General features: G+C 43.1%; 4 protein-coding genes across 11 annotated transcripts; 2 read left to right on the top strand and 2 right to left on the bottom strand.

Annotated features, from left to right (window-relative positions):
• Positions 1 to 5088: 5088 nt before the first annotated feature.
• LOC133898569 (uncharacterized) lies at positions 5089 to 10560 on the top strand. Its single transcript, XM_062339275.1, has 8 exons — positions 5089 to 5145; positions 5215 to 5343; positions 6067 to 6117; positions 6255 to 6335; positions 7331 to 7639; positions 7730 to 7912; positions 10210 to 10257; positions 10333 to 10560. The coding sequence occupies exons 1-8, from the start codon at positions 5089 to 5091 to the stop codon at positions 10495 to 10497; spliced, it is 1023 nt and encodes a 340-aa protein (XP_062195259.1). The 3' UTR covers positions 10498 to 10560.
• Positions 10561 to 17141: 6581 nt separating this feature from the next.
• On the top strand, positions 17142 to 21986 carry LOC133899537 (uncharacterized). The gene is made up of 2 exons (XM_062340528.1): positions 17142 to 17460; positions 21488 to 21986. Exons 1-2 carry the CDS (start codon positions 17289 to 17291, stop codon positions 21769 to 21771), a joined length of 456 nt encoding a protein of 151 aa, XP_062196512.1. The 5' UTR covers positions 17142 to 17288; the 3' UTR covers positions 21772 to 21986.
• A 21336-nt stretch (positions 21987 to 43322) lies between these two features.
• LOC133899207 (uncharacterized) lies at positions 43323 to 44958 on the bottom strand. Its single transcript, XM_062340176.1, has 2 exons — positions 43588 to 44958; positions 43323 to 43518 (listed from the first exon to the last, which is right to left on the bottom strand). Exons 1-2 carry the CDS (start codon positions 43884 to 43886, stop codon positions 43452 to 43454), a joined length of 366 nt encoding a protein of 121 aa, XP_062196160.1. The 5' UTR covers positions 43887 to 44958; the 3' UTR covers positions 43323 to 43451.
• Positions 44959 to 48584: 3626 nt separating this feature from the next.
• LOC133899206 (uncharacterized) lies at positions 48585 to 60145 on the bottom strand. Of its 8 annotated transcripts, none has more exons than XR_009906328.1 (12): positions 59817 to 60145; positions 57833 to 58926; positions 57667 to 57757; positions 54771 to 54970; positions 54192 to 54639; positions 54015 to 54112; positions 53895 to 53932; positions 52580 to 52760; positions 52309 to 52453; positions 52111 to 52226; positions 51815 to 52037; positions 48585 to 49111 (listed from the first exon to the last, which is right to left on the bottom strand). XR_009906328.1 is itself a non-coding variant. In XM_062340175.1 (11 exons), the coding sequence occupies exons 2-11, from the start codon at positions 58841 to 58843 to the stop codon at positions 51888 to 51890; spliced, it is 2478 nt and encodes an 825-aa protein (XP_062196159.1). In that variant the 5' UTR covers positions 58844 to 58926; positions 59817 to 60145; the 3' UTR covers positions 51704 to 51887. The 8 variants fall into 8 exon arrangements, 1 of the variants encoding a protein (XP_062196159.1); XR_009906327.1 differs by having other exon boundaries at positions 48585 to 49082; XR_009906326.1 differs by lacking the exon at positions 48585 to 49111 and adding an exon at positions 49339 to 49582 and having other exon boundaries at positions 59813 to 60145.
• Between the last annotated feature and the right edge of the window lie 11685 nt (positions 60146 to 71830).

Raw genomic sequence — 71830 nt, 5'->3', positions numbered from 1 at the left:
TCCCTTTGTCATCGGTGCCAGAAGAGGAAGTTTCATCAAGGTCAAGGACCTCAGTCGTAAGCATGTGCTCTTGATGAAAGACTGGGACCTGAAATCAAAAAGTCAAATCAGGTTGAATAAGTAGCAATCAACACTGCTTTCTTACTTGAGAAATCCCCACCTCTGGTCGAGGATTCATGAGGGAGTAGGGCTGCACAGAGCATTCTTGTGCTTCTTCAGAGAAGAGTTTGCTCAATCGACAGACCTATAAAAAGAAAGAAAAAGTCACTCGAAAGAGTTTGACTATGATAACAGAAGTAGCAAATCTCTATATAAATCTTACCTCTGACCGCGTCGTTAGAGCTATCCTTGTCTCCAGAATACTCCCAGGCAAAGCAATTCCGCGCTTTCAAAGGACTCAACCTCCGACTAATGAAATCTTTGGCCACGTGTCACGCAGTTATGCCACTTTGCCTAAGTTCACCAATCTTCATGATGTAGTAGGCGGTGTGGTTGGATTCGTGGTGCTTCTTCATCCATGATGGATTTTATAGGGAAAAGAGGCCTCTATAGACTAAGGGGGAGTGGACTGGGTCAGGGTTGGAGATATAAAACCAGTATTTTTTCAATTTTTTGCTAGGAGGATATTAAAGAGAGTGCGATATAGGAGTTTTTCATTCTGGGTCGTAGCTAGAAGCCACAACCTCTGACACAATTATTCTCATTGTTCCCCTTCAGAGGATAAAAGTACTGAAAAATATTCAAACTTGGCTCGATGCCGAGGAAGGCTTTGTAAAGATGAACAAAGACACTAAGCATAGTAATGGAGTTTGAATTTAAGTGGTGGAGCTTTGATTTGGTACCAATCAAGTACGTTGAGAAGAAACTTAGAAGGGAGAATGTTGAATCCACATCGAAAGAAGGATTCAGAAACCACGATCTCATATTCAAATCGGCAAGATGGGAATTCCTCACCAGATATAGACCTCCAGTTGACCAGATCATGATGAGGCACTATTCTTTCGGCTTCAAGCTCTTTTAGTCTTGATTCTTGCATCGACGAAATCACCCAAACTTTAGTCAGGTGCCTCATCTCATCTATCTGCTCGGGCGAGGCATCGGCGGTCTTCGCATCAGGCTACTTCTTCGGTGATGAAGGAACAAAGTTCTTTGCGGGGGAACTGGAATTCATGGATGTAAATTTTTTGGCAGCGGCGCATGTTTGGGCGGAGAAAGATGGAGGCTTGTGCAAGAAGGTTGGTGGCGAGAGCAAGAAAGAATTGCTACACTCCAGGTTTGTACAGATAAATAGCCCAAAATTTATCGCCTTTTTGGTAACCACTCCTATCTCTATGGCACTTCGATCAGCGTGAAAGGCGGGATGATGGCGTTGTGCGAATCTCTGCACACCCATCTGAATGAGTTAAATGCGGTGATACCCAACGATTCAAGTTTTGAAGGTTTTTTTAACTCTATTTAGAGTTATGTTTCGATTAGTTGAATTTTAGTCATTTTTCGAGTTTTAAGTGCGGTTAATAGCAGTGCGCTCGACCCAATTTAGTTTCCACTCGATACTCGAATAGGATCTGTTTCTACTCGATTCTTTCGACTATAAGCCTGATCCACCTTACTCGACCAGGCTTAGACTTGGCAGTACTCGAGTGGGCACTTGTGAAAACCTTTCCTCCTGAGCAGAGTTAGGGGGCTATTATTGAATATCTAACTATAGAGTATATACGCATAAGAAATACATCGTACACAAACAGGGTACACTGTGTGCATACTTGACAACTCCGGATATTGTGAAACTGAATCTACGGTATCTAATGCACCCGAAAATCTAGTAGGTGTATACTAGGAAGGTCTCGATTGGTTACCTAACTCGAGTATGACTAGTATCTCGGCTAGATCTATCTTCTTTGTCTTGGTGGACAAGATGAAAGACTCCCTATGGATTACTACTGGATAGAAGACGGTACATTAACCCTTATAAGACGAGGACTCAAACCCCTGGAGAACAACGACAACTGAAGGCATACACAACTCAACGCAAACATCAAGACCATAGAAGATACTTAGCAACATCGTCCTCAGTTTAGCTTAGATCTGATCTGCTCCCTGTAATAGGTCTAGACATATTACTTATACTCGAGAGAATACATATACATCACCATACATATAGGATGTATGGTTGTACTCTAACCAGTGGTTCGAACCTATCTACATATCGTGTCTCACTTCGTGTTCAATTCCTGATCTCGAAGGTACCCCAGTCAATTATGGATATGTTTTCAGAAACTAATTTTTGACAAGAGCAATATCGCAAAGCGTATTGCCTCAAAATTAATTTATCCTCATGAACTATAGAAAAATGGGAACATAGATATTTTACAAACAAAATCTGTGATAATCTTGCGGATGTATTCACAAAGTCATTACCAACATCTTTATTAAAAAAATATGTTCTTGAATAGGTATGAGATGATTTTAAGAATTAGAGACAGTAAACTCCTAAATTATAACATGTTTAGCTGGACGTAACTGTAACATACTTACCTGTAATGTCCGTGACCTTAAGGAACACACGATGAGGGATGTAGTGTTTAACACTGTCCGTTCTTCGAATTGTACTATCGTCTTCTTGCAATAGACCAAGTTGTCACACTTTGACCAAAATGTCATCGCGCAGACCCTTGGGACATGTTTCTGTGATAATTTTATTTTCCTTCCAGCGGATCACACAAGGTGGGGGGGATCATGCTTGCCTGCTTAGATGACTATTTCACGTTATCTCCCATTCTGATCACCGCCAACACCATCACAACAAAGATAACAATGAAAGGGGATGGGGTATCCTAGACGATCACAGGGGTCTACGGGCCTCAAGGCGAGGCCAACAAATTAGCTTTCATTAAAGAGCTAAGGGATTTGTCACCGCTAATCCAAGCTGAATGGATGTTGCCCGGTAATTTTATTCGCTTTTACCGAGTGCAAGACAAAAGAAACTCAAAACTAAATAGAAGGCTTATGGATGCATTCAGGGAGGGTATAGAGGATCTGAACCTAAAAGAAATCCATCTGAATGGGTGTAAATTCACGTGATGCAATGAACAAGCAAACCCGGCCCACACCCACATCGATAGATTTTTCTGTATGACGGAATGGGAGCTCCTCTTCCCGACATGTTCCTTACACCCACTCTCTTTGACTATCTCTGACCACTGCCCCCTTCTCATGCTTGGTGAGCTCGCCACAATCAAATATAGATGCTTCCGTTTTGAAAATTTCTGGGTAACCTCTGATGGTTTCCATGATGTGGGGTCCGATTCTTGGAGCAAAGCTGTGAGCATCTCGGATCCCCTCAAAGTGCTCCACATAAAACTCAATCAGCTTGGATAAGATCTGAAAAAAATGGCCTCGGCACAACTTTGGGCACACAAAGTTGCAGCTTGAAACTGCGAAAGAGATCATCCTCCGCCTAGATATTGCCCAGGAAGAACGCCCACTTTCTGATGATGAGGAGCTACGGAAAAGGCTCAAAGAGAGGTGTATTGGCCTTGCCGTTATTGTAAAGTCAATGATCAAGCAAAGATCTAGGCTCAACTGGATTCATAAAGGAGACACAAATACCAAATTCGTCCAACTACGCGCAACTGCGCGGCAACGAAAAAATTATATTCAGGTGCTACAGACAGATGAGGGCCTAAAACACAACAGCCATGACAAGGCTGATGCGCTCCTGTCCCACTTCCGCAGTCGTTTCGGGGCCTCGGCTCATAGGCTTCAATCGCTTGACTGGAATGCTCTAGGAATTCAACTCTTTGAACTCCAGCATCTTGACTATCTGTTCTCTGAAGAGGAGATAAAGGATACAATTTTCTCAATACCGAGTGATAAAGCTCCTGGGCCAAATGGGTTCACCACTCTTTTCTTCGAAGTCTCTTGGCACATCATTAAGCATGATCTTGTTGAGGCCTTTCGGTGCCTTCATGACCTTCGAGCTACTAACTTCAAACATATGAACTCTGCTCACATTGTCTTGTTGCCGAAGACGAAAGATGTGTAGATAATAAGTGACTACCACCCTATTAGTCTGATCCACAGCGTCGCAAAATTTTTCTCTAAGCTTCTGGCAAATAGGATCACGCCACACCTAGATGACATGGTATCTCCTTATCAAAGTGCCTTCATAAAAAATCGATGCATCCAGGATAACTTCCTTTATGTGCAAAATGTGATGCATCGCCTGCATAAATCCAACACCCCAGTTCTCTTCCTCAAGTTGGACATAGTGAAGGCCTTTGATTTGCTAAACTGGGCATATCTCCTTGAACTCCTCCAAAGGCTCGATTTTGGTCACAAGTGGCGGGAATGGATTTCTATTCTCTTTGAAACAGCTACCTCACACATCCTCCTCAATGGTGTCCCAGGGCAGTGTTCTCCACATGGTTAGGGAGTCCGTCAAGGCGATCCCTTATCTCTGATGTTGTTTATTTTAGCCATCAACCCACCGCACTTCATCTTCGAGCATGCCATGATACAAGTGTCCTTGCCCCCATTGCATCACACACAGTGACACCATGGATCTCCTTGTACGCTGACGACGTAGCCATCTTCATTAATCCAGACCATGATGAACTGGTGGCTGTCATGCTCATCCTAGACACTTTTGGCCACATTTCAGGGCAACAAACTTCCATAGGAGCTTCATTCACCCAATCCATTGCGGGGAAGAGGACCTTGAGCAGATCAGCTACTCTTTCCATGGGGAGATCAAACATTTCCCATGCCGATACTTATGACTCCCACTTCACATTCGTAAACCATCAAAGGCACAGTTGCAACCACTAATTGAAAAAGGTAGGCTCTCATCTTCCGAGTTGGCAAGATCACCTTATGTCCAAAGCTGGAAGACTCGCACTGATTAACTCGGTCCTCTCCTCCATCCCCATTTATTTCTTAACAGTGATCCCATTACCAAAATGGGCAATTAAGAAGATTGACAAAATCAGAAGGTCCTTATGGAAAGGCATGAATAATGCGAGCGGGGGCCACTGTCTAGTTAATTGGAAAAGGATGTGCAGACGGTGCAAGCTGGGCTTGGGAATCATGGATCTTGAGAAGTTCAGCTGCACACTATGGCTGAGATGGATGTGGCATGATTGGGCAAGCATATCCAAACCATGGATTGGAACCAACATCCCTTGTGATGCGTCAGACGTTAACCTTTTTCAGGCTTCCACCACCGTTTCCCTCGATGATGGCAACAAGGCCAAATTTTGGGATGATCAATGGCTTAATGGCGTGGCCCCTAAATTGATCGCTCCTTCCGTGTTTAATTTGGTCAGGAGGAAAAATAACACAGTTTGTATGGAACTTTCAACTGGAAGGTGGATTATTATACTTTGGCGTAGGCTTACATCTTTGACACATATCACCGAGTTCGTTGACCTTTGGTTACAGTTAAAGCATATTAAGCTCTCCCCAGGTACCCCTGATTCAATCACATGGAGATGGTCCTCGGATGGCACTTACACTATGAAATCGACATACCTAGGACAATTTTGGGGCTCAATAATTCCTTTCAATTCGAGCATAATCTAGAAAGCACAAATTAAATAAGTGTCGCTTCTTCGCATGGACTCTTGTCCAAAATAACTTAGCCATTAGAGGATGGCCACATCACTTACAATGCTTGTTTTGTCACTCATCAATGGAGACGTGCCTCACATGTGTCTTCATTGCCCTTTCTCCTCATAGGTAAGATCGCAGGTGCTTTCAGCCTTGCATATGAACCTCCCTCACAGGACCACATGCCAATGTGGCGGAATGGTGGCACGAGGTTTCAACGACCACGCTGAAGGAGTAGTGACATGCAACAAATGCCATCCTCATCTATATTTGGTGGAATGTATGAAAGGAAAGAACCCGTCACACCTTTCAGAATTTAACAAGGACACCGAATCAAGCTGCAAACCAAACGGTAGAAGACATCCTCCAAAGGAGACAGGTAGTTTTGTCTTTTTAACCCTGCTCGATTGCTTTTTTTTGTGTGTTTAATTTCTGTTCCCCGGAATAACTTTGCAGATATTTCAGCCCGAAAATTCAGGAGAAAATGGTCCTTTTGATGCAAAGATTGTAATTTTCCTACATAGAAATCTTTTTATTTGTTTCTGTTGCCCATGTGCAATTCCAATTTGTGACCATTTTTTCCCCTTCTCTCATCTATCAATAACGAATTACTAATTGCACTACTGCAATTGCAAAATTTGCAGATATTTGTGGCTCTCAAGATCCAGGAGACCGCGAGGGATTACACGCACGCAGCTCTCCACAAAATCGAGTTGTTATGGGAGGTAGCCAACGGTGACCCGACAAATTTTAAGAGCTTGTTTGGTAGAGTTTCTATAATAACACCCTAATTGGAATTAGAGGAGTTTTGTCAAACAATTTTTTTAGTTTTTAGCTGTCGAGTGGAATCTATGGGAGTAATTATCTAAAATTAACTAAATATTGGGAGTTAAATAAAATAGCTTCTACTGATCCATTTTCCATATAGAATCACTCTTTTCATAGGATTTACCTTAGAGAATCACTTTTAGCCATATAATCACTTTTCTTACAGAATTATTCTCTTCAAAGAATTTAGATCAAAGAAAACTCTACCAAACAAATCCCGAGTGCATGGTTCGGTTGCTGGACCATTTCAAGCAAACATGGCCAAATGGGCCATTCGGGTCGGCCCGGCACGGGCCCGGCTCGACACGGCCCGAACGGCCCATCTACTGTACGGGCCATGCCGTGCCGGCCCGCGTGCCTCCCCCTAGGCCCACGGCATGGCCCGTCGGTGACCGTGCCGTGCTGGGCCGGCCCGGGCACGATTTCGGCCTGATGGCCCGATCGGCCCGACGGGCCGAAATAGATAAAAAAATATATAGAAAATGAAAATATATAGAAAAAATATATAGAAAATAGATAAAAATTTAAAAAAAATAAAAAAAAATAAAAAAATAGCTACAAAATTAAATATATATATATAATAGAAAATAACTGAGCATTTGGGTGCCGGGCCGGATCGTGCCGGCTTGGGCTGGGCCGTGCCCGTGCCGGCCCGACTCGGCTGGGCCGTGTCGTGCCGACCCATCGCGCCGCGCGCTCGGCCCAGGCACGGCCCGTGGCCTCGTGCCGTGCCGGTCCGGCTCGTCGGTGATCGGGCCGTGTCGTGCTTGAGCCGTGCCTACAGTACCGTGCCTCAGACTGACCCAGTAGACATGACCCATTTGGACGTCTTTAATTTCAAGCACGCTGGCCCCAACGGGCATCACGTTTGCTTGCTCACCGAATTCCTCAGGCACAACTTGCTCCGCACAACCGGAACAAGGGCATTGGGCTGAAGCAGGGTGAAGGAAATCTGCCGATCTTGCTGGTCGCCCTTGACTACCTGCGCAGAGAGCTTGGCATCATCCACACGGATTTGAAACCAGAGAATGTTCTTCTTGTGTCGACGCTCAACCAGGCAAAAGATCCGGCACGCTTCGAGTTCACACCGATCCTTGATAGGCCTGTGGGCAACCAGTATGGTGGGCCAGTGATTAGCTTCAGTGAGAAGATGCTCAAGATGAGAGCAAGGCGAGCTGTGGCAAAGATTTCCCAGAGGCGGGTTTCGCTTGGCGGGGTTGCGGCTGAAGTGGAGAGGAATCTAGATGGGATCAGCCTGAAATGAAAGATAGTCGATTTTGGGAACGCCTAGTGGACCGATCAGCAGCTTGCTGGTGAAATACAGACAAGGCAGTACAGAGCTCCTGAGGTTATCGTCGGTTCCGGGTACTCGTATTCTGCTGACATGTGGTCATTTGGTTGCATGGCCTTTGAGCTTGCCACCGGTGACTTGTTGTTTGCTCCCAAGAATTGCCAGGGATGCAGTGAAGATGAGGTAAAAGAATCACATTTTGTTTGTTTGTTTGTAGCATAATTTTGCTTACCAAATTCTTAGGATCAACACACTACCACATAACAGGTCATCAGTACTGATTCAAAACGATCATTAGTATCTGTTCTTAAATCAGCACTGATTACTCGACACTAATAGTCATCGACTATCAGTACCGATTCTGGAACTAGCACTGAAAGTGCCATCAGTGTTGTTTCTTTGCTAGAACCTCATTCATAGTTGGTTCCAGAATCGACATTTTGGGGCCGAAAAATGGTTTTTTTTTTTTTGCAACCAACTAGCCTCTAGGTCTGAGCTACCCCACACGCACACGCTATTATAAGTCTCAATTTGCTCATTTTTCGTGCATGTGCGTCCCGTTGGATTCGAACCCGCGACCTCCTCCTCGCGCGTAGCTTCTTTAACATCTCACCTATCTTCCATCGCTGATGGCAATACAAAATATTTTACTTTTGACCCTTCTTATCGAAAACTGTCATGATTATTTCGGCATCTAAATTACTTCGAATGGAAAAATTATGGGCTACAAAGTTATAGATCTCATCGGGAGCTATAATTTTTATATAAATATTTTTCTCATCCGAATATTACATGAATATTTTATGAAATTTTGAAATTTTGACTATATATATGTAAACCGATATATTTTTCCCCGACTCCAACATGAACAAACTTTAGCATGCATGTACTTATTACTATTGAAGATTAGCATGTATCTAACTTATATTTTTCCATCATTCCATATGTCATATAATTTGAAAATTGGTGCCCGCGTGAAAGTCAAAACAGAACTCCAATTAATACATTTTATATAAAGTATATGTTAATCATGTTTAGTGGTTAACATTGCATATATTATCATTTCAATATTGTGTTACTAGTTTCATCGATTTTTATGTAGTCCATGAGTGCTAGGTATATTCCTATGAGTGAATCACAACAAAAGAACTCGAGCTTGATAAGTTACGTGTGCTAAATTGTTTGTAACTCAAATTTTTTATTACCTATATGATGTCAAATAAAAATATTAGCAATTACAAAGTTGTAGACCACACCGAGTGCTATAATTTTCATATAAAGTTTATCTCCATCCGACACCGTATGAAAAAATTATGAATTTTGAAAAATCAGTTGTCATCAACTATTAGTAGCGGTTCGTGACGAACCGACACTGATAGTCCTTTTATTATCAGTACTAGTTCGTAGCTAGAACCGATATTGATACTCACTTTCAGTGCCAGTTTCTGTTACGAACCGGTACTGATACATCAGTACCGGCACTAAAAGTGGGTATCAGTGTGGGTTCTTAGCGCCTCAACCATAGTTTGGACATGTGAGGGTAAGAATCACTGATACTTGTTTAGTACCGGTTTTTAAGTAACCGCCACTAATAAACTGGCACCTATAGCTTATTCTGTGGTAGTGATAGTTTCCCACATGTTTAAAATACCACTGTGGTATTATCTTTGTTACCAAATTTCATGGGAACAGGCTACCCTACTTTTCATCATGCCTATATTGCAGGCAGCACCATATTTTGTGTGTTCCACCTTTTGTTAGGTTCATGAGCCAGATTTTGAAATACTCCCTTGCAACTTTTGGACATTTGAAAAATTGCACTGATACAAGTAGTGCATCAGATTGTGGGCCACCTTAAAATTCAAACAATATGCAATCGCGCAAAGATGCACCCAACCTGACAGGTGCCAACCTAGCTACTGAAATTTTTATAGAAATGAAATAAGAATGCATGGGTCCACTCTGGCAGTATTTAAATGAACTTACCAACTTTGATGTGCAACATTTGAAGCAAACTTTGTGAGTTTTCCCCCCTAGTAATATGCTACTTTTTTCCTTCTTATTACGATCTTGCAAAGTAACCTCATGCAGTTTTGATTCGAAGACTTTTAGAAACATTTCATACTAAAGGTTACAAAATAGACAGGTCTGAACTTGTGAGTTGTTCTGTTATTACTGATTTTTTCTTTAAAAAACAAAATAGAACTATATGATGCTGGCTGCCGGATGTAATGCCTGGCGAAAATTGAAGCACCGATGTTCTGACAAATAATTATTCGCATGCACAACTTTTTTGTTCTGTTACCTTCTCAATTACTCTATTAATGCAAATTTGATATCATACCTATGTAAGATTCTATGTCAATTGTGCTCCTAAATCTATCAACTCAAGATGTTGATTCCTGCCTATCAAGTCTACTGTGATGCTAGTGTTATCATCAATCAATCAATTCATTGGTCTATTTATTACCTATTTGTAGGACCACCTGGCTCTGATGATGGAAACTCTTGGAAAGATGCCTCGGAAGGTTACAACAGTCTCTCTCATTCTTTCCCTTTATCCAAAGTCTGAATTTCACTGATCTTATTTTGCTGTCTTTCAGATTGCTAGCTCAGGGACTCGTTCAAAGGATTACTTTGATCGGCATGGAGATTTAAAGATGATCAGAAGACTGAAGTTCTGGCCCTGGACCGTGTACTTGTGGAAAGGTACAATTTCACTGAATCTGACGCCCAAGGCTTTGCTGACTTTCTTCGGCCAATACTAGATTTCACTCCAGAGAACAAACCCTATGCTGCGCTGTGCTTGAAGCACCCCCAGCTTAGTTGAATCGACAAGATTTGGAAGTCTAACCAGTAGAAGTTCATACATTCTAAGTGTATTCGCGATCAAAGGCTCTTTGTCACCGGTACTGCAGATATCCACGGACTTTGACGTAACATAGGTTTGGAGTCAGGAGCTACGTTTTTTGGTGCAGCTTGATGAGTTACTCTGATGAGGAGGCATAAGCTTCAGCTTCTTCTTTCTTCATAGTATCATGTGTTTTGATGTATCAAGTGTTCCACTGGTGTGTTTGGCGTGCAGAGCTAATGCCATGTTAACCTGCATGTGTGTTGGTAGGGCTAATATTGATGTAATGTGATCTGGCCACAAACCTTTTTTCTTTAGCTGTGAAAGTGCAATGCAGCGCGGTAGTGCTTCAGCTGTCTGCTCAGTGGAGTCTGTACTGTAAATCTGCTTACCGGTTCAGAACAAGTGGTCATCTGTGGCATTTGTTCTGATTTTGACGATTGCAGTAGCACAAAGTTTTTTTTTTTTTTTTGAAATTTGTGAGTTTAGGAGTTGATATGGAGTGTGATCACTTGTTTTCCTTATCTTGAGTTAGGTGCCAAATACTTAATGCATTTACCAGATGGGCTATACTTGATATATGAATAAGCAAAGTATTGAAAACAACAATTGAGTTCTTCTATTCTATTATTCAACTTGATTTTGCTCATGTGCAGGGGAAACCAGACTATTGAATGGGCTATGGGTCTGAGGGTTGCATGCTACATTTCTGAAGCATTGGAATATTGTAGCATCAAGGGACGTCCTTTATATCATGACCTAAATGCATACAGGATCCTCTTTAATGAGGTAAACGGACAACCTATGCAGTTTGTTTGAATATATAGTAATACAAGTAGTACATAAAACCTGATTTCTGGGGGGTGTGATCAGGAAGGGTGTGTTTGGTAGAACGGTGAGGTTAGATATGACAGGGTTATTCATGTTTTTCTGATTAGATGATCTAATTTTTTATTTAGTGGGATAGATAAGATGAGCTAGTTTTCTATTTGGTTGGTGAGATTAGAGTGGATGGGATAAGTTAATTTTCTGTTTGGTTGATAGGATTAGAGTGGATAGATGATAAAAAAATAGACTTTTTGGAGAATTTTAATTAAATATTAGCTCATGTTTTTTATCAAACCAATTAAAACGGGTTGCTAGTGAGTTTTAATTTACTTATAAAAATGTTTAGAATTTTGGACCATTTTTATACTCTAAATAAAATCAAGATTTAAATAAAAAAAGCATGAACAAGAACCAACAAGATAACGTAGGAGCGTGAGCGAACTTGGATCGCTCCATCCAGTTGATTTCGCCCGAACCGTGTGATCCAGCATATAAGGGAATATGCTCGATGCTTGGGTGCCTCCATCCACCTGATCCACTGAACCAAACAGCTCAAAAACTAATAACCATCTAGGAGATGGACTCATCCAGCTAACCAAACACACTGGCTGTTCTGTGCGCGGTGCTGTGGCATGCCAGCATGACCTGCGCCGAGTTTGAGCGGTTCGACGAGGGGAAGCACGGCCGAGAGGAACTGCTGTAGCTGGAGGCCACCCCGGAGGGAAAGTGAAAGCGCTGCCCGCGCTGCAAGTTCTACATCGAGCTGTCCAGTGGCTGTCTACCCACGATTACAACCCATCACCAATAACTAGTCATCAGTGATGTATTTGGGGTGACGGATGAACCCATCACCCATGTCCGTTATGACCCATCACCCTTAGCTTTTTTTCACGTAGTGATTTGATCCAAATCTGACCAATTGCATATCAACCAAGTATTTTCCATTTGTAAAAATTCAGTTACACTCTCTACGTACCGATATCACCACTACAATATATATCTATAGGTACCCACAGGAAATTGGGGATCTAAGTGAGATATAAATCTCTGTCAATGATATAATACCTCGAACTCCTTACATGAGATTAGATATAGCCTGATGTGCTTTTATTATATTTTGATAAGGATAATTATTTTGGTATTAAGAGGAGGTATGTATCACAAAGAATACCATCAATTCTTAGATCCACATACTATAAAATCTGAACAAAAAGTTCAGAGAATTATAAATTTGCAACACTTTGCAAATACTTTGCTAATTGCATTTACTTATCACAAGAGTGTTACTAATCCTTGCAGTTAATGCACTAGAAAGAGTGGAGGTACCTTATTAAACCATTCATCTCACAAATGAAAATAAGAGGGGGAGAAATCCGAGCACAAATAATGTTTCTCAAGTCGTCATAGAAGCAAATAAAGATATCTTCTAAATCAGTAAATAAAATTCAACCTCTTATTGAAAGACACCTAATTGATATTCTACATCTAGATCCCAGCACAAATGTGTGCACAAATTTATATGCTAGATATCGGAATACCCTAACTCTATTGTTGTGGGAAATCATGAGGAGTTATAAGGGTTAATAAAATATCCACAAGTTATATTGATTCTCCTGAATCATATAATAGAAAGACTACAGTTGTCGATATATATATATTTCTCCTCAAAAATTACCAAAGACCTTCAACTGGATCCAGGCCAAAATCCACTGCCATGACAGAGTGCCTCTAGTGCTTGATCTGTACCAAATAGAAAGAAACAATTGAGGTAGAATTGCACTCGATTAATAAAAGAGATGCATTTACCTCTGTAATACATACTCTTCATTAAGACTTCACACTGGAAGTAAAATGGGTCTATTCATTCCAAAAAAAATGAGGTGGAGAGATACAAAGTGAGGCTTGTAGCACAAGGGTTCATGCAGAGATCTGACATCGTTTTTTTGATGATAACATAATCTCAAGTTATGTTTGGAATTAAGTTCCAATATCTAATATTTTGGCAGTATAAATAGATTTATCCATACAACTGATGTAGTGATCGCGTACTCATATGTGTCACTAGATTCGGATATCTATATGAAAGTCTCTGAAGGGTTTAAAATTTGGAATCCAAAAGCAAATAGTAACATGTATTGTGTAAAACTAAAAAGTCACTATGTGACTTAAATCAATCAGATAAGATATGGTACAACTGACCGAGTGAGTTCCTTCTAGTGAAGGGTTACTTAAATAATGATTGCTTATATGTGTTCATTAAGAAATCCCTCACTTGATTTTGTATCATCTCAGTATATATTAATAATCTCAACATTATTTGAACCACACAAGATATAAAAGAAGCTAGCAATCATCAAAAGATGAGTTTGAGATAAAGGACTTGGGTAAAACTAAGTTCTTGCTTAAGTCTACAATTTGAGCACATTCCATCAGGAATCCCATCTAAAACACCTATGGTCGTTCGATCCCTTGGTATGGATAAATATTCATTCATACCTAGAGGTGATGATGAGGTGATATCGGAACCTGAAGTTTCATATCTTACTATGATTGGAGCACTCAGATATTTTGCAAATTGCACCAGACCTAACTTTGCATTTGTAGCCGAGTTATTAGCTAGACACAGCATAGCTCCACAAAATGACATATAATTGGCTTATGAAATATTCTCATATATCTCCAAGATCTTGGTTTATTCTATCAGAATATTAAAACATGACCATGGTAGAATATACCGATATTGGCTTATTATCTAATCTCATAGTGCCAGATCATAAACCGGTTCTATTCTCCTACATTGTAGTACAACTTTATCATGGAAGTTATCAAAAACAAACTCTAGGTGCTACCTTCATTGATCATTCTGAAATAATTACATTATATAAAGCATTACGTGAGAGTATATTGTTTTGTAGAATGACTAATCATATTCCAGGATCATATGGTATAGATTCATCAGAATATCCCATAATTATCTATCAAGATAATACTGCTTGTATTGCTTAAATTGCATACATGTTATATAAAGTACAATATCACAAAGTATATTACCACAAGATATCTTGCAAACGAAGTCATGTGAAAATCTAGCAGATTTATTTGCTAAGTCGTTGCCCACTTCAATATTTCAAAAATGTATTCGTGAAATTGACATATAAAGATTTCGAGAATTGTAGAGTTCAAGAGGAGTCAATCCCCAAGAATATAACATGTTTATGATCATTAGATCATATATATTACACTATTTTTTTCTTTTATGAGTTTTACTCTCAAGTTCTCATATGAAGTTTTTAATAAAGTAATATCAATACAAGCATATATACCATATCATTTTTTCCTAAGATTTTTCTCCATTGGTTTTTCAAAAAGTTTGTCAATGGTATATTACAATCAATCTTTTTCTTATATTTTTCCTTATAGGTTTTTTGAAGTTCTTTATTGATCAATATACAGATGATAAATTGATCTCTTCTCTTCAACTGCTCAGAGCGGTTGCTATGTCCATTTCCGAATGGATGTCTTCCCAACAGGAAGACACCTATTCATCTTGTACATATGTAAACAAGATCAATAAAAATGAACACACGAATTCTATCTATTCAATTGTCTCGATTACTTTGGTGTCTCAACCCAAATGAACCGTCGCTGGCTCGTTGCCCTCTTATGTCACCTCGACATGTCGCTCAAGCTGACCTCTCCACTCCATGATCTTCATCGCCTCCAGCCGTCGGTCGGACTCCCAGTCTGCCCCTCACCGCCAGTCTCCAACCGTCTGCTGCCCCGCTGGATCCTCACGGACCAACATCCCCTGCTCTTCTGACCACTTCCCCTGTTCCCATTCACAATTATCCATTTCTATTCATACTTTGTGCACCACGCAGACAGGCACCATTGATTGAGTTTCTGAAATTTCAGATTCAATGTAATAAGAGCATATATGTGGTTCTAGAATAACAAGAGCAAATTCCTTAACTGCTCCCCTGAATATATGTCTGGCTTTTAGTCTGCTACTTTCTTCCTGCTATTGTTTAGAACCTTATCAAATGAACTTAAAAGTGGCTGGCAGTATTAATAGAAATTTCAGCTTACACCGTTCCATATTCAACTTGCAGAACTGATTGTATATATCCTCTCTTTTCTCATGATCATTGTTTATCCTGCAGCCTTGTTTCATTGTTTATCCTGCAGCCTTGCTTCATTTTCCAAACAAATCAAGGATGGTATTTCTATTACACTGCTACATGTAGTTTCAAAGTCCATTTCTAAAATAATCTTAGAATTTCCCACTGCAAGGCGCGGGTTATCTAGTTACGTATATAAACAAGTGCATATTGATATTTGGATGGAGTTACCCCATGATCGTCAGTGGCGTATCTGGAAAATTACCACTAGCTGCACACATCTATATAGCACAAACTAAAGAGTCCGGTATCTAGTACAATATGCATGTACTATGGATTCAAATCATAGATCCACCCTGTTAGACAGATTATTTAGCTAGGACTCTTTTCTTGCTTTAGCGTATATCATGCCTTATACGGTTCTAATCTCACCGATCATATTTTTATAAACCGTGTTGGTTGATATGGTAACCTCTTAGGCTATATATATAATGTGTGTTCCACTGTTCAATATGTATACTAAGTTTTTAAAATTAGGCATAAGTGGAATACAAATGACCTAGAATCATGCGTATTGTCTTACATGAACTGAATATTGCAGAGACTTGTAGAAATGAATTTGTCTTAACTTTTAGTAACGATGAAGAGATCATTTCAATTTTCAATCATAATCCCTCGCATCATATATCTCAGTAATCCCAAATTGGTGAATTCTGATTCAAAATGTAGTCCAACTCCCAAACGCTGAACCAGAAATCATGATATTAAAAAGTTGGGTACTCCCGTTGAACCAGAAATCGTGATATTAAAAAGTTGGGTACTCCCGCTGTCCACAAATGTAAGGCATATTTATTTAATAGTCTTGTCCACAAATGTAAGGCTCATTTTATACTCTAATACAAATAAAGGTGTTCTTCTCTATATATATATGCTTTGTTTTTTCAGACAAATATAGATGCTTTGTTTGTAAGAGCGAGGAATCTCTAGCAACATGGTCAGTCAACAAATAGAGGTGTGTTTGGTTTTTCGGATAAGATTTTGTAAAGCTATATCGTATAATTTGACTGAACAAAAGCAAGCTGAGTGGAGTCATATTTGTTAAAAAAAAAATATTTAATTGGTTGTATATATCTGGACAAACTGAGCTGTTGAACGAATCTGAGACCGTATGAGCAGAAGTAAGAGTTAAAGTTATGATTGGTTGCTCGTATGAACATGATTTTATGGTACTAACAAGTGATATTACCTGCATGAGTGGATGCAGGAGCATGAATCGTCAAGCCAGGTTATGAAGTGAAGCTCGAATCTTAAGTCAGGCTGAAGACGTATATTTATATCTATCGGGCTAGACTAAAACAGTAAATACGAATAACTAAACATATTTCTTCTTAAATTTATACGGACCCACCAAACCAAGCTAAAACAAATTTGGACAACCAAACACACCGTAAATTATCAGCCCGCTAGCGGTCCAATCCAGTTTGCCATTTAGTCGGCCCAGCCTACACCAACTGGCCCGAATTCGTAAACGACTCGTGCGAAGCGGCCCTTTTTGCTTTTTCGAGATTTGGGCTCAACAGTAAATGCAAGCATTGGGGGGGGGGGGGGGGGGGGGCAGAATGGTAAATCACCTCGTCAGAGGGCTCCTTCTCGCTTCCTACTCTAGGTCGACGCCACCTACCGGCAGCAGAGTTCCACGGCACGGCACGGCTCCATCCCATCCCACTCCCGCCTACCAATCCGGCGCCCTCTCCCACCCATGGCCGCTGCGGTGTGCTGTCACCATCGCCGGTGGCCGCTCCTCCTTCAGCTGGGCCTCGTCCTAGCCTTCCTGGTGGCGGCCGAGGCGTGGACGGGGGAGATCCGCGGCCGCGTCGTCTGCGATGTCTGCGGGGACGCTGCCATCGGCCCCGAGGATCACGCCCTCGAAGGTCAGTCCCGTACACCTACGCCACGGCTTATGCGGATTTATTGCCCTGCTTGGCGAAAATTGCTTGTATGCTACTAATTTAGATGCATTTCGAAGATTTGTCATCCTGGCTCTCCTGTCATTGACACATGTGGTCTCATGTGTCAGTGAGAGAGGGATGCCATTTTGTCGAAACACTAATGTAAATAGTGGCAACTGGGCAAATCCCCAAATTCGTACATGAATAGGGTGTTTAGTATTGCAGTTGAGGAATTTTTTTCGAGGGAAGGAATTACAGTCCATTGCATTTAGGATTTACATTCTATTTCAAGGAATTAGTTGTATAGGAAGCGGAAAACTAATAGGACGATCTTAATAGGTTGGGTCGACCTTTTTGTTCCTGAAATGAAATTGTTGGCGAATTGGACTCAAGATTCGATGTGCTGAATTTGTGTGTCAATTTGTGGTCGACATGCCAGTGACATTGTTTAGCTAGCGATTAGCATAGATGACACATATCACAACTTTTTCAAACTTGGTTGTGTTGAAGCAAACCCATTGACCACCATCGATAATGCAACTCCAGTAATGATGTTTGGGAAATATTGAGAATGTTCATGCTGATGATACATCCACTTGGACCTTTAGCTGTTGATGATGTGTTTTGTTTTTCCTCCACATTACCCCCTTAGATGGGTTGGTCTGTCCTGTTCCTACTCTGCCTATCCAATAATGTTTTGAGAATGGATGAATTCATCAAAGTTGAATTGCTTCTAAGTTCCATTGTAATTAGGATAAATCAAATCCCCATCTAACTAATCGCTCGGTATTTATACCCTGATAACTTGCTTGCTGGGACCTGGTTGAAATAAATTTTAATGCTGAAGATTTGGAATCTCTAAGATGATCAAGCTAGTTAGTGAGTTAGAGTAGAATTTGCTTGACATCTTTTCTTGCACTCTGTTTTAATATTTGTTTATTGACTTTTGACCTTCATTAATAACCATGCCATTAGAGTTTATGGATCCTGAGATAAGCAATCTATTGGTGACAGGTGGATGGCTGAATATATCATGCGTGTAGCAGACCTTATGTTGGCCCTTTTATAGCTTTTTTTTTTTAAGATGAAGGGAAATTGACTAGAACAGCTAGGAATTTCTAGATACTTTTAGGACCTATTTTACAGTGTGAATTCCTGGCTTACAGCAACATGTTCACTATCAGTTGGATTGCGTTAAAACTTTTCAACTGTTGTAGGCTTGTAGCACACAATTGTAGTGAAGCCAATCAAGTAATCTATACTTGACCTTGATGTTGGGCTTGGTTCTAAACCCACAATGATAATTTCATTTTCTCATAATGATGATTAAGTAGTTTATTTTCCAGATTTTTGTAGACAATATCTTTGAGGTGGTTGTCTTGCTCTTTGTCAGACATTTTTCTTTGTGTCTCTGCCCAATGCTCACTTCCCTTGCTTACTATCACCGATGGCAACTCTTATGACATAACTCTATGCAACGTGGGCATATATATCTTCCATGGTCATGTTGGAGATGTATGAAGATATGTTTTGCTATGGAATTGCATCAAAATTATTTTATCTAAACAAATTGTAATGGTGTCTACCTGTCTTCAGTGTACGGAATTATGTAAGGAGAACCAGGACACTGAGTGATGCATCATTGTTGCTATTGCCGTTGCCGTCCTGAGTGGCTAGAACATATTTAATTCTTGGCTTCTTGCAGAACCAGTACTGTCACATAAGGTGTTGATCCCATGTGCCCTATGCTAGATATGAGTCCACTGTCCAGTTCAATGTACATGATGATTCAATTGGTGTTTTCCCCCCTTTATATTCTTAAAAAAAAAAGATTCATCTGTTCAGTATCACAACATATCAAGACAACCTTGTTTTTTTTTACTCATCAAACTGAGAATTCATTATCAGTAAGAAATCTGAATAGACCAGATGTGTCACATTATCTTGAGTGATGAACCAATGAAGTAATCAATCCACCAACACTAAGAAAATGATATGTATATGAACAAAAAAAAATAAATCAACATGCACAGTTTCAGATGTGTTTTTTCATTCTTTAGTGGAGTGTTCTCATCTCAACTTTGTAGCTTCTACTGTGGTGTGTGCATAGCTCAATACTCCTTAACAGTGCTCATTACCTCTATTTACCGGATCCCTTACCAAACTATATTCCCAGAAATCATCATTTTTCTATTTATATTCTGGAGACTACTAGTGATTTGTCATCTACTCAATTGTTTTCCTAGTTGGTAAAAAAGAGAGAGCAATCCTAACAGAAAGTGAACAAGTTGCAACTGATAATACTTCCTTGAGCTTGTGATGCCTGTTCAGCGGATACACGTAAGCAATGTATATGGTTTCATTCAAACCTATGAAGTGTCTGTCTGATAAAACAGGATCACCCAATTATCATCCTGAAGTGTAGTAAAAGTACATTGGATTATTGCACATTGCAGGCATTGGCGGTATTTTGATGGTCGGATGAACATCGGCTAGTAGGCAGTTAGTAGTATTTACTGGTGCTGGAGAAGATAGGGTTACTTCAATATCAGTAGTACATTTGGTTCAACCTTTATTTTTGGCATCATTACAGTTGGTGTGTGCGCAAGAACTGTATTTGGGCTGGAGTATAATATTGTTCAATCTAGTGAGAAATTTGCAAAACTATAGTGCGAATGAAAATTTGTTAGGATCGCATTTTAGCTAGCTAAATATTGTTTCTAAGTACCCCTCTGACTTAGTGGGTAGCTACATCCATAAACCACGAAAGACATACTTGGATAAAATGCATTGATCTTTGGAATCGCACATTATATAACTTTTTGGAAAGAGGGTTAGCTACTGAGAATCAGCACTCAACAGTGTATGCATCACCTGTGCAGTAATTTTGAAAATAATGGATACATATTTGTACGGTTGAAGATTACTCCCTTTGATTCCAAATATAAGTCGTTTTAGGATCTGTGTTAGTCAAACAATTATGTGGATTAAGAACATAAAATCGATACTACTAGATTCATCATTAAAAATACTTTCAAAATATATAATTCCTTTTTATTTGAAAATAATATTTTCATAGAAATCGCTAGTCAAAGTGTCACATTGGAGACAATGTTAATGTCATTTGGATATTTTCATAGATGACTTATGTTTGGAATAAGGAGTATATTTTACGACTGATCATTTGGATAACTTATTCTTTCAGATGCATAAATCAGAATATCAGATATGCTGTTATTCTGATTATATTATAACTGACTATATAGTACCGAAAGTTTCCACCTTCCGTCCTTGTCAATAAACACAAGAATGTTATCGTGGTTTGCCATGTCTGATAGCGGATGTCTAGAATACGCGGCAGCATGATTACATATTTTGAATATCCAGAAGAACTGAGAGTGCTTATGGCTTTCTATTTTCCATGAAAGTTGGGTTCACGTTTCTCCATTGCTCTGAAACAGTATTTCCAGTTTTCACTAAAAGCAGGGGGTTAAGCGTTTCAGTGTTTCTTTTCACTAAAAAAAAGAATATATGTTTATGGTGACATGTTGATTTACGCAGTAGCACTGCATAAGCACTACTGTGCTATAGGTCAATACTTATAGAGTAAATTTCACAAACCTACAACTATTTGCATCATTGTAACACAAAGTTACAACTTGAGTCTAATTTTAGAAAACCGCAACTAGTTGTATCCCTCTTAACGCAAAACTACAACATTTGCATCTGGTCCTATCCGTCAGTCACACATTTTCAGCATAATGGGAAAACAGGTGCTCGTGTGGCTGACGGGTGGGACCAGACGCAAATGTTGTAGTTTTGCATTAAGAGGGGCACGACTAGTTGTGGTTTTCTGAAATTAGACTCAGAAGTTGTCGCTTTGTGTTACAATGGTGCAAATAGTTGTAGGTTTGTGAAATTTACTCATACTTATAACATTTTGTTTTCTTAATTCTGGGTTCAATATGTCATTACTTATTCTCATCTTCCTCGTGTCTGTCTCAAATAGGTGCCGAGGTAGCTGTTCTCTGCATCATGAAATCTGGCGAGGTTATCAACTACCAGGCCTTCACAAACTCCATGGGCATGTACACCGTTGCAGAGACGATGCCAGAGAGCGACCAGTGGGAGTCGTGCTTGGCTAGGCCCATCAGTAGCTTCCACCAGCACTGCACTAGGAGGGGTGACGCTCACTCGGGGGTGAAGTTCACGTACAACAAACCGCCAGGGAATGCGCACACCGTCAAGACTTTCCTCTACAAGCCTGTTAACGCCCCTCTGTACTGTAGTTAAACAGTCTATTGATTATTTGGAAGGAAAAGATAGTAAACATATAACATGGATATGTATTGGTGCCTCAGCCCAATATAAGTAAACATGGTTTGAGTTGTAAATTGGGGGGGGGGGGGGTCAGTTGTGTGTATGTCTTACCTGTATGTTGGTAATGCTGTCTGATCATCAGTGCAAGGAAAAGGATGCTGCATGAATCAATTATGTTTTGGACTGTAGTACACCGTTTGCGAATGTTATGGTAATCTTGGTCAAGACCAACATAATTTTTTGAGAATTGCTAGTTTTCAGTCACCTGAGATTTTACAGTCATTTTTTGACTGTAAAAAACTTTCTCCGCAACCGTCAAATCTTATTGTTTTTATGGTTACACGTGACCGTAAAAAAGTCACCCTGCAACCGTAAAAACTGATGGGCCATAACGCCAGTCAGTGGGAAGGTTAATGATCGTAAAAAGTATAAGATTTTACATTTGCTAGGACGAGTTTTTACGGTCAAAATTGTGACCGAGACATGTGCAAGATCTCAATCACCTGAAAAGGAGACAAACCCTAATTTTTTTGTTCTTTCTTTTTTTAGTGCCACTATCATTTACCATCAGCTTGACTTTGCCATTTGTTATGGTTTGTGTCCGCATTTCACTGATAGGCCCCAGTGGTAAAATGACATACATGGCATGAGTTAGTGGCAAAATGGAATTCTAATATGATTTTACATGTATTTGTGTGCGGCTTAGTAACAGTTTTTTGTGCTGTTTTACCCAAAGTTTTATTTTGCTCGGCAGCAAACTTTTTGGCTCGATTTTTCCTTCTTACCCACATGTTTATACTCTACGGGGTTATTGCTTTCTAGTTCAAAACAAAAATATTTTGCCAACATTTTTTCTTTCGAAGAGACTTATTTTTAAGACTATTTGCCAGCGTTTTCGAAGAGTCTTTTGCCACAAGTTGACATATCAGTACAGAACCTAAGACACAAACCGAGCCCATCCTCCAAGGCTCTGGACAGTGGACACTCCTCCATTAGGATGCAAGTTTTGTATTGTGTAGGTCATTGGGTCTACCCAAAACTCACTCAATTGAGCTAAAATTCACTTCTACATAATTAGTTTTAAAAAATAAACTAAGTAGTGACCTAAAACTACTCATTGGATACCTACTTACATCCCTATCCTCGATAGACTGTGGCAATCGCGCTGCCGATGTCGAGGCCAACCTTCGATGTGAAGCAGGCAGTGGCCAAGCTATGGGAAGTGCACGTCTTATATCTATAGTCAAAAGCATCCATATCTCCAAGTTGAGAGCTGCTGTACATAAGTAAGATAAGACATTAACTGAGAATACGAGAAACACACGGAGTTTGAAACTTAAGTAATTAAAGTTTAAACCTTTTCATTTCAACATATGATCGAAGTTGTTTTAGATATTTTAGCCTTCAACTGAAAATTCAGCCAACCAATCAGCCACATAAAAGTTGTTTTCGGAATCAATCAGATGTAGTCAGCCGCAGTGGCGGAGCTACGTTGATGACTGTGGGTGCACATGCACCCCCCTCCATTCAAAAGTATTAGTAAAATCAGCCCTAATGAACAGTAAATTACTGCAGCTCCGATGAACAGTAAAGAGACCTGCACCCCCCTCCCTTCGATGCTGGCTTCGCCCCTGGTCAGCCGACGAACCGTGTGCTTTAGCTTGGGCAGTGCGATGGTGAATGACACGCCCAGGCAAAAGGCTCGCGGATAAGATGTTTGCTACTACTAAACTTGCCAAAAAAAAAAAAAAAACTCACATTAACATGCTCTTGCCTCTTGGAACAACTTGAGATGTATCACACTTTGCTTCATGTGATCTATCTCATCATTAGGTGTCATGTTGGGATGCCAGTACAGGGGTTGTCATGACAGGGCATGGCTGGCCGCCCAGGCGCCAGTCGTATCCAACTCGACATCGTCAGGTAGTTAGTTTTATCTATAAGTCAAGAGTCAGAGTAGAATTGGATAGCTTGTTAGCCAAGTCAGAGTCGAAGCAGTGCATCTGTAGGCAAACATCTTATCCGCGAGCCTTTTGCCTGGGCGTGTCATTCACCATCGCACTGCCCAAGCTAAAGCACACGGTTCGTCGGCTGACTACATCTCATCGCTATTTTTTTGGCACTCTTCTCTCGTCGTCTGCCGGCCGTGACATTAGGTGTGTCCAGTAAGGTCTTAACCTCTAAAACAACAAAGGCCGAAGATACAAGAGAGAAAAACTCGTTACGTTAAACTGATGCTTCGTTATTTTAGCCATCAACCTTTCATTCTCTTCCAAAGAATTCTGTGGGTAAGCTTCTTGACAGTTTTTTCTGTCGACGCATCTTTCAACATTCTCTTGCCGCCCATGAAGATACTTGGCTTTTTTTTCTTTTCGGACCTTCTGCTGATGTGGCTCTTCTACACTAGCACTTGGTTTTCTCCTGACCTTCCACTTAGCACCAGCAGTGTAATCGTCACCACTATCATTATCTTGTTCAGCTACTGAAGGTTCAACATAGTCTTTGTTAAACAGTCATCAGCAGTATGCTTAGGTATTCCAACTTTCTGCAACCTTTTCAATTTGCTTCGTAGTTTGATAGATGACCCTATCTCTCCAACATATGATTTTGGTTTTGTTCAACAGCATGATCTGATGGTTTGCCCTCATGGTACTGGCACGCACTCGTTATCAGTATATTCCTGATCATTTGACTACTGTTGCTCAGTAATTAAATGCTGAAAGGAAACAATAATACATTAGGAGAAGAAAACTTGACAAATCATTACAGCTTCTAACCAGTAACCAAATAAACTAACCTACTCAGCAGTCTGCTGAGGCGAGTTATTCAAATATTTTATCAGTCAATTTGTCAATATAGGAATGGCTGAAGTTAGTTACCCATCTTAGAATTGGTATCTTTAGGAGCAACCCCCTCAGAAGCATCCGGTAAAGCAAAAGATACAGATTTTCCTTTGCCCTTTTCTCTTCCAACATTAAAGTTGAGGCTTAAAAGTGGGTTCAACTGTAAAACAAATATGTTTGCTCTTTATGAGATGATAAGTACCAGAGAAATTACTCAAAGATAGGCAAATTGTTACACAGTCAACAATTCACTATGTACGGGCCAATATGAATGCATGTTATGCAGATAACACAGTTAATTTCACCCAATTCTTAAAAACTTCAGTTGATAGTAAAGAAACATGTGATATTTTTGTCTTAGTTTTGCTTTGGTGGATTAAGCACATAGCAAACTTTACAGAAAGAATAAAATAAACTGGTAATTCATTTTGACGTAATCAAGCACTATAGTGATATGGCCATGTTAAGCATGATGTCATACATGACAGGATAGGGTGAGATTATTAAATATTGGAATAAGTTTTTCACTCTTAAGACCTTTTTAAAAAAGTTCACTTGCATAATAAAACCAGATATTTAGACAACAACCCCCCACCCCTTCTCAAAAAAGAAAGAAAAAAAAACTTGTAAAATAAAGTAAACTTACACCCCAAGGTTATCTAGGGAGTGATTTTGTCGACTTGGATGCAACTTGGAATGTTTCTTCCACAATGTCTGCCATGTCACCACGTTTAACCAGTGTTACCCAAGGCAGCCGCGGAGGCCCATCTAATCGCCGATTAGGCGCTAGGCGCTGATCTGCCACCCAACTAGCGCCAAGCGTCTACGGGAGCATTAGATTAAACTGGCATGGCTAAGATTATTCAAATGAATAAATAAAACATTTCTTTTAATCCAGTCTGCGCCCACCTATTTCACCTATTTACCGCCCCTCAGGTTCTCATCGCATCGCACCTGCCTGCCCAACCTCTACCACCACTCCATGGCCAAATCATTACCTCCTGCTCCATGTCCCTCTTTCAAAGGTTGGCTCCTGGAGCCATCTTCCCTGTGTATGCCTCATTTGTACTTCTGGTATTGCTGTTCAATTCTGTTTTCTTTTTTGTTGGACTTGCCGATGTTGCATCAGAAGCGTTACTAACTGCAGTAAGGAGGCCAAGATACTTCACTCCAAAGTGCTTGCTTGGGGATCTGCAACGAGGAGTGCACACCCTGTTTCTTTGGCTCTTCCCAGCTTCCTTCGGGATCAGCGGTAGGTTGAAGCCGCGATAGTATGTGTTAGGGAACGGGTAAGTTACGTTAATCTACAATGAAATTTTTTTTTACCGTATTTACTTAGGAAATCATACTAGTATGAGATCAAAGATCGTTACCGCTTGACGCGCAATGCATCAGAAGAAGAGTTGGAGTAGACCGATCCAACGTTATACGTGTCAAACTCCTCGAGCAGCTTCTCGATCAGTTCCTCAACTAGCTCCAAGCAGGTGATCGTGCTCCTCGACCAGCTCCGAGCAGGTGGTCGTGCTCCTCGACCAACTTCGAGCAGGTCAGCGCCGCAATAGCAGCAACATCTCAACGGTATCCATATGTACTGGGTAGAAACGCTAAACGCCGACGTGCTAGTACCGCACGCACGAGATACGTGTCACCCTTGTGATAGCTCAACTATTCACTCGATCAAGTAGTGGATTCATCATGACTAACTCTTTAATCATATTGGCATAACCATGCACTTTCTCGATCCAACTACCTCAAGGGGCCTAAAGATATCTCTCCCGTTATCAAGGGGGGCAAAATCCATCTTGATCGCTTACACCCCACGACATGTTTCATGACAAACCCGAAAACTACCTTTATGACTACCCAGTTACAAAATAGTGTTTGACAGTTTCAAAGTATTCAACTACACATTCTGAGAACCAATGACGATCTCAGATTTAAGGATCCTACAAGTACACCATTTGAGATAACAACTGATGGCACATCATAAATAACAATCCCAGCAGTATCTCAAGGTGGATCTATCCAACATCATGTTCTCTAACATAAATGTCTACATTATTGACTTGATATCTCTATACCTATGATCCATAAAACGTGATCATCAATCAATACATGTGCTGCTCTTATGTATCATCATAATAATACGTGACTAGGGATCGGTTAAGAATAACATCATGATATAAACAAAGAGTTTCATGAATAAGTCACATACTTTCCAATCAAAGTAAATGATAGCCATTCTTTGAATAACATATTATTCAAAAGTACATTAACATAGACATGTGATACAATCATCTTTATGATTGCCTTTAGGGCATATCACCTCAATCTCCCACTTGCACTAGAGTCAATCATGTAGGTATCTAATACCCATAGCTCTCATGTGCGCCTCATGCTTTGGCCGTGAGAGTGGCTTTGTCAACGAATCAGAAATATTTAAATCCCTGTGCACCTTGCATATCTTTACGTCACCTCGATCTAAAATCTCTCGAATAAGATGATAGCGCCACAGTATGTGCTTGGGCTTCTGATGCGACCTAGGTTCTTTGGCTTGCGCAATGGCTCCAGTACTATCACAATAGAGATCCATTGGACTAGAAGCACTAGGCACCACACCTAACTCAGAAACAAACTTTCTGATCCAAATAGCCTCCTTTGCAGCTTTAGAAGCTGTGATATACTCGACCTCCGTCGTGGAATCGGCCACCGTTTTTTGCTTGGAACTCTTCCAAATCACTACTCCTCCATTAAGGCAAAACACAAAACCAGATTGCGATATTGAATCGTCCCTATTGATTTGGAAGCTAGCATTGGTATAACCATTTACAATGAGATCCTCCTCACCTCCATAGACCAAGAACATATCCATAGTTCTTCTCAAGTATTTAAGGATATTCTTTATTGTTACCCAGTGAGCTTCACCCGGGTTTGATTGGTATCTACTCGTAACACTTAAAGCATAGGAGACACCTGGGCGTGTACAAAGCATAGCATACATGATGGACCCGATAGCAGAAGTATATGGGATCGCACCCATCCTCTCAAGCTCATCAGTGGTTGAAGGACACTGACTCTTGCTGAGAGTGATGCCATGTGACATTGGCAAGAAACCTTTCTTGGAATCCTGCATATTGAACATTTTCAATACCTTGTTGATGTATGTACTTTGGCTTAATCCAATCAGCTTTCTCGACCTATCTCTATAGATCTTTATGCCCAATATGTGTGTTGTCTCTCCTAGATCTTTCATCGAAGAACTCTTTTGCAACGAAGATTTGATAGCATCAAGCATCGAAATATCATTCCCGATCAATAATATATCATCTACATATAAGACTAGAAACATTAGTGCGCTCCCACTAGCCCTTGTGTAAACACAAGGCTCTTCTTCATTCTTGATGAAACCAAACCCTTTGACCACTTCATCAAAAGGAAGATTTCAACTTCGAGAAGCTTGCTTCAGCCCATAGATGGACTTTTACAGCTTGCATATCTTTCTAGCATTTTTTGAATCGACAAAACCTTCAGGCTATGTCATGTACACATCCTCCCTTAGGTTTCCATTAAGGAAAGCCGTTTTGACATCCATCTGCCATATCTCATAGTCATAATATGTGGCAATTGCTAGGATGATTTGGATAGACTTTAGCATTGCGATAGACGAAAATGTTTCATCATAATCAACACCTTAAATTTGTCTAAAACCTTTTGCCACCAATCATACTTTATAGATGTGAACATTTACATCAACGTCTATCTTTTTCTTAGAAACCCATTTGCACTCAACTGCTTTGACACCATCAGGTGGATCAACCAAGTTCCAAACTTGATTATCGTGCATGGATTCTATCTCAGATCTCATGGCTCCAAGCCATCTCTCGGAGTCAGGTCCCACCACCGCTTCTGAGTAAGTCTTAGATTCATCATTATATAACAATAATATATCACGCTGCTCCGTGGTTAAGAACATAAACCTCTCAGGTGCGCGACTGATCCTTTCCGACCGTCGTGGGGCTGGTGTCTCCACAACATGTTCTGTAACATCCAATTGTGGTTCAGTAGGAGTTAAAACACTTTCTAATGGTTCTCGAATCTCTTCGAGTTTCACCATGCTACCACTGATATTCCTTAAGAGAAACTCTTTCTCCAGAAAAATACCGTTTTGAGCGACAAACACTTTGCCTTCTTCCCGGTTATAAAAGTAATATTCTTTGGTTTCCCTAGGATACCCCACAAAGAAGCATTTATCTGATTTGGGAGTAAGCTTATCTGATGTCAAATATTTTACATAGGCCTCACAACCCCAGATCTTAAGGAAAGACAACCCGGGACGCTTCTCGGTCCATATCTCATAGGATGTCTTCTCTATAACTTTAGATGGAACCCTATTTAAAGTGAATACATCAGTTTCTAGAGCGTATCCTCAGAAGGATAATGGAAGATCAAATTGGCTTATCATGGATCGGACCATGTCCAACAAAGTCTTGTTCCTCCGTTCGGACACTCCATTCCATTGAGGCGTCCTCGGTGGAGTCAATTGCGAAACAATTCCACATTGCTTTAGATGATCACCAAACTTATGGCTCAAATATTCACCTCCACAATCAGATTGCAGAAATTTAATTTTCTTGCCAAGTTGATTTTGTGTTTCATTATGAAACTTCTTGAACTTTTCAAATGACTTAGACTTGTGCCTCATTAGGTAGATGTAACCATATCTACTAAAGTCATCGGTAAAAGTAATGAAGTACTGAAAACCACCTCTAGCGATAGAGCTCATTGGTCCACATACATCAGTATGTACAAGGGCCAACAACTCACTCGATCTCTCTCCTTGACGGGTGAAAGGCGCCTTAGTCATCTTGCCAAGGAAACAAAATTCGCATGTATCAAATGATTCAAAATCAAATGAATCAAGAAGACCATCTTTATGGAGCCTCTGCATGCGTTTCTTATTTATATGACCTAAGCGACAATGCCAAATAAAAGTGGGATTCAAATCATTAAGCCGAGACTTCTTCGTATTAATGTTATAAACAGGAACATCCTCAAGATCTAGAATATATAATCCATTCACCAATGGACAATTGCCATAGAGCATACCATTCAAATAAATCGAACAACACTTGTTCTTTATTATGAAATCATATCCATCATCTTCCAAACATGAAGAAGAGATAATATTTTTCCCAAGGCAGGAATGTAATAACAATCATTTAATTCCAAAACTAATCCTGAGGGTAGCGATAAGGAATAAACACCGACGGCCAACGCAACAACTTTTGCACCATTACCGACACGAGCATCCATCTCCCCTCTTGCACATTTCCTAGTCCTTTTCAGTCCCTGCAACGATTTGCAAGTATGAATCATCGATCCGGTATCAAATACCCATAAATCTTTAGGACAAGTAGCAAGATTAATTTCAATAACATTTATATCTGAAGTGGAAGTCTTACTTCACTTCTTCTTCTTGAGTTCTTTTAAGTATAGCTTGCAGTTCATCCGTCAATGGTCAGGCTTATGGCAGTGGTGGCAAGCATCAGAAGTAGCAATGTCAGCCTTGGACTTTCCAACAGGTTTAGGCTTTGAGCTCGAGATCTCATCCGACACTTTAGCCTTGACCTTGCGCTTTCTCTTCTTTCTATCTTTCTGAATCATCAGCACATGACTAGAGCTTTTCTTAATACTTTCCTCAGCAGTCTTAAGCATTCCATGCAATTCAGCCATGCTCTTCTCCATGCTATTCATATGAAAATTCAAAATGAACGGCTCGAAGATCGCAGGGAGCGACTTGAGAATTACATAGCCAACTCAAGACTAAGGAGAAAACAAAGTTTTTCCAGGTTCTCAATGTAACCAATCATCTTGATCACATGAGAACTAACTGAACTGTCTTCTGTCAACCTGCACACAAACAAGGACTTTGAGGTGTTGAACCTCTTGGCCCTAGCTTGGTTCTCAAACATGCCTCGGAGTCCCACAATCATATCATGAGCATCCGGGTTCTCATATTGCTTCTGAAGCTCAGAAGACATAGTGGCAAGTATGAGACAGCTAACATCGAGTGAATCATTGGTATGCTTCTCGTAAACCCTCCGATCTGCGACAGATACATTATCAGCTGGTTCATCAGGATAGAGAACCTCTAGAACATACTCCTTTTTCTCTTGTTTGAGAACAATTCTCATATTTCTATACCAATCAATAAAGTTTTTTCCAGATAGCTTTTGTTTTTCAAGAATCAAACGCAAATTAAAACTGGAATTAGCGTTAGCAGTAGGTGCCATGATTTACAACAAAAATAAATATGCAAGGTTTAGCACTATGTTTATGTAAACCTTTCATTAAACAATTTAACAAAAGATACTCCCACTATATGTTTTGAAACCGTTTCCCCCTAACGACATATAGTGGAACAAGATCCATATTCGACTAGGTTCTATTGAGCTTTGGCATCACTGCTAGAAATTTAGGTGACTTAGGTAAGCAACATCTTGCTAATCACATCCCTATGTGACTCTTATTTGTTAGGTGGCATCGAATGCCTCGGTCCCAATACTATGCCACAAAGCCCAAAACCGTTTTGATAGCTTTGTTACTAAACCAATACTATGTGTGTGGATGTCTGACACCCACTCTAACTAGTCAAGATAAAAGATGGCACCCTGCTTTGACTGACCTATCAAACAATGATCAAAACCTAAGTAGGTGTAGCTATCGGAAGGGCATCAATTATTCTTAATTTTTCTGAGGGAAGCTATTCTATCATGCAAACATATCCATCTCATAGAAAATATGAATAAAACAGCATAACAGGAACATAAATAGGCATCACAAGCAATCATATTAACTGTGACATAGTATGACCCCTTCACATGGTGATGTCTATCGCCATGATTCCTGTCCTCCGATTCATCATGCTTCGAGTCTTCATGGTTATGAATTAGTCTATTACACCTAATAGCACTAGACAAATTACATGAGAATATAAAGCATCACATGTCGGCACACAGACCGTTATACAATAACATGACAGTTTTGAGCTGCAATTAACAATGACACGTAGGTCATGAAAATTACAAACATGCATCACACACATAATAAGGTCATACTAGTCACAACATTCTCTGCAAAAATGAGTTAAGTGTGTAATCGAATTCTAATGTCTCAACGTCAACATGTTATCTTTATAAGCCCTAGGCTTGGACAGCACGACGGTCCCCTTCGACCCCCCCCCCCTCAGCGGATTCAGGGCAGCGCCTTGAAAACCTCTCAGAAATTCATAGATCGTATTTATGAAATCGCTATGAAAATCTCATTGGATAAATCATATCAAGCCGATTCCGAGTCATTCACAATGCCTTAATTTTCATTGGATCAATCATATTGATCATCGCATGAGGTTTTTGGAAACGACGACAACACGTACAACCTCGATCTGTTGTTCTCCCGACCATTAAGCGGCGCGCGTTGTTAGCCCCGATGGTGATTCCAGCTGGTAGGGCAAGTCGCACGTGCGGTCAGGTGGAAGATCGAGCTAATCTTTTTGGTCGTATGGTTCCATCGACTCGCACCTCATCCGATCCCAATTACACCAAATCGTGCAGGGACCAATCCAGATCAAAAACTATGCAAGATGGCTCTGATACCACTGTTGGGGAACAGGCAGGCTACTCTAGCCTACAACGAAATTTTTTCTACCGCATTCACTCAGGAAATCATGCTAGTAGGAGATCAAAGATCGTTACCGCTTGACGCGCAGTGCATCGGAAGAAGAGTTGGAGTAGACTGATCCAACGTTGTGCGTGTCAAACTCCTCGAGCAGCTTCTTGATCAGTTCCTCGACTAGCTCTGAGCATGTGGTCATGCTACTCGACCAACTCCGAGCAGGTGGTCGTGCTCCTCGACCAACTCCAAGCAGGTCAGCGTCGTATCCTTCCCATCTTCCGGAGGAGGAACCGCGTGAAGCTAAGGCTAGCTCCCCGGCTGGCTCAGTCGGACCAATCGCGCACACCCCCCAACCCAATCACCCACCCCTCCCCTCTCCCTCCAGCTACCACGACGGCGCCGCCTTCCTTCCCCCACTCTGGTGGCATGTCTCAGTCCCCAAGCAAAAGTGTCTGGTTGAAGGGATCGTTGCATCCTTCCCATCTTCCGGAGGAGGAGCCGCCAACCAGGCTATCGCTAGTTCGGTGCCCCGACTGCGGCCAAGAAGACACCATCGAGCTTGTGGCCAGGACCACCGAGAACTATGGCAAGAGGTTCTTCAAATGCCCTAGGAACAAGTATGGAGTAAGTGCCTTTGTCTATTTCTGTGTGGTTGGATTCGTCTGTTTTGGGGATTTAGGTTTCGTCTGATTTGCGCACCGTGTTGGATGCAGAAAGCGAACTCATGCTCCTTTTACAAGTGGCGTGATGACTACGAGAAGCACTTGGAGTGCCAGGGTTTGCTCGGTGCTAAAGAAGGTAAAATGGCTCCTATTGATCACATTCCGCAGATAATGATGGTTCAGGGAAAAATGGAGCAGGAGCTTGAAGCACTCAAGGCTCAATTTGCTGAATTGAAGACCGAGAAGGTGGTAGCAGGAAAGGTGGAGTTGTTGCTTGGTTGGGTGAAGGCAATGGTAGTGCTGCTGGGTGTAAACATGTTTTTTTGTGTTGATGGCCATTGTTGTGTATCTGGCCAAGCTTGTGCGGTGATGAGATAATTGGATGTCGATGTCTGGTAGTTTGTGTCACTTAGGCAATCCTTTTGTTTCTACTAATGCCAATGTAATCAGAACTGGGATGGTAATGTAAGTGTTGACAGAAAGTTCAAAAAATTGTTTGTAAATTATCCTCAGAATTTAACATTACATTATAGTACATTCATCATCACAAGAATGCTTATGATTCATCCAGATTTCCAAGTTTTAATATGTTCTAACAAGGATTGAAAGAGTTTCAATTTTAGCAGTTTGGTAGGAAGAAGATGTACAATACACTTCTTCCTGGAGATTAATCAAAGCTCACAATAACATTTACATCTAGAAATATCAAATCTTTGACATCACACCTTGCATATTTAATAGGTTCCATCACATTCAACAGGTTCCATCACAGCTTGCATCACAGGTTCCATCACAGCTAGAACATAAAAGTTACTCACCTGGGTTGAAGGACTGGGTTGAGGAGCTTGTGAACTGGTCTGTGAGTAGGCTTATTCAGCAGCCATAAGTGCAAGTTGTCTGCAGGAACATACTGTTGGGGATCATCCCCTGCCGTCCCCATACCCAAGGGCAACTACGAAGTTAGTTGGAGTTGGAGTCGCTACGAGGCAACCGCTGTGACGGCGGAATCATCCACAACCGGTCCGATGGATGCGAAGATTGGTCTGCCCCGACTGTCGGGCGAAGCTACAGTTCGCGCTCCAGGCCTTCGACAGGAGGTGGCGATGCATATCTCAGAAAGAAGGCCAACAACTGTTAAGAGAAATTCACAGCGGGCTGTGCGGTTCACATATCGGAACAAGGGCTTTGGTAGGAAAAGCATACAGGCAGGGCTTCTATTGGCCAACAGCTGTAAGTGATGCAGACCAACTGGTACGAAGTTGCCAACAGTGCCAATTTTGGGCGAAGGGATCAAACAGATCGACAACGAAGATACAACTCATTCCGCCGATCTGGCCATTACGGCGATGGGGAATCGATATTGTCGGACAACTGCCGCCATCCCTAGGAAATTTGCGCTACGCCATGGTGGCGGTAGAGTACTTCTCAAAGTGGGTAGAAGCAATGCCACTCGTAAGCATAACATCAAAAAATATACAAAAATTCCTATGGCAGAACATCGTGTGCTGCTTCGGGGTTCCGAGCGAAGTAACTGTGGACAACGGTACTCAGTTCGATAGCGCTGGATTTAGAGAATTCTGTAATAGCCTGGGCATAAAGTTAATGTTTGCATCAGTCTACCACCCGCAATCCAACGGCGCAGTTGAGAGAGCAAATGGTATCATCTTCGCAGGAGTCGCGAAGCGTCTTCAAGGATTGCCGAAAGGAAAGTGGGTCGAAGAACTACCCAAGGTGTTATGGTCATTAAGAACAACGGTCGCAAGACCAACAGGCTACACACCGTTCCGCCTACTATTTGGCGAAGAGGCCATGACCCCCGAAGAATTGAAAGCTAAATCATTCAGGGTCGGGAATGATACAGAGCAATGTGATGAACTTTCGCCAAAAGATGCCCTCGAAGAAGTAAGATTGCAAGCCGCCAAAAACCTGGCTACTTACCAAGAAGAGACAAGAAAATGGAGAGACAAGAACGTATCTGAAAATGCCTTCACACCAGGAGATTTGGTATTGCGAAGATTTGGTACAGCAACATCGTTTGGCAAGCTTCATAGCAAATGGGATGGCCCCTTCATAGTCAAAAGATCCTTGAGACCCGGTTCGTACCATCTGGCGAATATGGAAGGTGAAGAGCTTCCACACACCTGGAATGCAGACAACCTTCGCAAGTTCTATGCTTGAGAATCGACAACATAAGTCCGAGACTCCAATGTAATTTTTATTTTTTATTTTTTGTTTTTCTAATTTCCGTAAAAGTCCTTGTAATTATCATGTAAGGGTACTGCACTCTTTTCCTCACAGGGGGACCCCTTCGCTAGGGGCTGAGGTTTTTAACGAGGCAGAAACCCATACGAACAAAGATAGTAGCCCCCAAAAATATTGCTTGTCTCGAGTTGCACTACCTTTCGTCGAAGTGCGTCACCTTAGAAGATTGGCGCACCAATCGACGACATAACAAGGTGCAAAGTGTAGGCAGGAAAGCATACACTTACGACCTTCGCGGGATTATAAAAATCGCTACCAAGCTTCGATAAAAGTCGGGGGCTAAGAGTGCCTGCCCCCGCAACGAAGGAAAAAACAAACCTTCGCTTAAACGAAGTATCGCCAAGCCAAATGAAAGACAGCGAGCTTCGATAAAAGTCGGGGGCTCAGAGTGCCTGCCCCCGCAACGAAGGAAAAAACAAACCTTCGCTCAAACGAAGTATCGCCAAGCCAAATGAAAGGCAGCGAGCTTCGCCAAAAGTCGGGGGCTAAGAGTGCCTGCCCCCGCAACGAAGGAAAAAACAAACCTTCGCTTAAACGAAGTATCGCCAAGCCAAATGAAAGACAGCGAGCTTCGATAAAAGTCGGGGGCTCAGAGTGCCTGCCCCCGCAACGAAGGAAAAAACAAACCTTCGCTCAAACGAAGTATCGCAAAGCCAAATGAAAGGCAGCGAGCTTCGCCAAAAGTCGGGGGCTAAGAGTGCCTGCCCCCGCAACGAAGGAAAAAACAAACCTTCGCTTAAACGAAGTATCGCCAAGCCAAATCAAAGACAGCGAGCTTCGATAAAAGTCGGGGGCTCAGAGTGCCTGCCCCCGCAACGAAGGAAAAAACAAACCTTCGCTCAAACGAAGTATCGCCAAGCCAAATGAAAGGCAGCGAGCTTCGCCAAAAGTCGGGGGCTAAGAGTGCCTGCCCCCGCAACAAAGGAAAAAACAAACCTTCGCTTAAACGAAGTATCGCCAAGCCAAATGAAAGACAGCGAGCTTCGATAAAAGTCGGGGGCTCAGAGTGCCTGCCCCCGCAACGAAGGAAAAAACAAACCTTCGCTCAAACGAAGTATCGCCAAGCCAAATGAAAGGCAGCGAGCTTCGCCAAAAGTCGGGGGCTAAGAGTGCCTGCCCCCGCAACGAAGGAAAAAACAAACCTTCGCTGAAACGAAGTATCGCCAAGCCAAATGAAAGACAGCGAGCTTCGATAAAAGTCGGGGGCTAAGAGTGCTTGCCCCCGCAATGAAGGAAAAAACAAACCTTCGCTCAAACGAAGTATCGCCAAGCCAAATGAAAGGCAGCGAGCTTCGATAAAAGTCGGGGGCTAAGAGTGCCTGCCCCCGCAACGAAAGAAAAAACAAACCTTCGCTTAAACGAAGTATCGCCAAGCCAAATGAAAGGCAGCGAGCTTCGATAAAAGTCGGGGGCTAAGAGTGCCTGCCCCCGCAACGAAGGAAAAAACAAACCTTCGATTAAACGAAGTATCGCCAAGCCAAATGAAAGGCAGCGAGCTTCGATAAAAGTCGGGGGCTAAGAGTGCCTGCCCCCGCAACGAAGGAAAAAACAAACTTTCGCTCAAACGAAGTATCTCCAAGCCAAATGAAAGGCAGCGAGCTTCGATAAAAGTCGGGGGCTAAGAGTCCCTACCCCCGCAACGAAGGAAAAAACAAACCTTTGCTCAAACGAAGTATTGCCAAGCCAAATGAAAGGCAGCGAGCTTCGATAAAAGTCGGGGGCTAAGAGTGCCTGTCCCCGCAACGAAGGAAAAAACAAACTTTCGCTCAAACGAAGTATCGCCAAGCCAAATGAAAGGCAGCGAGCTTCGCCAAAAGTCGGGGGCTAAGAGTGCCTGCCCCCGCAACGAAGGAAAAAACAAACCTTCGCTTAAACGAAGTATCGCCAAGCCAAATGAAAGGCAGCGAGCTTCGATAAAAGTCGGGGGCTAAGAGTGCCTGCCCCCGCAACGAAGGAAAAAACAAACCTTCGCTCAAACGAAGTATCGCCAAGCCAAATGAAAGGTAGCAAGCTTCGATAAAAGTCGGGGGCTAAGAGTGCCTGCCCCCGCAACGAAAGAAAAAACAAACCTTCGCTTAAACGAAGTATCGCCAAGCCAAATGAAAGGCAGCGAGCTTCGATAAAAGTCGGGGGCTAAGAGTGCCTGCCCCCGCAACGAAGGAAAAAACAAACCTTCGCTCAAACGAAGTATCGCCAAGCCAAATGAAAGGCAGCGAGCTTCGATAAAAGTCGGGGGCTAAGAGTGCCTGCCCCCGCAACGAAGGAAAAAACAAACCTTCGCTCAAACGAAGTATCGCCAAGCCAAATGAAAGGCAGCGAGCTTCGATAAAAGTCGGGGGCTAAGAGTGCCTGCCCCCGCAACGAAGGAAAAAACAAACTTTCGCTCAAACGAAGTATCTCCAAGCCAAATGAAAGGCAGCAAGCTTCGATAAAAGTCGGGGGCTAAGAGTCCCTACCCCCGCAACGAAGGAAAAAACAAACCTTTGCTCAAACGAAGTATTGCCAAGCCAAATGAAAGGCAGCGAGCTTCGCCAAAAGTCGGGGGCTAAGAGTGCCTGCCCCCGCAACAAAGGAAAAAACAAACCTTCGCTTAAACGAAGTATCGCCAAGCCAAATGAAAGACAGCGAGCTTCGATAAAAGTCGGGGGCTAAGAGTGCCTGCCCCCGCAACGAAGGAAAAAACAAACCTTCGCTCAAACGAAGTATCGCCAAGCCAAATGAAAGGTAGCAAGCTTCGATAAAAGTCGGGGGCTAAGAGTGCCTGCCCCCGCAACGAAAGAAAAAACAAACCTTCGCTTAAACAAAGTATCGCCAAGCCAAATGAAAGGCAGCGAGCTTCGATAAAAGTCGGGGGCTAAGAGTGCCTGCCCCCGCAACGAAGGAAAAAACAAACCTTCGCTCAAACGAAGTATCGCCAAGCCAAATGAAAGGCAGCGAGCTTCGATAAAAGTCGGGGGCTAAGAGTGCCTGCCCCCGCAACGAAGGAAAAAACAAACCTTCGCTCAAACGAAGTATCGCCAAGCCAAATGAAAGGCAGCGAGCTTCACCAAAAGTCGGGGGCTAAGAGAGCCTGCCCCCGCACCGAAGAAAAAAACAAACCTTCGCTCAAACGAAGTATTGTCAAGGCGATCGATGGAAAGCGAACTTCGACAGAACTCGGGGGCTGAGAGTGCTTGCCCCCGCACCGAAGGAATAAACAAACCTTTGACGAAATTTTCCCTAATCCAACCAAAAGACATAGCACTTTGTCAAGTATAGGGGGCTAGAACTGCATACATAAATATCAATGGTGAAAACAAGTAGAAGCCAGAAAACTTCGAAAACTAAGAATCAGACACCGATCCACCCAAAATAGGCCGAAGTTACCTGCGAGTAAAAGTCGGGGGGGGGGGGGGGGACGGCGCTTCGCACGAGTAACACTAATTAAGATAAGATTACCAACCCAATAGAATCGCAGGAAATTGCGGTGAAAATCGGGGGATGGTTTTCGTCTAGAAAGTCAACCCGGAGAATTCAACTTATGACCCGGGATAATTGAATAGGAAAAAACATACTCCGCGCGATGTGCGAAGAGAGTGTAAAAAAACAGCAAGTCACAACACAAACCAGGTTTATTCCGCATCTAAATCAACCTCTGGATCAACAAAATCCTTATACAAGCGACTAAAATAAAATTGATACTCGATGCCTTCGCTGGCATGGAAACGCGATGATGGGGCCGAAGTGGCCCCAACTTGATTACAACACGTCGGCATGGAAGATCTGTCGTTACTACCACTTCGCCTAGCTACTTGCGAAGAGGGACCACGCCGATAACACAATTGGGGTCTCCGGGAAAACGGCTCTTCGTCTTGCGGTTCAATTTTTGGTTCAACGAGCACTGATGCATCGTCAATGTCCCCTCTCGCCGCGCGGTGAAGATTTCGTTCAGCTCACCGATTAACTATCGTCGAAGGACAAACAGATTTCCAAAACGCCTTCGTCCTAGCATTCATATCGTCGTACGATCTACACTTCGCGTGCCAATAACGTTCCAAGTCGATATCAGCATGGCGACGGTGAAATGATTCCCAGCAGGACCAGGAGACATAAAAATTATCCCTCATCATAGTCAAAGGAACAACTTCTTTGGCTACCTGCGCAGTGTCTGAAGCAAGGACCTGCGCAGGGAGCGCAAAAAGGTCAATATCACTTCGACATTAATACATAATGTATTACACAGCCACTGTATCGCATCTTTAATGACAAAACCAAAATATAACAACGACCCTTCGCGCCAATTCATCCCACCTTCCCAGTATCTTTGGCCGCCATATTAGTCGGTTTCGACGAAGTGTCCTCCCTCGCCTTGGCCTATAAATTTCAACAATAAACACATTATTGCCACATAATAACCACTTTCATCACCTTCGACAAGAAAAAAATGCAAGTTTGGTATCTGTACCCTTTGACGATTCACTTCGGCCTCTCGAAGAGCTAGCTCGCGTCCATGCTTACACCAATAATTAGTGGTGAATGAACGGGCAGTGCTCTTCGACGACTTGGTAACAGCCGAAGTTGACAGATCCGAAGGATACTGGAAGGAGGGTCGTTGAAGGGCAGTATGATGGTCGCAACCCGTCATCTCCACAGACTGCACGAGACTCCGGGCGGCGACCATGGCGCAGAAATCGCCGTATAGCTGAGCAGCTAGAAGCAGGCTGCTGCTGGTCTCGTGGATCCAACCAATAAGTCCACCCAGTCCGACGAGTTCAACTGATGGAGGAGTTGTCGAGGCGCCTATACCTTCAAATGTATGGCTGATTGCTTCGCAGGCGGCTACCGCCTTCGACTCAAGCTCCCCAATGACATTAAGGGCATCTTCGTTATAAGCCTTCGCTTCGCTCAGTTCAATCTGCAGCCGCTCCGCTCTTTCTCTCTCCGATGCGCACTCTGATTGCAACTCGCAAACTTGCGCTTCGGAGGATTGCAAATTCTGGCGAAGACAATTCACTTCGCCGTCAGCAATGTCCTTCGCCGCACGCAGGGCTTCAAGCTCCGCTTCAAGCCTCTCCGATCGCAATTCTGCATCCTTCGCCCACCGTGACAACTCGCGCTTCTGGCTCTCGGCTTTCTCTGCCTGTTTTTGTAGTAGTTCAATCTGGCCCTCAGCGCTTCGGGCGCGGGCTTCGGACTTTTCTGCTTGTTTGCGCTGAGCTCGGGAGAGAAGTAAAACCTGAAATTTCAACTGACAACTTAGTAAATACAAAATTTCCTTTCTTCTCATTCTAAGAAAATATACAATATACCTTCGCGATTGCCACATCAGAAGCATCAATCAATTCGCTCGAAGACTTCTGACCAAGCGGGATCTCGACCTCAGGGAGAACGAAGGAACCAAAAATCCTCTTCGCATCGCTTACCTCCCCGGCACTCGGCTCAAAAGAGGCGGGCCGCAAAGCCTCGGGAGCAAGGGACTTCGCGTCAAGTAGCCCGCCAAGACCCATAAGGCCCTTCCCTCTCCGTCGCGGCACACTTGGCGTCGAATCTTCGCTTTCGGAAGATGAGGTCGACGACGAGGAAGGCGACGAATGCCCTGCCACCTCTACGTCGTCACCACCCTCATCAGCAGGCTCCTCTGGGGCACCGGGCTCCGATGCCGCGCCCGCCCCCGTCAACTCCTCGTCGTCGCTCAAGATTAATGTCGGAAGATCGACGCGTGTGCAAAACATAGATTTCGGCGCTTGGGCCTCTTGCACTCCTTCGGAACTCTCCCGATGGGTTAGGCCACGCGAGGCAGCGGAGCCCTCCGGTGACATTTCCGCGTGAGGCTCCGACGCAGCTTCGCGTGGTTTTTTGCGCAGTGCGACAGCTTTCTTGGTACGCCTAGTTTTTGGCGATCGTTCCGAAGCCTTTCTTTTCACCGGAGGGCAAGCGATAGGCTCTTCGCTTACTTCCACTGGTGGGGAACCTCCCACGTTGCTTTGCAGAACAGCCAAAATCTTCGGCCGCTCATCGTAAGATAATCCACGGTACTCAAAGATCCTGTTTAACCTATGGTTGAGACCCTGGTCCGCGCAGAGCTGCGCTTCGCCAGGGGTAACCTTCCCAACCAACATCACAGCCTTCGCCTCAACTTCGGCCACTGACAAATCTACAAACAAAGTTATCATTAAAACAACTGTTAAGCAACAAGATTTAAATCAAGACATAGTGCACGTCCAAGAGGGTACCTGCGAAGCCCTCTACAACAGGATGAGGACGGCAGAGCCCCTCAGGCCCTTTCTCTCCGAAGGCCGGTATACTCCAGCCATGGCTGAGGGGCCAAATCCCGGCCGCTAGAAACTCTTCGACCAGGTCACGAGTTGACAGATGTTTCGCGCACCGTGCGAAGGCTTCAAGCGTTGTTTCTTGCGATGCTTTCAACCGGACATCCGGGGTGCGATTTCCCTTTACTCCTTCGCACTTCGATACAAGATACTCTTCGCTTTCAACCTTGTGGTAAAACCACCATTGGGTCCAGTCGCTCGGCCACTTGTTCTTGTATACGACTGCGAGAGTGGACAGGCCGGCGCGATATGCGAAATTAAGGCAACCATAGTGCGCTTCGCTCTGCACTCCGCGAACAAAAACGGGTTTTGGTTGATGGTGCAAGCGGTGCGCAGCGGAGAATGCCCTCGCGGAAGCCTTAACTCCCTCAGATCGGGCAGCCCAAGCGAACAGACTCATTCTTACTATGGCATTGGGCGTTAACTGATGCAAGTACACTTCGAAGATCTTCAACACCTTAATTACCATTTCGTCACAGGGAAGTAGAAGGCCAGCCCTAAAGTAATGCACAAAAACAATGGCTTCATCATCAGCGGGTTCTGGGATCTCCTGCTTCCCGGGAAGCCGGACTTTAGATACGTCATCAATCAGCCCCTCCCTGACAAGGCTGGCTAAAACTTCGCTATCCACCTTGGACTGTCCAATCCAATATGTCTTCGGACGCGACGATCTGTATTTCGGCGCCATCGAGTTCAAGGGACCTCCAAGCGGCGCGAAGGGAACATGGGGCTAAGTCTAGGCTGTCCGAAGGACTCAAACTTACTTCGTACGAGAGCAACGACTCTAAACAAAGGCAAGGTGAATTTTTTTTTGACTGCTTCTATATTTATAGGAGAAATCGAACGCGGTTAACACCACCAGCATCGAAAACTGAACCAACACCGGAAAACGCGCTCAGATAACTACCATGAACATTAAATGCAAACAGTTACCCCTAACGTTTCAACACCCAAAAAAAATTATTATTATAACAACAATAATATCAATAATAAAACCAAGCTTTGGATCCAACTAACTTCGATAGGCCGAAGGGGGGACGGCGCTTAGATATCTCAAAATTCTACAGGCTCGGCCTATTGAAGATAAACCTTACCAGTAGGGGGCTACTGTTGGGGATCATCCCCTGTCGTCCCCATACCCGAGGGCAACTGCGAAGTTAGTTGGAGTTGGAGTCGCTACGAGGCAACCGCTGTGTCGGTGGAATCATCCACAACCGGCCCGATGGATGCGAAGATTGGTCTGCCCCGACTGCCGGGCGAAGCTACAGTTCGCGCTCCAGGCCTTCGACAGGAGGTGGCGAAGATAGGGCTAGGCCTTCGCCTGATGGAGGCGAAGACAGGACCAAGCCTTTGCCTGGAGGTGGTGACGACAGGGCCAGGCCTTCGCCTGGTGGTGGCGAAGACAGGATCAGGGCTTCGCTTGGAGATGGTGAAGGCAGCTCGTCGGAAGGCTGGACGGAGAGGGCTTCGACACCCTTCAGTTGAGAAATAGCTAGATAGTGGGCCCAACTGTCATGGGTACTGTTGTGATTATGGGACCATGCTTAATTGTACCATATTGCCCCCGGATATTCCGGGAATGTAGCAGGTTAGGGGGTAATAAGTGTAAACCGGGTCCATGATTGCGGGGGTATGGGCTATAAATAGAGCCACAGTGTAAACATGAACAGGACTCCAAGACTGTTCATTTTCCAGTACACGTCACATAAAGAGCCTTCGCCAGTTCTACCCCCGAAGGCCCATCTTGTCTGGGACTTCGATCCCAACACATACCATCAGTGCAATGTCCAGGAAATTTCAAGTTTCATGTCATCAGTTCAAGGAACAAACCTCCTGGTCACAGGACCAGGACTATCTGCAAGAAGAGTGTTGAGGATAGTCCTTGTTCTAGGTGGAGTGATAATCTAGTCAACCACATCCTTCTTGCTTTTCTTCCTACCAAGCTTGGTCTTGTTCTTTGGGTTCCGCTTCCTGCACAAATAAACAAAAGGGATATATGAGGACCAATTAGGATAACAAGAGTCAACTAGTTGTGATTACCTCTTTTTAAGACCAATAAGGGGACACTTTGAACTCCCTGACCTATGGCCAGTCCCACCACACAGGTTACAGTTGACCTGCCTTTTCAGCTTGCTCTTGTTCTTACCCTTCTCTAGAGCAGATGGAATTCTATTCTTCCTCTGCCTCTCTACTTCCCTTGGCTTGCATGTTGGTGGTTGAAGCTTGAATCCCTTGTTCACCTCTGGCCACTGTGACTTATCTGTAATGCAGGGAATCACACCTGCATAGGTAGCCCTGAAGCAATCAATAAAGAAAATTGGATCCACAAAATCATCCATGACTGGGTTCCGTTGTGTGGATATAGCAGCTAGTCCATGAGGACATGGCTTCCCTATAATTTTCCATTTCCTACAAGTGCACTTGTGCTCTCCCAGGTTCACAACATGTCTCAGCACATCTAACCCATGTAGAAGTTCAGTCTTCAGTTATGTCATCTGCACCCATCATGACCCTCATGTTACCTAAACCATGAATGCCAGCATTTAGTTGATGAACAATAGCTGGCAGTATCTTTCCTTTCAGTCTATTGGCTATCTTCCTTCTCTTAGCCCACATCATGGCTATCTTCTCCCTGATTGCATCTGCTAGGATATCAACTGGGAGGTCCTTGAAGTCCTTTATCCATTCATTCCATGATTCAGCCAAATTATTGGTGAGAACTTGCTCCTTGCCCAAAGAAGATTGTGATGCTTGTTCAGCCACTGCCCAACTTCAGGATCACATGCAAGGACTTTGTTCAAGTGATGCTCAAATATCTCTGGCCTGTAGGCTCTAGCTGCAAGTCACAAATTGCCATATATATGCCATGTCTTCCTTTTATCAAGGTTGTCCATCAAATTCCTAAAGCATTCCCTTTGCTCACAGTTAGGGAATATCTTCTTCACTGCAACTTCAAGACCTTTACAAGCATTTGTATAGATAGCAATGCTTGGACCTGTTCCTATGGCTTTAGCCAACTGCTCCATGAACCAAGTCTAATTCTCCTTAGTCTCTGAATCAAAGAATCCAATGCCAAAGGATACGTCCAATTATGGCCATCCAGTGCATTTGCAGCTACCATGTGATCATTCCATTTGCCATTAAGGGCAGTTGAATCAATGCTAACAAATTTCCTACATACAGTTAGAAATCTACTAATGCAGGGATCAAAGAAACAAAAAAATTGCCCAAAGTACACTTGTCCACCCTCTTCCCTAGTTCCAATCTCCACTACAATACTAGGGCACCTAAGCTCTATCTCAGCCTTAAACCTATACAGCCAGTCAAAATTATCATTTCATGATCCAAATACATGTTGTACTGCCCTTTCTCTACCCTTCCACACAATGGCATAAGGAATTTGTACCTTATATGTGTCTTGTAGCCATGTCTGCAGCTCCTTTGCCCCACAATTAGGTTTCTGCCTAAGTGTTGTAGCCACCTTGTCTGCCACCCAAACTTGAGAAGCCATTCTGCCCACAACTCTGCTAGTAGAAGCACATGTGTGATCATCAATGTTTATTTGGACCTGCAATGCATACACAAAACAAAGTAAGCAACAATTTATACATACAAGATGAACTAGGAGCACACAAAATGAACTAGAAGCGTACAATAGTCAGGGATTATACCCTGACAGTCTTATCATGCAGTGTCCTGGCTACAATTCTCCAAAGACACCCTTTTGTATCACAGTAGCCTCTAAATCTATCAGGGTCAGGCTTTTCTGTGCCAAGCTCAAGCTCTCTTCTGATTGCATGCATTATGATCGCCATTCTGAATTCTGTCATGTTTGGGTACACTGTACCAACACTCATTTCAGGGTTATCCCTATACCAATTCCTAACTGGTTCACCAGGCACATGATCATTCACCTCGACTGCTACTTCTTACATTTCTCTCTCAACTTCTCGAGGAATAGATGGAATAGAGTGTTGAGTGCATGTTTGTGCTTCTCTTGCTACTTCTGCTCTGGCATCATCAGCTCTTAGTCCAAGAACCTCATATATGTTATCCTCATCAAAGTTGACATGAGAATTTCCACCCTCAACTGGTAAAGGCTGCAGCTTCAGTTTAGTCCAGTCAACCACAAACTCACTTGGTTCAGTTGTTGGATTAACCTCTGTTGCACCAGCATCAGTAGGATTTCCATCTGTGGGAACTTCAACTACTAAATCAACATCACTTGGATTCTCATTAGTTGCCTTTCCATCAAGCGCCTTCCCATCAGTTCCAAGATTACCTTACCTTGGACTAGCTTCAATGACTACATTGTATCCTTCCTTCAACACTACCTTCACATTGAGCATGAGCTTCTTTGTATCAAATCTATCACAGAAATGCAGCATAAGAGCCATGTTGTCTCTAATCTCCACTATGTCATTTGATTTTCTGTCATGTCCATAAAACACAAGCCTCTGGCAGCTTCCATAGATGATTCTGGACTTCAAATCCTCAATCAAACTCTGCATACAAGCTACGCCATTGAACCACCACTCATGTTGCCCATCTACTATTTCCACTTTGAATCCATCATCAAGAATCGCAACATAGTATCTCACTCTAACGTTTATACTAAACGTTGTATCAAGATCCATCCTGATACCACGTACAAGCAAAAAAAATGGGAAATTTGGAATTAGAGTTTGAAATTAACTCCAAATGCACCCACTAAACTATGGAGCAAGGTGAAAAGCAACAAAATCTGGCCACAGGATTGCAACTTACCACGGTGGACGAAGCCATGACCTAGCTCATCTGCGGCGGAGAGAGGACGAACGCCGACGGAGAGGAAGAGAGGGGAGGGGGTGGGTGACTTGGTCAGGGGGTGTGCGCGACTGCTTCGACCGAGCCAGCCTTAGTTTCACGCGGAGGGCAAATGGTCATTTCACATGCAATGCCACGTCGACAGTGGGACCCATGGGACACGTGTTCGCTCCCGGTCGCGCGAGTGGCAAATTATGAAGTGTACAGTGGGTCCCAGTGGCAATTTGTCCAAGTTCCTCGGAATGATAGCTTTTGAGAACACGCCACTGATAACGATGGCAAAAAGTTAATTGCCCCGAAGAACAGCAGTAGGTTGCAGCTGCTGCGGTTTTGGAGAACTGAGCAACATACATTGGTATAAAAGGGCAGGGCCGTACTTCATAATTTGGAGGCCTTTGCTAAATCGCTACATGTCAGAAAAATAAATACTAGCAAAACATAGTTAGAGAATAGAAGATTTCTAGATACATAAAGAAAAGAACAGCAACAAGTGTAGCAGAATTAAATCGAAGGATAAGAGCTAGGCATAGACCCAACTCAACAAAAGGGGTAGATACATTGCTACACGTCAGTTGACTCATGCATTGCCACACAGGATTTTAGGTGGTGTGGCGAAGAGAGATGAGTGAGAGAGAAAGAGATTGTAGTTTCGAGAAACAACGGTCTCATAAGCTAAAATTTAGGATGATGACACTATTCTGACATCATTATACGAGTTGTTATTGCCATGCAACTCACGATATTAATTTATTTCATGCACAAAATAAGGGATGGTGGACTTAATACAAGACAACTAAAAAGACAAGTCACTGTAAGGATTGACTATTAAATCGTTTTAAGATTACGTGTCAATACATGGGACAGCCTATAATATATGCACAACAATCAACTAAATGAAACGGTAATGTGTGATTGAGAAGAAAATGGTATACCCGAGACCATATGCTCATAAGTAACATGCAACAAGCCATAAGAGCAGATTGGACTAATTTAAAGAGACTAATATCATAATGACAAAAAAGAAAAAGGGAACACTAATTTTGTTCCTTGTGCAATAGTAAAACGAAATGAAGAGAAAGAAAGAGATACGAGGGCACATGCGCGAGAGGAAGTGACGTGGAAGGATTATAATCTTTGCTTTGTTTAATTCTCACTTGTATGACAAATTTAACAAATAGATAAAGAAGAATTAAGCTGAAAATGGGGCCCTTAATTAGTGGGGGCCTATGCGGTCGATCATCACGAACACCCTCATGTACGGGCCTGACAAAGGGTTGCCGAGAAAGCTTTCTAATATTTTTGGCTTGGCTAGACAAGCGCGGCATTCGAGTGTTTGGTTGCTAACCTGTGCCTGTGATAAGTTGAAACAGGATTACACTTTAGTAATCATTTTGTTAGAACCCCAACGATAACTAGACTAATAATAGCTCAATTTGTACGCTTTAGAAACAAATCAATTGGAACTTTTGGGCTGCAGCGGAGCAATCGGCCCAAGATTGCAGACGGGTTAAGAAAATACGAACCGGTTGCTGCGTTCCAGAGCTAGGTGACGCTTTTGGGACCCTGAGCCCGGAGTTGCCTGTGCCAAGCAGGAATGCGATCAAACACAGGCAGGTTCCAGGGATGCTACATGCCACGCAAGTAGAGGGGAATGAAGGGATAACATTTAGACCCAAAGGTAAAAAGTTTTGCTCTTTTTAAAAAAAAAATGAAAGTTGATAGATTGATAATTGTGACGATACTCGTATATGCATATCTGAAAACAAAATACGGCGGTAGTCAAGTCCAGATTTTCCACACAATTATACATAAATTTACCATGTTACCAGGAAACAACGAAAATATTCATAGGAATAATTGATGGGAACAACATTCAGTTTCAATGGCACTGGATATTTTGAGCTTAGTAAAACATCTAGTAGATACGAATACCTTCTGAAAACTAAAGGAAATCCACTATTGCAGTTTGGCATCCACTAGTAGACATACCTTTGCATTAATGAATAAACTAGCATTGCAGTAAGGGGTCAGAAACTCAGAATAATTCGATTCCACAATAATTCATTTTCCCTGGTTGCATCCAGTACACAGAACAGTCATTTGCTTGCAAATAGGAATCTGTTCTAGTGGAAGTATAGAGACCGAGAATTGCAGTAAAATGTGAGTCACCGCATCGAACACACAGAACATCAGGAATATAGAAATGATAAAATCAAATTTCCTCTGAGAAATATGACAGATTTAAAATCAATAGAAGTCTATATTTGTAATTTGTCTGTTTAACATACCAGGGAAGTGAATGAAAGCGGCACGAAACAACAGAAGTGCCAATCTCAGATGATATACATTCATTTCAGTTCCCATCGACTTGCAGAATCTTGTTCCAGGAAACATCTGTCACTGGCACTGATGGTATAGGTCACCTAGGGCACACTGGCCAAATCGGCCAACAGAAATAGGAATTGCTTGACAAACTAGGAATTACAGGACATAGCCATAAGGCAGTGAGCATTTTTTTCTTTAAGAGATTGATCATCGCAGTGCACCAACATTCTCCAAATGCTTTACTGTTCAGTGCCTAGTTCTACATATGTCCACATTTGAGGTAACATACACACTAACGACCAGAATCTCTGGCCAAGTCTCGCAGGGATCTTGTCAAAACAATATGGGCAGCAAACAATGTTCCCAGCAATTTGCAATCAAATATCAGCAATTGTCGCAAGGATCTGGTGACATTAGTCATTTATTGAAAACACTGGAACCGATCATAATGGCGAAACAAAAGGTAACATGTACTCAGTACTCATAAATGTATGGAAAATCACATTTTTCTTATGCACAAATTACAAAAGGTGGGCAATATTTTTTGCGAGGTAAAATGAGCAACATTGTAATGCCCTAGTCTGCGACTAAAGCAAATTTTAGCCGGAAACTCAAAATTTTGGTAACACCTCTGTATTTTATAATTGGCACAACCACACAGGCAAGATATAACATGATACATAAACATGATATAAGTAGTAACAAGGTTCCTTCCGATTCGAACAAGCCATGCAACTCTTTACAGCGCAAACAAGATTAAACTCCTTTACACCAAAAGCTTATCTCAAGCACAAGCGTCGCACTTTTAGCTAAGTTCATAGAGTGAATTGGATTATAGACAGTGTGGAACGTGCAAGCTGCTAACCCCAAGTCCATTATGCTCGCCAGAACAATCTAAACATACCTGTAAAAGAATTAACAGGTAAGATAAACTCAGCTAGCAACGGCTATGAATATATACATATCTCACCTACAGTTGAAAAGAAACACCGACTTGGAAGCAAAAGCTTGCTCTCAAAGATAGGCCAAGACATGGGAAATTAAAAGGTAGTCTTCCACAGGATACAACATCTTCTAACACAATCTCCCATAATGTCTTAAACAAAGACAATTCACAGTGGTAAGCAAAGACATAACCAAACATGGGTTCACATCCTCCTGACATGGCGATTGCCAACCAAACACTCAAAATGCCCATATATCATAATACCATCTCCTCAGGATTTCATATTCTTCAGACAGTATGAAAATGTATGAGTGTCGTGATGTAACTCCATTTGAGAGTTTAATATTGAACGATGCCAACCTCTCATGCAATTCCATGTACCGGTACTAGTCACGGCACAATGACGGTGACCAGCATTTATCTCCATATTAAGTGCATGGATGCACATAAATCGACATGATTGCTCCACACTCCGTAATAGCATCAGAAAGATGCCAACTTAATCTCCCATCCATGAATAAGCCATGGCAAAGTCGAAATCAGTGAAACAACATAGGTTCAATTCACCAAAGGTGCTATAACGTACACCATGCATGAGCAATCATCATCCATAATCTGAATAATTCTGGGAAGCAAGCATGCTAACATGATTCTTTCACATAGCCTAACAACCAACACCCATACCATGATTGAACAAGGAAACAAATCATATTGTTGTGTACTACACTTTAGTTGCAAAAGATGCAAGACACGAATATAGACATAGCATGAGCCATACCCCTACGTCACTTGCATGTTACTGATGGCAGTGGAGGAAAATTGTCTAAACATGATCGCAGGTATCACCACTTGCACAAGCACATTTTAAATGCTAAGGATATGACAAAAGCACACAAAAGCAAGTGCACGCTCCCTACGCCGAAACCCCCAAGTTATTCCCCATCATGACACTGGCAATTTCAATAGCATTCCATAGAATTAAATCCAGAACTCCAGGGTAGCCATTGATCGTCGTGTAAGCAACGATATCCTTGCCAAGATTTAGCATCGTAGTCTTATTGATGTTTGCATTGACCGTGAGCTAGCATAACACTAACCACAGCATGGGATGGCTCCACAGAGCCAAAACAACATGACTCACACCATAAGGTTCTAATTACTAACCCCAACCAGCCTAGGATCATGGGTCGACGGTGGATGTTGGTGAATCCCGCAAAATCCCCCCTTTTCCCTTTCTTCTTTTCCTCCTCCTTTCTCCTTCCTCTCTTCTTTTTCCCTTTTCCTTTCTTTTTTCCCCTTTTCTGCTTCCCTTCCTCTCCTTTCTTTCTCTTTTTATTCTTTCTTCTTCCCTTTTTCTTCTTTCCTTCTTCTTTCCCTTCTGCTCCTTGCCATTGGCCCCTCCTGTTCTCGACGGCTGACAGCGATGCTCTAGCAAGCAACGGCCGAGCGAAGGCGGCCGGTGGTTGGGGAGCGGCAACGACGGCAGGGAAGCGACGGCTGGAGGCAGTGGTCGATGGCTGGCGACGCGGCTAGAGGCGGCGCAAACGAGCGGAGGGCGGTGGTCTGATGTTCGATGGTGGTGGCCAACGGCGAGGCAACGACTGACAGTGGCGATTGGCGCCTAGGGATAGGGCTAGAAGTGGGGGTGGCGGGCGATGGTTCTGGATGGATCGTGGTGGTAGCCGATCAATCTGACCTTTTATCTTTTTTTATATCCAACAGCCTAGGTTTATTGGGCTCGCTACGAACTCTTAGGGTGTTCAAAGACGTTCGAACTCATAAGGTGTTCAAACAGGACGTGTAAATAGCAAAATGGAATTGTCTCGACGAGATCCACACATCCGTGACATTCTATCGTCCATACGAACAACGGATCTAAAAGTCAATTTTCTGCACTCCCAGGAATCTCGTGGTCAACGTCTTATTTTATTTCGGAAACACTCGAGGTATTACAAATACATCCACTACTAGCAACCTACGGAACCAGAATCACAAACATAGAATTGAGGAAGCAACAGATAACGTCCCACCATTGGTACAAACTAAACTAATGTTCTGGGTCCACCCATCCTAAAAAGCTAAAACGAAATATATTTGTATTATTCAATCTGGCAATTGTATCATTTGCATCAGTATATTTGTATTCCTCTAGGCAAAAGACAAAAAAAAATCAACAAAAAAGGGCCATACCTCACAAGGTTGGCAAAATCATAACCATGGAGATCCCAGATCATATGTCCTAATATTGATCATGATTATCTGGCTAGTACCAATCGAAGACATTCCCAAGATCATCATCAGCATTTCCAGGAACATGCTCTTCTTGGACGTAAGACCTGTGCGTGCCAAGCTCTTTATCCGACCAATTTGAACCATTTTCTCCTTCCTCATCGATGAAATCATCCAATGCATTCTTAAAAACAGAGGAAATAAGAAAAATTCCAATGCAACAAATTCAACATAAGCGTGTTCGTTTCAGAATAAACCTCATTTCCACGGCCGCCTTCATTTGATACATCCTCTTGTTTATGTGTACTGTTAATCTCTGGTAGCACATCTTCAATGTTGAGCTGTTTAATTACTTTTTTGAAAAACAAATTATCTGCATACAGAAATCCAATTGGTAAAACACAAGCATCACAAATCAGAATATGGGTTGGCCCACTTATTAAACAGGTTCTCACCCCCCGAGCGATGAATTATAGCATCATGAACTTGCATCGGATTTTTTCTCTCCTCAGTTTTAAACTTTTGGCGCACCTGATGACAGGTCTTATCAGGGAATAATTGTTGTATCATTGCAAAATCGCTACCAAATTGTCGAAGTCCCTGGGTTTAATACAGAAACACATTTGGAACGGTTACCAACAGAAATAGTTAAGCCAAAACATCTTTGTAGAAGATTTAGGATCATGTGAAATGAAAAATAGTCCAAGTGCTTGATTTATAAAGTACCTGGTAAAACAAGTCAGTATCAGATTTTGACCATTTGGCTCGTGTTTGTTTGTTCATGTAGGAATGATAATTCAGTTTGGTTGCATTTTGTAGTACACTGTTCTCTGTTCTGTTGTCATCAAAGTTATGTGCTTCATTATCTCCAAATGAATCAAAACCATCTGGATCTTCAAGTTGGAAGCTGCCATGCATAAGAAAGATAAGACACGAGAAGCCAGCCAGATAGGGTTGAAAACAGGTTGAATACGAATCATTAGTGGTCAAACAACTTTGGTATTCTTATTTTCAAAAAGCAAACAAGAATGCGACTTCAGATGTACTTGAGTACCAATCCAATATCTACTCAATTCGGTCGAATGCGAAAAATAACAAAACTTGCTTTATATAAAGGAATTATAGACATTTTATCCTGATAGATGAAACAGTTAATTATTCAAATTCATGCACCTAAAGAATACATGAATTTCAACTAAATTTAAAAAATCTCCTAGCTAGTTAGACGTACTGCAATAAATACACATATAACTTTGTTGGATTAGAATACAAATACTTCGAATAAAATAACATTTTAGATGCCAATATCTCATACCACATTCGTATTTGTAGTTTCCAAGTAGATTTGAGTACCAATAGGTGATAAATTGTTAATTGGATGGCAAAATCTAAACCCTGTTCGCATCTTGTCAAATATGGTAGTCGGATAAAAGGGATAATGCGCATCTGTTTTACACCCCTCCAGCTAGAAGCTGCTTTTGGAAAAGAGAGAGCCTAAAGAAAGAGGATCTAAATATACTAAAGAGATAGAGACTTTATTTCAGGAGCAAGAAGACCAGATTGAAACTTTAAAAGCTATAAAGTCAAAAGGGGAGGAATTGATGGACAGTGCAAGGATTTTGGCTATCTGTACAGGCGTTGTATGAAAAACACATGTTAGTGTCACAGATATCATTGTAGTCAGGAATGGAGTGCATTCACTAGTAGTATAGGATGGAAGCTTTATAGGAGTCCAACAATTGAATGTACATATAGATGCTGGAACCAACATCAATGACATGTTCCAATAACCTATCAGAAATTGCGAAATGTTGCCATTAGAAAAATGAATAACTCAGTAAAGTTTGTAAATCAATCCATAGCAATGCTAACAGGTGAGATAATAATTTTGCTACACTCAAAGCTGAACATATCTAGATGGAAAATAAAGAGTGGTACAGTGGTCCATTGTGCTCAATGCTCATCTAAATGCCAGAATTCTACTCTACTTACATGATATTCATGCATAATATTCAAGAAATGGAAAAAAAAGGTAGTGTACCTTGTATTAGAGGATGGTCCGGATGGAATTTCTTTACCCTGGAAAAGCCAAACAAAAATTATGAGCTGCAGCATAAAAATGTTTAACAAATATAACTACTAAACTTGCCACAAAACTCACCTTAACACGCTCTCTTATTTCTTGTAACAACCTGAGGTGTGTCGCACTTAGCTTCATGTGATCTATGTTATCAGATGTTTCCAGTAAAGTCTTAACCTCTGAACAACAAATGCCCAAGCAAGAGTGAGAAACCTCATATTACATAAAAACTGATGCTTTGTTATTTTAGCCAGCTACCTTTCATTTTCTTCTGACGAATTCTGTGGGTAAGCTTTTTATCAGGTTTTTCTGTCGCTGCATCTTTCGAGGTTCTCTTGCGGCCCCGTGAAGATACTTGGCTTTTATCTTTTTGAACCTTATGCTGCTGCGGCTCTTCTAAGCACATTGAATCCCTTGGAGGTTCTTTACTTATACCATCCCTTGACTTTCGCCTTACTTTTCGCTTGCCACCAGCAGTGTAATCGTCACCACTATCATTATCTTGTTCAGCTGCTGAAGGTCCAACATAGTCTTCATCAAAAAAGTCATCAGCAGTATGCTCAGGTATACCAACTTTCTGCAACTTTTCCCTCCTCCGTAGTTTCATGGATGATCCTGATTCTCCAACATTCATTTTTGGCTGTTGTTCAACAGCATGATCCGATGGTTCCCTCTCATGGCTCTGGCTTTCTTTATCGGTATATACCTGACCATTTGAATATTGTTCTTTAGCAATACAATGCTGAAAAAACAATAACACTGTAACAGAACAAACTTTGTAACAGTTACGCAAATATAAATCATTACACCTTCTAACCAGTATCCAAATACACTGACCTTTTCAGCTGCTTGCTGAGGTGCATTATTTAAATTTTCATCAGTCGATGTGTCATTACAGGAATGGTCGAAGTAACCCATATCAGAGTAAATATTTGTAGGTGAAATCCCCTCAGAAGCATCAAGTGGAACAAAAGATACTGATTTTCCTTTGCCCTTTTTTTCTCCAGCATTAGGTTGAGATTTAACAGTGTGTTCAGCTGAAAACAAATATGTTTGCTCTTTATCAGAAGATAAGTACAGGAAAAATAGCCAAAGATGGGCAGATTATTACATATAGTCAACAATTCATTATGTAAAGGCCCAATCTGAAGGTAACACAGTTAATACCACTCACAATTCAAGAAAAGGATTCAATTGATAGTAAAAAAATATGTGATAATCTAATTTTTACTTTCCGAGATGAAACAAATTGCAAACTTCACAGAACGAATATTAACTGCTTCAACTTTTACCAATATATCATTTATTTTAATTTAGTCAAGCACTATAGTGATACTTCAATTGTAAGGCATGAGGTCGTTACATATTGGGATAAGTCTATCTTACTCACACGAGCTTCTTATAAAGTCCACTTAACCCTCTGAACAATTTTGCAACAATGTCTGCCATTTCAGGTTGTGATTATGCAAATAATTGAAAAAAACATTTCTTTTACTTCTGCGCTCAACTGTTCCACTTCTTTATCACCCCTCAATTCCTCATTGCACCTGCCTGCCCGCATCCTACCATCACCCATCGCCAAATCCTAACTTCCTGCTCCTGCTTCCCTGTTTCAAAGGTTGGCTCCTGAAGCCATCTTTCCTGTGTATGCCTCATTTATACTTCCTGGTATTGATGTTCAATTATATTTGTTTTGCTGGATCCCTCAACGATGAAAACCAGTACATATATCCCCCGTGACCTCTACCACTCCATTGTACTATGTGGCATGCAAGTGGACGAACATATGCCTAGAAACCAGCCAGTAATTAAAAAAAAAACTAGAAACCACCATTCAGCCACCCCTTCCACTGTTCTCTCTTCTCCCTCTCTTCCCTAGCCCGCAAGGGCCATTAGGGATGTGTTTGGTTGGATGGCAAGGTTGGATGGGATATAGTCATCAATGTTTTGTTGGATAGGACGATCCAATTTCTTATTTAGTAGCATGGATAGGACGATCCAATTTTCTGCTTGGTTAGACGGATAGAACTTCACCAAGGGTAGAACTTGGATGGTGTTCCGCCCAATCATGCGATATCTTGTTTTGTTGATTTAATTGCAATGAATACAATGGTACAATCAGATCACAAATAAGATAAACGGTTTAAAAAATAATATCATTTAAAGCGTGCTAACAAAAAAATGCATTTACTCTAACCAACCAAAATATGCCACATCAATAGGGATAAAGCTCATAGCTCCGTCCAGCAGTTTTTGATGGATGGGCTCATCCAACATCTGAAAAGAATATTCCCTCTAGATGGCAATCTCATTCAGCTTACCCTCCAACCAAACACTTCAAAAAAAAACTGGATGGCCATCTTCCATCCAAGGATATCCCTTCAACCAAACACACCATAGGTAATTTGTTCTCAGGCTTCCTCCTACTCTACATGTACACTCCCTAATTTAAGGAATAATTATTTATTTGCCACTGCAAATATCTCCAATCCTGGATCTGCCATTGCAAAACACCTAAACTCATGTATGCCACACCCAAGCTCCCTCCAGCTCACACCCCAATCTAAGTCAGCAAGGTTAACAAAAAAGAAGCAACGGAATCATCTCTTTTCCTGATCATCTTCTTCCTCTCTTCTCTTCTTCCTCCATTTTTCACCATTGTTTCCTGCCTGCACCAGCGCCCCTGGCAGATTCACCCCCCCCCCTTGTATACTACCACGTGACAACACGACTTGAGACATAATATCCATGCAAAAATCAAGCACAAATTCTGAGCAGATCTACCATATGGGCACACAGCAGGCTCGACATGGTAGAACAAGAGGCGGTATGGAACAGGCAGCCATTGATAGGACACGCTGGAGATGTGCACCCACGCGATTCATCACCCTTCATGCATGGGCATTCCTGGGCATCCAGCCTAGCCGCAAAATCAAGCTACTGCTTTGATTCATGGTGCATGCTCCTGAGCAGTTCAACTTATTCACAACCAAACGTCTGAAGCCGAGCCACTGCTCCCGCTCGTTCTGGTTCAAGAGAGGAAGCAGGGGTACTGTGAAGGGAGGTGGTTCTGCAGCTCAGCTTTCTTTCGCTTTTGCTTGTGTGTGCAGCAGTTTGGTTCTATGCACATGCATGCTTGCGTCATCAATCAACACAAGATAAAGAATCAAGGAATAAGAGGAGAAGGAAATGGGATGACGAGTGGGCCCTATGCTTTTTTAGTTTGTTTGCAACAACGTTGGATCTTGGTCAGTGCCACATAGAACAATACCAGGGTGAATTTGGCCCAGGTAGGATTTGCAACGGTTTGGGCACTTGAGGGATCGAAATTAAAACATTTTCATGTTTAATGTGGAAATTAGACTTGGAGCAGAGTTGATGGACCAAAACTGAACTTTTTCCTTAAATCCTTAAATAAATTAAAAGTAAGACTTCTGAAAAAAACCATTTCAGTAAACAAAAATTATGTCTTTAACAAACAGCACCAATGACCAATGACCAACCATGTGTGCACAAGCACAAGCATGCAGCATTCATCACACAGTATTTAGGCAACAATATGCACAAGTCCATAATACACGTAAATTCAATCTCATTAAAACTTTATGGAATTTTTTTAACCTTCAAAAGGAACTCTCAAATGCAAAGAACGAAATGGTCAACAGCACTCCTTTAGAGTACAAGATACACAGTAAGTTGAAAAAAAGAAGTCCCACAAGTAAAACAAGTGTACCTGAAACTTCTCTAGACATTGATTGAGTGCCATAAGTATGAGGATTTATAAGCTCATTCTGAGAGTCCAAATCGACATTAGCATGCACATCCTAAAAGAAATCAAGAACAGTTCATTAAGGAAGAACCTTTGTGCCATTAATGAAAACATCTAGGTATGCACTAACCTGAGGTGACCAAGGGGCTGGACCTGTGATGGTTTTTTGATCTTTTTTACCTTGAAGGATCACATCTACAGCACAAACTCCAACCATCGGTGTAGCTGCAGCAACATTGTCATTACTCCCAGCAACTTTGGATGAAGCCTTCCCAGGCTTCAGACACAATTTAGGCCGAAACTTCCCAATTGTTTCCTCTTGAACTGGCTCTTCAAGGACACTGTCGAGGTTAGCTAAATTGCCAACTGTACTATTTTCAGTTGCCAATAATGCTTCAGAATCTGAGGTCTGCACACTTTTATGACATCTAGGAGCCTGTAGCTGATCATCATGGAGTCCTGTCTGATTATTATCACCTCTTTCATTTAGTGTGACCGCATCTACAGTGGAAGCTTCCACCTTTTGGTTAGCCTTCCGTGATTTGGATGCTGCCTTAATCTTCAACTGTACCCTAGGCTGGAACTTTGCAACTCTTTCCTCTTCAGCTTGTTCATCAAACATTTCCCCAAATTCAACTATATCATCAATAGTCTTGCTATATGAACTGGCAGATGATACATGGATATCTGAAACCAACAAGTTTTCTTGGTGTGTAGCTAATTTAGATGAATCATCATCATGCTCGTCGTCTTGAGAAACCCTATCTCCAGCAGAAGCACCACCTGTTGGAGAATCCCATGGCACACCATGATCGTTTCGAGGCACCAGGGGAACTGTTAGCACATCTTTCGACATTACTTCAAGAATACTCCGAGAACCGGTTACATCATCGACTGTCTCACTATCCGGGCCTGTCAAGGTTGCTCTTCCTTGACTACTGATTTCTTCAGAAGAATTGCCTTGAGTTAAGGCTCCTACTTTTCCATCTTTAATGTTCGCAGTAGGATTAAACGCTGCAGATTTGGATGGCAGAGTTGCCTTTCGGGGCTTGACCCCTTGCTTGGGACGGAACTTTGCAGCGGTCTTCACTTCTGCTGGGGCATCAAGGATGTTGTTGAAGTCAGCCTCATCATCAATCATCTGCGCCAGTCTACGGGAGACTATTCTGAACTTTCGATGTCACTGAATGGTATATTGCAGCTTTAGGATGGCAAATATAGAACCTGACAAGCAAAAAGAATATAAATCCTTAGGGTCTGTTGTGTTAGGATTGGGGTATTTCATCGCAATGTTCTGGAAGCTAATAAATTTGAACTAAATCAAAAACTTTCTAATGGATACTCCACATGAATTACTAGTGTCATTAGTAATTTCCAAGGGTTGGAAAAAGAAGATGCAGGCAAACATGGTGCATCATCTCATGTGAGTATTGCGGAGCCTGAGATGAAGGACAGCTGGGGCTGGCACATAATTGACTAAACAGTAGAAAAAAGTACTGAACGACAACAACGGATATAACGCTATAGCACCATGCTAACCGATATAGAAAAACAGACACAAAAAAAGAGCATGTTGTTTTCCAGAACACATGGCCACTGCCCAATTGGTTTAGATGGACCATTGAACAAAAACTTTCTTTTAGAATCATCTCTAATATGGTAATACCCAAATCCAACTCCTCAATTTCCTCTAGATGCATCAGGTCAGCAACAATATCATCTAGATTAAGCCAATGGCATTGTTGTTTCTGCGCATTAGAACTATCCAGATTTGTTAAACCTTCTCATCATCAAGGTTCAACACCTTTGCACGGATGGACTAACGTGGGGGCATGAGGAGTCAGTTAAACCCCAATTCTTTTGGAAAATTTACTGCACTCGCACATTCGTTGCGTACCAAGACGTCGTACAATGTCAACTAAGATGAATCGATCTTACACACTGATAAAAACCTAATCGAGCAGTGGGCGAATGGATTGGATAACTAGGGCAACATGTCGCAAACAAATCCGCAACTAAATGGACAAGAAAGGACGAATTGAATTTGACTAAGACCAAAACCCACAAACTCTTGCAAAAAGGGGAATCCATCCAAGCAAAGTAGGATTACTTACCGACGAAAAGAAGAAACCAATCCACGTCAGGAGGGATTGCCACGGTCAGGGCACCAGGAGCGCAGCACCGGACTGAGTGCCGACGGGGACCTGGACCAGCGACCGGTGGTGATCTCCGGCGACGGCGCGGCTCAGGCGGCGCGGTCAGGGCGGCCGAAGGCGGGCGCCGTCTGGGCGAGCAGCGGCAACCCGGCGGCGATGGCGCGACGGGCTAGCGACGGCGGCGGCAGCGGAGAGGACAGTGGGCGGTGGCTAGGGGTAGGGGTGTGGGCGGCTCGGGTAAGACGTGGGCTCGAGGCCAGTCGTTCAGTGGGTCGGGAGTCTTTTTTTTTTTAACTAAACTAGGTAACTCCTGTGTTGCAACGACAATTAAAAATTTCGCGAGACACACATCAATTATATAAGTGTCACTTAATTTCATGTAGTCGTAACCTTACATAATTTAAAGGAAAAGCATACCTCAAAAGGTAATACCTAACTTACCAAATTTTAGAAACAATAAATTAAGCTCTACCATATATATAGATAGGTAAACTCGTTCATCAAGACGTGCAATCAAAATAAGTAACTCGGCTATAAAAACTTTAATAGTTCGTCTAGGAGCAGTTGTTATAGGCATAAAAATCACTCCAAAAATATTCAATCACGATATATAGATAAATGTTAGACATTAACATTAATGATGAGTTTATGAAAATAGTATGTTTTGTATCCATCGATTAACATTATCATCAGCTACGGATAAATAGTAAATAAAATAGAAAATATGTTACAAAAGCAAGCTCGATGCGTAACAGCTTGACATTATATCTCAAATTAGTGTTCAAATTTAGTTTAGCATACAAGAAAAATAACCGGAGGCAATTCTATCTGATTACTATCGGCTTGTGTTTGTTTCGTTCACGAGGCTTGCAACTGATCGAAAGACCAGGGGCAATAAAAAGATAAGGTATACCTATTTTTGGTTACCCAGCTGCTGCCCAAACAGATTAATATATTGCCGAGGACCTTTCCTCTGAAATTATTCCTCCTCGCCTCTTCATGGTCCATGATACCAGCAGAGGTGGTGAGAACGATGTAGCCAAACTGCGAAACACAAAATGAAGTTCTCAGGAAACATGGCTCGAAAGATTAAGACGTATTACATAACTGATGTTCCACCACATAAACTATTAGCTTCTTTCTATGAACTAACCTGACGTGAGGGAAGCAGCCTCGCAGTCCAGGACTCTATTTCCTTCACCCCAACGTCAAAGCATGGGCTTATGATGCCACACTTGATCAGTCTTCCATCAAGCTCAACAACAATCTTGCCTGAACGGTGATCATTAGCAACAGTTTTCCATTGTGCTGTCCTAAGTTAATTACTATCCCATGGTTAATATTAAAAAATCACCAGAGAGATTTCATATCACAATCTTCTTTTGTTATCTACTGAAACCTCTAGGAAAAAGATGCCCAGAAAATTCAAGTTTGAATTGTTCCGGCTACACCAACCAGATTTCTTCCGAAAAGTGGAGAAAATTTGGAATGAACCGACTTATGAACAAAATAGCATTGATATCTTGCAAAGTAAAATTAAGAAAGTGAAAAAAATATTTTAAATGCTGAGGTTATAATCTTGCTGGTAGTTCGAAAAAAAAGGAAAGTAGAGTTGAGAAAAGAGCTAAGTGATCTAGAAAGTTTGGAGGAAGCTGGTCTTCTTGATGCTGAGTTTGATACCATACCATCCAATACTTTTAAACTGTAATTGCATTTGGAAGCTTTCAGGTCATGATATAACCCAGCACTTCAGTTAAGTACAACATCACCATAGCCTAAGTGCATAGTTATTATCTTTCTTCCTGCATAATAGCGTACAAACTATACCTAAGCTACCTCAAATTAGGTGTCAGCTAACATCCAGAAAGTATTTCCAAACACTTCAATAGTAAATTATGTACATTCAGTTCAAAAAAGAACATAACATGTTGAAAAAAATCAACATTAACTGTATGCCTAGTGCTAGTTCTACACATGAAAGCTACATCATTCTACAGAGCGTACAAACTATACCTAAGCTACCTCAAATTCGGTGTTAGCTAACATGCAAAATGTATCTCTAAACACTTTAATCGTAAATTATATGAGCATTGAGGGAAAAGAACATAACCTGTTGAACAAACTTAAAATTAACTATGTATGCTCAGTTCTACTTCTACACATGAAAGCTACATCCTGCTGCAGATTTTTGCACTTCACGTATGAAAGGCAAACCAATGATGCTTTGAATTTAACCTAGGAATTCAGGACCCATTACACGATTAGTTGAAACAAATACCATAGTAGACCCAACGAGGATTCATGGCTTACTTTATGGTCCAATGATAGCACCAAGGGCTGCTTGCCCCGGCAAAGCACTGCTCGTGAGTCCTTGTAGTTGGAAACAATGACATGCGATGAGCAAACGACGGCGACCACAGCCGTTGAACCCACAATGTCTGGAGCAACAGGCTAGGCTGTGGTTGCTGCATTTCCTCCCACCTCTGCATCAATACAACTGAAGTAGTTCACAAAGGCCTTTTCCCACTGCTTCTTGGACTTCAGGATGCTTAAGTCAGTACCGCACATTGCTACATGTTGAAAAAATCAACATTAACTGTATGCTCAGTGCTAGTTCTACACATGAAAGCTACATCATGCTACAGAGTGTACAAACTATACCTAAGCTACCCCAAATTGTATGCCTGACCCCGAGGAGGAGGTCGTGGGAAGGGCCCAGTCCTTCCGGACCTGGCCGACCATGGCCAGAGTGGAGGGGTTCATGAGGCCTCCCTTGACAACTACATGGAGTGGGAGATTATTACCCCCTACGATGACGAGGATGTCATGAGCCCCTCCGATGTCGCGCCCGCTGGCAGGGGTGAGACGTCATTTCCCCCTCTACCCTATCGCGCCTGCGCCTAAGGGCCGTACTTCGGTGTGTTTCCTATTTTGCAGGGGTAGGTGGAACAAACCCATCCATGGCCTCTAGCAAGAGGTGTTGGCTCCCCTAGAGGATCCCCTGATTCCTCCGGAGGCACCAGAGGTGGCTGCTCCGGAGGCAGTGGCTTCACCGCCTGGGGGTATCTCTTTTGGCCGTGACCTGGCCCTTGTGGCCGGAGCTGGGGGAGCCAAATCCTCTATGCTGGCCGCCTCTACCTTCTTAAAGCAGGGTTTGAACTTCGAGGCCCTGAACCTAGAGGTGTTGAGCACCATTGCCTCTCCCTCGTCTTTCCTTAGGGGTGGGAAGAATGAGCTATCTATGGCTTGGAGGCCCTTGGATGAGGTGGCAGCACGTCTCGAGACGGAGGCCTAGCATGTTTGCTGTTTAGATGAAGTCTTCCTAGTTCAGACCTTAGGGTTGTTGACCTTATCTCTCATTTGCTGAGTTTTGTAGCAACTACTCTTAGTGAAGGCGTTGGGTGGTTCACAGCGTCGGGTCCTCGCAGCGGCCTAAGACATGGCTTGCGGGGAAGTGGTAGGACTCCGACAAGCTCTAGAGGCTATCAAGAAGCATGCAGACTCTGTGGAGGGTCGCCTGCAAGAGGAGGAGGCACGCCGAGAGTAAGCGGAGGCGACGACCGAGGAGGCTGCTAAAGCCCATCGTGTAACGGAGGTCGCGGCTTAGGAGGCTGCCGAATCCTACCAGGTGGCGGAGGCATATATCAACTGGACCATCACTAATCGCATCACTGCAGAAGGTGAAGCCTGAGACCTCCATATTGCAGTGGCCGCAGCCCAGCAAGAGCGCGAGGTAGCTTTGGTAGCGGAGGAAGCCTTGCGTGTGGAGCTTCATGGGCTAGCTGTGCGCACGACAGAGGCAGCCCACACCATCGAGAAGGCCCTAGGCGGTCTCGAGGCGAAGGGCCCACCATTGCCCTCCAGCTCGGAGATCCTGGCCCCTACGCTCCGTTAGCTTCGGTCTGCAACGGGGGTGACAGCCAGCCGAAGTCCTAGCATGTTAACTCGGCTCTCATGCTTCATGTACCTTGGCTTTGTTTGTCACCCTTTGCGGAGTTATGTCTTTTTCACGCTTTATCCATTTATCTATGTTGTAGTGGGAGGTGTGTGCCTCATGGCTAACCCTTGAGCAGGATTTGAGCATACAGGTTTAACAATCAGGGGCAAGAGGGACCTTCCTGAGCATCCAGGCTACCACTTCCGAAGGAGGGCCCGATGCATCCCGATCGCCTGGGCCTGTGCTACGTGTGGACTCAGAGGTGGCCATGGACATCTTGGTTAAGGAGGAGCTGGAGGACCCCTCCGCTTCTGCTTCAGAAATAGGCTCCAGTTCTGTAGGGGTAGATGGGTGGTGGAGGGCTTTTGAGGCTGCTGGCCTGCACAACTCTCGGTGTTTTGTTCTCCTTCGGAACCCTAACAAAAAGGTGCCATTGGATATCCTTGAGGACATAAGGACCTAGATTAAGATGGAGGATGCGGAGGCTGCGTAGAACTCATCGCCGTTGGTGGAGTTGGATTTCTCGACCTTCGACTCCTACCCCTTCCAGGTGGATCCCCTCCAGGTCGAAGCCTCAACCTCTCAGGCTTGAGAGGACTCTGTCTTTGGCAGGAGACCTTTACAACGAGGGTCCACACGATGCCACCTCATACGTGGCTAATGTCTTTGAGCTGCGGAGGGTCGGGACCTCAACGCGTGGGGACTAGAAAGGCATGGGGGACTAGCTCTTCTATTAGGACTAGATTGATTGTAAGGTACATCGTTGAGTGCGTTTCTTTTTTGCATGTATCATAATACGAATAAGATTATGATGTGTTGACTTTGCTTCTCACCCTTTATTTTTGGTCGCACCTATGCTCCGAAAGCTTCCCCTCTCATGGCTCCCTTGCATGCTACAGTTGCTAGCGGCCGGAGGGTGCGATTAGATGTATTGTTAGGTGTCTTAGGTGAGACTAGAGCTACGAAGCCTGATACAGGTAATTTGCGATGTACGATGATTCGAGGATCTTGACGTGACCAAGGCTAATGCCTTTGAGGTGAGGAGGGTACGAACCTCAACGCAACCGAGGTTGATGCCTTCGAGGTGCAGAGGGTTGGGACCTCGATGCGACCGAGGCTAATACCTTCGAGGTGCAGAGGGTATGGACCTTGACCCAATCGAGGTTGATGCCTTTGAGGTTTGGAGGGTATGGACCTCGACATGACTGAGGCTAATGCCTTCGAGTTACGGAGGGTCAGGACCTCGACGTGATCGAGGCTAATGCCTTCGAGGTGCAGAGGGTATGGACTTGATGTGACTGAGGCTGATGCCTTCGAGGTACTAAGGGTCTAGATCTCGACGCGACTGAGGCTGATGCCTTTGAGGTGTGAAGGGTATGGACCTCGACGCGACGGAGGCTGATGCCTTTGAGGTGTTGAGGGTATGGACCTCAACGCGACTAAGGCTGATGCCTTCGAGTTATAGAAGGTTAGGACCTCAACGCTACCGAGGCTGATGCCTTCAAGGTGCGGAGGGTATGGACATCAACACGACCGAGGTTGATGCCTTCGAGGTGCGGAGGGTACAGACCTAGACGTGACTGAGGCTGATACCTTTGAGGTGTGGAGGGTTCGTACCTGAACGCGACCGAGGCTGATGTCTTCGATGTGCGGATGGGTGCCATTGTGATGGGCTTACTAGTGCCATCGTTGGTGGGCTTGTGCTTGTTGTGCGGTATTTGGCACTACTAAGCGGAGATATAACGTAAGTATGATGTTTACTATTATCAACTAATAGCTAATTTGCAACAAAAAATATGACTAGGTTGGACGACCATTCTTAGCGCATGCCAAACTAAGGCCTTTAGTAGGCCATGCAAAGGTCGAAAGTAAACAACAATGCTGAGCTTGAATAGAGCAGTAGTGGGGCGTACCTTGAACGGATTGGGCCCCCTTAGTGATGGCCACAACAAGGCTCAACGAAGGCAGGACCGTCCTGAGCCCTGCGGCAGTGGCCAGATGAGGAGTCAACAGCTTCACTGGAGTTGGAGTAGACATCGCTATCGAGGGGCGGTGATGCCCGAGGAGGCTTGGCGATCCAGAGCCCCGTTGTGGTGACTATCGTTGCTCTGTTGGCAAGTCTTCTAAGATCACAGTAGATATTTTATGCAGTGGTGAGATATTCTCTTCTTTCTCTGGCATAAGTACATGATGACGCACAGTAATGGCAGCACATCTGACTCCAATGAGATTCTCATTAGCGCGGTGTGGACGCTGATATGTGGGCTAACTCATCATGGACCCACATGTAAGGGACCTCGTTACAGGGTGAGGTTACCCCAGAGGAACTGCTTCCATCAGACTCCTTGGGTCTTGCGCCTACTGCCCTTGCACGCGCCGAAAGAAATTCGAGCAATAACTGCGATGGGATGTGCGTACGAAAAACTAGGGCATTGTGTGGGCACGTGCGCCTGAGTTGGAATTGGAATCATCGCGACAAGGCTTTATAAGCAGTGCCCTACCTCATGATCATCTTGCCTCTGAGTAAGACAAAATCCCTTTTTGTGATCCAGCCCCCATCTCCCATGGCGTCTCCTCCCATTCTGGGCGTGAGTGGTTCAGCCGGGTCGCCATCGACACCGGCACCAATCCCGCTAACCTTAGTGCCACCAGAGGTAGGCGATCCCAAGGGCCCACATCCAGGGTCGGAGCTAGCGCCACTCCTCGTGCTTTCATCATTGCAGAGAAGACCGCCTCCCACTGCTCTGCCTCGATCTCCGGCCTGAGTGGTTTCTCCAGTCGAGATCATCAGCATCTCCAACGATAAATAGGAGATTGATTGGGATCTCCTGGAGAAGGAGGCTGACGAAGCGGAGAAGGAAGAGGCGAAGGCGAAGGAGGAGGCCAAGGAGGCATCCCCCAGTTCTTCTTCATCCTCCAACGGCTACGACGGCTCGAGGGCTAGTTTCTACATCAACCTCTGAGATAGGGCACACCTGAAGCGCCCGCGTCGCTATTAGGATCTCGTAGTTTTTGTGTGTGTGTGTTTTTTTTCTCTTCTGAGTTGGTTGAAAAGCCAGGACTTGGAGAGGTGACCTGCGTATGTAAGCCCCTTTTGGATGTAAAATCTGTTGATTTAATGACTTTGATGAATCTTTGGCTATTTCATTCAAATCTAAAGATGTCCAAATGGGCCGTGCCTATTGGGCCAGCCCGAGGCATGGAACTGTAGGCACGGCCCAGGCACGGCCCGGCCCGAGCCGAGATGAGCCGGGCTGGCACGGCACGAGGCCACGAGCCGTGCCTGGGCCGAGCGCGCGGCACGGGCACGGCCCGACCCACGGCCGGCACGGGCACGGCCCGGCACAGCACGGCCCGGCTCACGTACGAGTGGCCCAGGAGGCATGGCCGGGCCGGGCCGGTACGGCACGGCCCGAGAACGCGGCGGCCCATCACGGCACAGCCGGGCCGGCACGGCCGGGCCGACACGGCACGGCAGGGCCCACCGCGGGGGGCTCGGCCTGGCCGGCACGTGGGGGCACGATGGGCCGGCGGGGGCACGCGGGTTAACGGGTTAAACGGGCCGGAAACGGCCAGTTTAACCCGTTAACCCGATATTTTTGAATTTTATAGCCGTTTTGTGACCGTTTGAGCTCCAAAAAATTCAAAAAAAATTACAAAAATCACCATTTTTCACCTATAAATAGAGGAGCACCTTGCCCTTCCATTCCACACCAGCAACACCATTTTCTCTCTTGTTTCCTCCTCTCATTCTTGTCTCAAAGTTCCTGAGAATTAGCGATAATTTGGCAAAATTAGTTTGAATTGTTGCAAAAAAATCCGAGCAATTCCAAAATCGTCATCCTGCTGACTTGCTATCTTGAAGTTGAAGAAATCTTGGTGATTTTTTTGCATCGTTGTTGAGTCTTATTTTATTATTAGTTTTATTACTTGATTATTTCTAACTCTGAATATTTACAATTTTTGTAGTGTCATTCGACATTGATCATGGATGCCGGTGATCATGATACATCCATAGATCATGATTTTTTTCTCCAAGGACTCACAGGGGACTACGGCCCCTTTGATACCAGTGCTACAGGTGATGATGGACCCGACGGTGAACCTCCGGTTGGTTCACATCCAGATCCAGGTGATGCAGCAGCAGTTCCATCGTCAGGCTCTACAAGTGCGCACACATTAGCAAGCAACGGGTCTAAAAGATCAAGAGCCGGTACTTCCGAAGTTTGGCAAGACTTTGAAAGGATCTACAAAGAGGAAGATGGGGTAAGTGTCAGGTATGCTAGGTGTTATATTTGTAAAAATAAATTATCTGCAAAGCCCTCGGGTGGAACGGGGCACTTGAAGAGGCACGCCACAAGTTGCAAGCGAAAGAGTGGAGCAGCCATGAAGCAGACGGTGTTGCAGTACAACCCCGACGACTCTGTTCATCATTGGGAGTACGACTCTGCCAATGCTCAAAAAGAGTTATGTCGCTTCATTGCAAGAGCGGATCTACCACTCAATATCGGTGAGTCTGCTGCATTTGAAGATTACATTAAGCAAGCTCATAATCCTAGGTTCACGCATGTTTCTAGACAGACAACTAGTAGGGATATGGTAAAATACTACAATGCGTGTCGTAGCAAGCTTAAAGAAATGTTGCAAACAAGTACATTTTCAGTTGCTTTGACCTCGGATATATGGACAGGTAGGGCTAGAGAGGATTAGCTTAGTGTGGTTGCTCATTTTGTTAATAATAATTGGGAATTAGAAAAGAGAATAATAGGTTTTCGTTTGATTGACAACGCGCATACCGGTAAAATATTGCTGAAAAAATATCTCAAGTAGTTGCAGACTTTGGCCTCACGAATAAAATATTTTCTATCACTTTAGATAATGCCGGTGCAAATTCTAGAGCAATGGATATTCTTACTCCGTTGTTTAGTACTTATGCTGAATCTTTCTTGTTACATCAACGTTGTGCTTGTCATATTATCAATCTTATAGTAAAGTCCGGTTTGAAGAGGTTGTCGCGATACTTAGAAGATTTTCGTACTGCAATATCTTTTGTGAACTCCTCTAACCAACGAATTGCAGCATATAAACAGTATTGTGTTGCAATGGGTGTGCATCCACGTAAGTTTGCTCTGGACATGCCGGTGAGATGGAACTCTACTTTCTTGATGCTTAAAAATATTATATCATATAAGAGCACATTTGGTGTGTTTATTCATACACATTACCATCAGCATGGGGGTCAAACTTTACTCACGGAAGCGCATTGGTATGTTGCTGAAAGGATACTAGAGTTTCTTGAATTTTTTTATGATTCAACTGTGAGTTTATCAGGAGTTTATTATCCAACATCTTGTTTAGTAGTGCATAATATTTTTGAAATTGCTACTCATTTAAACAACTATGAAAATGACAATCTTCTAAGAGATTGTGTAGTTCCTATGAAATCTAAATTCTTAAAGTATTGGAAAGAAATTCCTTTGTTATACGCCTTTGCCTTTATTTTAGATCCTAGAGCTAAAATTACAGCTTTCTGTAGAGTTCTCGCAATTCTAGGTGATGCTCTTGGCCATGATTATTCTAATTATTATACTAATGTTCGTTCTAAGTTATTCGAAGTTTATAGTAAATATGAAACAAAGTATGACGGAGTTCGCTTGCAACGACCTCCACTAGCACCCACAACAAGTAAGAAGACGACCCCACAACAAGTAAGAAGACGACAACATGGGGGAAAATATTTGGTGCAGGTTCTTCATCAAGAAGTTCAGACTCTTCATCACGATCGTCTACAGGCACCGGAATTCCAACATCCGGAGGGGAGCTAACTACCTTCATCGACAGTGACGTTATCAGCCACGAACAAGAAAACTTCAACATACTGCAATGGTGGCATGAGCACAAGACGAATTATCCAGTGCTTTCACTGTTAGCGCGAGATTTGTTAACGATTCCTGTATCTACAGTTTCTTCTGAGGCTGCCTTCAGTCTTACAGGAAGGATAATCGAAGAGAGAAGAACAAATCTGTCAAGTGAGATGGTTGAAATACTCACCATAGTAAAGGACTGGGAACAAACTGAATCACGAATGCAACACACTGCAGAAAATACTGAGCTTGAAGAATCATTCCAAAATTTGTATCTAGATGCTGATGAGAACGTGTAATTTCAAATTTTCTGAGCTAGGTTGTACTCTTTTTTCCTTTGCTAGAAAGGTTTTTAATGAGGCAACCTATCAATAAAGCTCATTTTTAGAATTAATGATGTGCCCCTATTATTTCTAAGTTTTTTTTTATTCATGTTTTTTGTTTATTTTTTTAAAATACCCCCCGCGGCCCCACCCCCACTTACCTCTCCTCTCATCGTGGCCTATAAATACCATCTACTCCATCTCAAACTCCATGTATTCTCATCGCCCACCCTGCCCACCCATCTCTCTTTTCCTATTTGCTAGCCAAGTAGCCAGTAGTCACTTCACATCAAGAAACCAATTCCATATTTCAATTCATGGATCAAGACGTCGAGAACTCACGTGCATGGTCATGGGTGTGGCAACATTTTGAAAAGGTCTTCAGAGAAATTAACGGGGAACATGTAAGATTTGCTAAGTGTAATATATGCAGCAAAGAAATAGGTGCCAGATCTCCAAATGGAACGGGACACTTGAGGAAGCATATTAAAAATTGCAAGCAAAATTCTGGGGTTTCTAATGAAACCATGTAATTTTTGGAGCATAATCATAGGTTGTACTCTTTTTTCCTTCTAGTAGAAAGGTTTTTAACGAGGCAACCAATCAATAAAGATGTTATGTATTTATTTTCTATATTTTTTTATTGTTTTTTTGGATTTTTTAGCTATTATTTTGGATTTTTTCCTATTTTTTTGAGTGCTGACGGGCCCAACGTGCCTCCACCGTGCCGGTCGGTCCCGTCGTGCCTTCCCGTGCCGACCTGGCCCGTCGTGCCTCCACCGTGCCGGTCGGCCCGTCGTGCCAAACGGGCCTGTCGTGCCTCCACCGTGCCAAACGGGCCCATCGGGCTGGCCGGGCCCATCGTGCCGAACGGGCCCATCGAGCCGACCGTGCCGTGGGCCGGCCCGGCACGGCACGATGACAGTTGGGCCGTGCCATGGGCCGACGGCTCGGCACGCGGGCCAGCACGGCACGGCCTGTAATAGTAAATGGGCCAATTGGGCCGTGCCGAGTTGGGCCCGTGCCGGGTCGGCCCGATTGGCCCATTTTGTTATCTTTATTCAGATCATTGTTGTCTCTCTCCCTCTTTTTTTATGCTCACAATGCTCTCACTTAGCTGAGACGTTGGCAAGGCTCCAGGTAGAACACCATACTTTGGCAAATAATGGCATTGACATATTAGCTCCCCATTTACATCATAAAGGCATTGTGAGTTGTCTACACATAATATCTATGGAGTGGCTCTGCATGCTAGGTGTGCTCAAGGGGGCCCCCGTCCGTCTTCGCCAAGCGATAAGAGCCTGGCCTGTTGGACTCAAGGATGAGGTAAGAGCCTTCCCATTTGTCCCAAAGCTTTCCCAGAGCTAATGCGTCGAAGGACAAGGTCTCCAGGTAGGAAGGTTCGCAGCACGACCTTACCATTGTACCAAGCCTTGGTTTCGGCGATATAGCGGTTGGGGTTCCAGGTAGCATGAAGCCTCAAGCCCTCTGCAAGGTTGAGGGGTACTTCTCTTTCTCCAACGGCAATGGAGCGCCCTCTGCAAGGTTGAGGTGACGTTGGTGCTCTCGATTGCCCCCATTGGACTATGGGTGACGAACCGCGATGAAGCACATCTCGATGTCGAGCTTGGCACAGAACTCCCGGAATGTGCCGGAGTCAAACTACGTCCCATTGTCGATGGTGAGCTACCATGGGATGCCGAAGCGGCATATGATTTTTTCTAGAAGAATCTCTAGATATTCTTGGACATAATTGCCATGAGGAGTTCGACCTTGATCCATTTGGAAAAGTACTCCATGGCCACCACTACATACTGGAGGTTCCCCTTGATGCAAGGGCATGGACTA

Source organism: Phragmites australis, chromosome 18 (genome assembly GCF_958298935.1).
Source record: "Phragmites australis chromosome 18, lpPhrAust1.1, whole genome shotgun sequence".
NCBI classification, from domain to species: Eukaryota; Viridiplantae; Streptophyta; class Magnoliopsida; order Poales; family Poaceae; genus Phragmites; species Phragmites australis.
The sequence above is the reverse complement of the archived record's forward strand: the minus strand, read 5'-3'. Positions and strand labels throughout refer to the sequence as shown.

What these genes read in the sequence shown, in the direction of transcription:
- LOC133899207 (XM_062340176.1), bottom strand. Translation starts at nt 43,886, where the DNA reads ATGGATGATTTTGTGGATCCAATTTTCTTTATTGATTGCTTCAGGGCT. An exon ending in CTTATTGGTCTTAAAAAGAG is followed by an intron (nt 43,519 to 43,587) that starts GTAATCACAACT and finishes TTATTTGTGCAG; the next exon opens with GAAGCGGAACCCAAAGAACA.
- LOC133899537 (XM_062340528.1), top strand. Translation starts at nt 17,289, where the DNA reads ATGGCCGCTGCGGTGTGCTGTCACCATCGCCGGTGGCCGCTCCTCCTT. An exon ending in CGAGGATCACGCCCTCGAAG is followed by an intron (nt 17,461 to 21,487) that starts GTCAGTCCCGTA and finishes TGTCTCAAATAG; the next exon opens with GTGCCGAGGTAGCTGTTCTC.
- LOC133898569 (XM_062339275.1), top strand. Translation starts at nt 5,089, where the DNA reads ATGGATCTTGAGAAGTTCAGCTGCACACTATGGCTGAGATGGATGTGG. An exon ending in CAAAGATTTCCCAGAGGCGG is followed by an intron (nt 7,640 to 7,729) that starts GTTTCGCTTGGC and finishes GGGAACGCCTAG; the next exon opens with TGGACCGATCAGCAGCTTGC. An exon ending in AGGGATGCAGTGAAGATGAG is followed by an intron (nt 7,913 to 10,209) that starts GTAAAAGAATCA and finishes ACCTATTTGTAG; the next exon opens with GACCACCTGGCTCTGATGAT.
- LOC133899206 (XM_062340175.1), bottom strand. Translation starts at nt 58,843, where the DNA reads ATGATTGATGATGAGGCTGACTTCAACAACATCCTTGATGCCCCAGCA. An exon ending in CTCAGCAAGCAGCTGAAAAG is followed by an intron (nt 54,640 to 54,770) that starts GTCAGTGTATTT and finishes TCAAATGGTCAG; the next exon opens with GTATATACCGATAAAGAAAG. An exon ending in AAGGCGGCCGTGGAAATGAG is followed by an intron (nt 52,038 to 52,110) that starts GTTTATTCTGAA and finishes TCTGTTTTTAAG; the next exon opens with AATGCATTGGATGATTTCAT.